The sequence below is a fragment of the Seriola lalandi genome, unplaced genomic scaffold, assembly GCF_002814215.2.
Source record: "Seriola lalandi dorsalis isolate HSWRI2012SDOR001 ecotype SW California unplaced genomic scaffold, Sedor1 jcf7180002054065, whole genome shotgun sequence".
NCBI lineage: Eukaryota > Metazoa > Chordata > Actinopteri > Carangiformes > Carangidae > Seriola > Seriola lalandi.
In genome coordinates this window covers 266,464-330,706 of record NW_019524618.1, presented here as the reverse complement: position 1 = coordinate 330,706, position 64,243 = coordinate 266,464, and the positions used below count along the sequence as shown (strand labels likewise).

The following is a 64,243-nucleotide window of genomic DNA, read 5'->3' as shown; positions in this document are numbered from 1 at the left end:
TTTTTTTTTTTTGTACTTCGTATTCCCATCTACTATAAACAGACGTGTCAACATATCCGTCTTTATCATATAGATATAAGGTAAAAAGTTAGTACCCACGTACTCCTAATTATTTTATACACTGTAAATGATGGTTGTGTAGTCATTTCTACTGTATTCTCAACAGTTTCTTACTGTTAGGTGCGTTAGGTTTGGGTTTAATAGCTAAGGCTAGCGAAGTAACTTAGCGTTAGCCCAGTGTGATGCTTCATCAAGTCGGTAGCGAATGTTAGTGAGATTTAATTTAATAGTTTAGTAACTTAATGAGACAGAAAACTGATTTTCTTTCACTGTAATAATAAATGACAGTGATTCATGTTAGGGCTTATTGTTTATTAGTGCTAGCTCTCAGTAGGGTGACTGTACACCTGTATGTGTAAGTGCATAACCCGAGCCTGTTCTGTCCTGTCCTCATGTCCGTCTGCTTACCTGGCTCCTGCTTCATCGTTAATATCTGGTGAATGGCGACTCTTTTTATGCAAACAAAAAAACACTAACATAATCTTAATGTTAGCTCAGAAGAACTGCACGTGACTTTGTTCTGTAATTATTTGTTTATATGCAGTTTTTGTCTGTAACCGCTAGTTAAATTAGCTAGCCAACGTTAGCGTAGCATAGTTGGCCTGTTAGCTAGTAAGATAGAAGCTAATAAATAACCGTTTATAGCTTTACAGCTTAAATTTGCACATTTGATTTCATAGCGTTATTATATTTGTGCTGAAGATCAAAGTTAACTAAACTTTCTATTATTTAATGGAGCTTTGACCTTGGCTTTGGATGTTTGCATGTAACATTAATGTTAACATGCAATCTTTTAAATTTTATTTTAGCTGGCTTATCGCTTTCATTCGTCCTCACAGCAGGAGCTGCGCCATTTTGTACACACCTGACCATCTTCAGGAATCCAACTGTTGACACAGTATGTCCATTACTGCCAGCTACCACACCTTGGCCCATTATTATAGAATAGCCCACTGTAGTTACATTTAGTTTAGAGAGTTATTGGATTCAACATACTTTTAACTCTGAACTTTATAGTTTTAGCCTTTGCTCTAACAGACATCATGTTATGTGACAGTTAGAGATGAGTTTAAAGTAGACATAAAAAGTGATTGCTTGTGACAGATTTGTGCCTTGGGGGCTGTAAAAAGGTTAAAGTTGCTATTGCTTGAGTAAAACGGACCTGTATTATGAGTTAAAGTTATGATTGTTCAAACTGCACAGTTCATTTTCAGGTTTTTGTGCAGTTAAGTCTTCAATCGTCAATCTTTGTATTTTCGTATCAGCTAAATGACAGTATTTCATTGTTATAAACACAATACTATACACCAGGCTGTACAGTAGCACTGTAAAATAAATGACAGTAACGTTTCCATCCATAACAGTTTAATACTGTACTTCGCAATTGTAAGAAATAACAGTACCTATAATATTGTACTTAATTTCACAGTATGCTAAAAACTACTTTAGTTAGTTTTATGGTAATTTTATCATGATATGAAATACAGCAACTACTGGATTATTATTGCCATTAAGTTACTGCTAAATTGACAATAAACATTTATGGCTAAAGAAAGGAGAGCTATTGTCCTTGACCTTACAGTGTATGCCCTTGACATTGCCATATTTACCAAGCATACAGTATCATGCCTACATACACATATTCAGCATATACACTGTGTAAACATCTGTTTTGTGTTTTGGTTGTAGATTAATGACAACTGGAAGAAGCCATGGCTCTTCTGACTGAGATGTCTAAAAATGGAAGAAGGATTCAGTCATGGCATCAGTCTTTTTACAAGCCAAGTGAGTTCCCATTTGTTTTTTTCCAATGTGGTAATTGTTCCATAATTTAAAACCTGCATGGACGATATCAACAAAAAACAATGTTATTATAGGTTGACGAAAAATCGCACCTGTTACAAGCTTTTTGAACCTCACTGACTTAGTGGTTGAAGTTTGTTTGGTAATCATGTCACATGAGTGTTTCTAGGGACAAAAATGAACTTTCCCATTAAATGTCACAGTTAATTTACTTATTCACCTTGACAGCCATTCACTGACAATAGACAAATACATTTACTGTAGCTCCAAAAATACTTGCAAGTCACATTATCTAGCTGCTAGATACATCAACCAAACAACTACAGTCACTATGAATGTTGTCTGTAGTGGAGCAGTGAATTAAAAAGACTGTAGAGGTTGCTGTTTTCCAGAGTTCTGGACTGATCAGTTTTGGAATTTTGATGATCAGATGTCAAACATTAAGTCATTAATAGTTTGGTCACTGTCAGACTGAAACAATATGCTTAGTCCAAGATATCAACACATGCGTGTCTAGCTGTGTTGATGATGTCTGTTAAACCAGCAGCAGGATTAACTTCAGAGCAGATGGCAGTTAAAAATAATACCCAGTATGAGCAGAGTGGATTCATTCATATTACAATGATTTAAATCTTCCTTTTAATATTTTGTCATTCAAAGATTTACATTTTAAAAGATTAAATTTAAATGTCTACTGATCAGCATTTGATTGGGTTTACTTATTCTACCTTTGATGAGATGGTAAAAGCATAATGTCTGGTCTAACGTCTGAGACCAGTTTCTATCATGCTCCAAATTTTTACTTATTTAAATATCTCTTTAAAAAGACAGATTTCTTAAATTGCAAAATTAAGGGGCCTGTCTTACTTAACCCATTTTATTATTGGACTGCGTTAGAAATAAGTGGTTTAAGAATAAACAAATGTTAAGTTCTGGCTTTGATTTTTAAGCATCACAATCTGATTGGCATCATATTTCTTGACTTACATAGATCATCCATGCTGCGTAGCGCTCCTTGAGGTTAAACAGCACTGCAGGCTCATGGAGGTGCGTCATCATCACCATATCCTCAATCTTATCAAACTTTGGGGGGTTCATGGGAAACACTTGGTCCTCCCTGATGGTTAAAATCTGGAAACAGAGACAGTTGTAAAGTAAAACAGAGTGTGACGCTGCAATTGTAATGCACCTGCAGACAACAAACTAATTATTTAACAAGATAGAGTTTTCAAAGGCCACAACATATTCACCGACTTCCCAAACTTTAAAAACATTACAAAATATTACTGGAAAGTGAAGCAGCATTTAGAACTTGAAGGGAAACTAAATGTCTGTGTTGAAAGCCAGACTAATAAAATTCAGCAGGTTTTTTTTTTAGACAGACAACCTGTGTACCATCTTTTCCATCACACTGGGATGAAGTCCTTGTCAGAAAAGTCATATTCACTAGCTATGTTCAGTGTCCAATAAAAGGTCAAAATCAGTGTAACCATTCAGTCCACCCACTCTGTCGTCCACGGACTTGACTGTGACTTTGCCGTCCACACTGTCCTGGATCTCAGCCTTGACATAGAGCTCTTTCTCATCACTGACGAAGCACGCCGTCTTGCTGTCAAACGGACGAGCTTGAGCCTCTGTCCTCTCCTTCTCAGACTTACGGAGGAATTGGGCAGCAGGCCCAAAGACTGCCATTTCCCCATCTGTGCTCATTTTGTCCTACTGAATCAAAGACAAAACACCTTCAGCATCTTCAGCAGCAGTGTGGATAAGAGATGTTTGAAATTGAATCCAGAATCACATTATACTCACCCACTTACTGCAGTGCTGTGTTTACCACAAAGTTCAGGACTAAAGTTTGAAACAGAAGTTTTGTAAAGATGTAAACACAGAAAATAATCCTGCACAGTAGCAGCAGTAGCTGGCACAGTATGTACTGAAGGATCGTGGATTTATCCTCTTGATTATGTGGCAAAAATAACCATAACCAGTTGCATTGTCCCATTTTATATCTCACCATTGTCCTTGGTGTGAAGCCTCCTTCCTTTACATGGGCATGCACCGGTAGAGTTACACAAACCTGTTGCTCATCATGGATAAGGGTGGATCCTGGATTAAGCACAAGATGCAGCACAGTTATATATAGCGCTTGCAGTAGCACTGATTTTAACATATAATTTGGGCTCATATTCAACCGTTATGACATTTTTTACATTTTTACAGAATGGTGTGCTCCAACTGTTTTTAGTGAAGTTTCTCTTGCTCTGGATTTCCAAGTAATAAGAGTCGACAAAACATATTATAAGACAGAAACAAAAGCAATGACACATAATTCTCAAAAACTATCTTGAAACAAGCTTATATGTTTTGAAAAAAAGTGAAATGATCTCACCCCATTGGTCAATATGTTAGGAATGTTATAAGTACATAAAGTTTTGATTTGATAAGATAAAGATTTATTTGCAGAATACTGAAATTTCCAGTTATTATAAAATAATTTTTCCTTCTATATTTTCTAAAATCATCATATTCTTTAGAGTTAATCACATTGCACTCTGTATTGCAACTCTGCAATGTGCAATTTGTTCATATGTTATTATTATAAAAAATTAACAAACAATTCTTAAAGATTCTTTCCACCTAAATCCTATAGATTAAAAAAAGATGAACCTGCCTATTGACAAAGCTGACATGATGCTGCAGGTTATTAATACTATTTGTAAGATCTCATCCACATTCATACAGAAATAAGCTGAATATTCCCTGTGGTTACCCAACATATTTCGAGGGTCTTACAATTGCTATTTTGGTGGAGAAAGCCGACTGAGGTGATTAGTGCCCGGACACAAACAGGCAGACAACCTTTAAAAGTGGATTTGAAGAGGATTGATTATATTCCTTTTAGAGGATTATTGCAGGCAGCTGGTACGGAAATAAAGGCCATCAAAGCCTGAGTGAGATACAGTTGTTTTAACAATGAGACACTGGCAGCAGCCCAAAGTAAACACTCCAGTGTCAGAAGCCCATTGTTGCTCATGTGCAAGGATGCTCAGTGATCTTCAGTGTTAACCAATCATAGCTCAGTGTGAACACTTCTGTCAGTTGTTTCTGGCTTGTTGGAGGTTATTAAGGCTTGTAGCTATAATGTCACAGCAAGGTGAGGTTAGGGACAGGGTTTTAGTACAAAGTCTGAGTGACTTTGCGACAGGGTTTAAGTTTCACTCCGATTGCACAGTTGATATCAGCTGGGCAGCAAACCTTCCTTCCATCAGAGCGAGTCTCTTTGAACTCACTTGTCTCACCTCGTTTTTCATTCCAAAGTACTTATACATCAAGTAACACTGAGGTAGTTACAAACCTTTTAAACCATAACAGGTTTCTTAAGCATCACATAAAAATCTGATCATGTGCGGATGAGGATTTTTATTCAGTGTTGAAGCTTGAAGGTTACAGGACATGTGAGTTCTGAGTCAGTAGTACAGTAGTACATTTTAGTTACACACCATCTTTTTCCAGAGGAAAAAAACACATTTGTGATTATAATTTTTTCAGATAAACCAAATGATTGTTTATAGGTTGAGAAAACTGGCCTACCGTAAGATAAGTGAACCATTTAAAACCCATCGGATTATCTACAAATACATAGTCACAAAGCTGAAACAGGGATGTTTCTCTTAGCTCATGAAAAGTTTTGAGTTTTTGCGGTAGATGATCTGGAAGAATAGACCAAAGATTTGTTTCAGTTGCGTGTGACTTAGTATTTCCAGATGTCAACATGTAAAGTTGCAGCTAAGCAGTAAATATCTTTACTTTCTGGCCATCAGGTTCGGGTACTCCAGTCGGACGAGGTATAAGCGACACAGAGTCTGAGTAGATGTTTTACAGCCCCAGCAAACCACTCACCTCCCATCTCCTCCAAAGCTCCCAGCAGAGCAACTATAAAAGACATCTGGAGTCACAGGTATTTATTTATCTATACAGCTCATTCACTCTTAATATTTCTTTTATAAGTAGGAGAGACTACACCCCTGCTGTGCTCAAACAAATGAAAACCTTAGCATGTTCAAACTTACATTTCTGGGAACCATGAATATTTGTAGTTTTTTATGCCAGTCCTTTAAGTAGGACTTCAGATATTTGACACAAAACTTTGACCTGCTGGTGGCTCTAGATGAAAAGGCAAGGGGATTGCCAAAATAACAATTCATCCTATGGTGAACATGAATGTCTGTACCACATTTCACAGCAATCCATTCAGTAGTTGACATTTCACTTAAACCACAAATGTCAACCTCATGGTAGCTTTAGAGGAAAAGTCAGAGGATCACTAAAGAATTGATGATGACATTATGATTCATCTTCTGGGGACCATTAAATTCTGTACAGATTTTGCAGCAATTCACCTTCTGAAAGCTGACCTGCTGTTGAAAAAACGCAGGAAAACTCTTTAAATTCATTAGGATATAGCAACACATATTTAAATCAATTTAAGATATATCTTCTGGGATCCATGAATGTCTGTGTGTGAATGTTGTGGTGCTAGAGGAAAAGTTATGAAGATTCATCCTCTGAAGACAATGACTGTCTGTACATCCAATAACTGTTGACATATTTTAGTCTGGATGAACACTGCCACCGACAGAGCCATGGCACTAACATGGATTAAACAGAAAAAGATAAGCTACTTAATTCAATTGTTATTAAATCTAAATGTATAGCAAAGCTATGTACTGCAATTTTCTTTTTTATTATTGTTACATGGCAGGCAATTTGATACAACACAACACCCATACATCCCAAATTGTTCAACGTTGTATTTGTCATCTGTTCCAGCAGGCATTTGGTTTGCACATTTTCTTGACCACAGAGGAATGACCTTTGACCCTCAACAATCACAGCAAATGCTATTGATAGAAAGCAACAATTCATAGAAAGCAAAATGTCTAGAATATGCCTGGGTGTGATATATTACCAATTATAATACACTACTACTCTTTTGACACCTTCAATCTCCAAAGCAGAGCTGGTAAAACTGAGGCATGTGAGATGAACATCCAAATCCTGGCAGTCGTAGAGTTTTCTCTTAGATCTAAGAACAAAGAGAGATCAGTCAGAGTGAGATAAACTCAGCCTTGTATCTGTTGTTTTCTCATCAGTGTCTTAAAACAGTCAAGAAGATGAAAAACTCTTTCATATTAGCTCTCTTCTAGGATTTTGCTTTGCAGTGAGACATCTGAGTGATTTGATCAGCAATAAAAAAAGAAAATAGACAATGTAACAAGAAAAACCTACTTTTCCCCTTTTTGTCTCTTTTATTTTAGATAAAGCTACTTTGTGCTGTGATGACAGAATGAGGAGGACAATGTCTACATGTAAGAGAAACATACATAACATCTTTTAGCATTGGGGTCATATTGATGGTGTAGTACTGGATTGCATTATGTTTGGAGGTGTTTCGAATTTTCTTGCCCCCCCGCATGTTTGTAAATAGGGAGGACAAAAAATGACAAACTCCTCCTAATATAATATTGTCCACTACAACACCACCTTAAACTATGACCTTAGTAATAAAATTATGCTTGAATTTGCACATTTCCAACAATGTCAAAAAAAACCTGGACGTTATAAACTTCGTAATGATAGACGTCATGGCGGTACTTTTGTATTGACTGTATCAGATTGTAGAGTTATACCAAATTAAGTGGACACTGTGTATTTTGACTTTTATGATAATTCTGTAATAGTAAAATAAATCCCTGGACTGGCAGGAAATTGAAAACAGTACTTGCTTCTCATTACCACCACCGAGGTGCTCTTAAGCAAGGCACTTGACCCCCAACTACTCTAAGTGGAGCTTCTCAGGGGCCAACAGATCATACTGGGGTTATAAAAACTGATTTTGGGATTATAGCTAATCCATTTCCAGATGCAATACCATAATTCGGCACTTGTCAACCCCAACTTGGGGGGCACTGAAATAATAGAATCAGGGAGTGTATCTCATTCAAAGAGCATTCTTAAAACTTTCTAACCTGTGTTTTTTTTTTTTTTAAGTATATTTTTTGGGGCTTTTGTGCCTTTATTGGACAGGATAGTAGAGAGAGACAGGAAATGGGGAGGCAGAGAGAGGGGGGAATGAGATGCAGTAAAGGGCCATCCGGTGCGGGATTGGAACCGGGGCCTGCTGCAGCGAGGACTGTAGCCTCTACATATGGGGCACCTGCTCAACCCACTGCGCCACTCGATGCCCCCTAACCTGCAGTTTTTCATGCTCTATTTTTGCACTTTCCATTAGATTGACAGTGTTTTTGTTCTTTTTAACCAGCCTCCTTTTGTCTTTTAATAACTTAAATTGCACATAGCAAGAATAAAGTGTAACCCTCTGAAGTCTTGCTCAGGGTCCCACAAGGCTTTTCAAAATGCTGCAGTGGCCACAAGTGTCTTCATTCTCCTGAGAGAGACAGACCCCATCTGTTTGGATTGAGTATGACCAGACTGACTCAATATATGCAGAGTCAATCTGATTTAACAGAAGTGTACAAGCTGGTAAGACAGGAACGTCCTTGTTGTGTCCCAGTCCATCACAGCTCTGTCTCACAGTGTGCTCTTTTGTGTTTTTAGACACAGAGTCACAGCCACTGGATGTTTCCTCTCAACAAAGACTCATAGAAAATGTCTTTCACTGATCAAAACCAAAGCATGTCTCTCTGCCAGGCCTTTTATTTGCTACAAGTGGAAAAAAGGGACTTAACTTGAAAGAAATTCAGTGTCTTTCCATTCCCTCTGTGCTGTTAGCTGTGACCCTGCAAGCTTTGGATCATTTTGGACACTAATGAGATCCAGTAATCCCCTCTGTCTCCTCATTCATGTTTCTAGTAGCTGGTTGACTGACACTATTCCACAGCGTAGCAGCATGGTAAGATCTTCATTTTAATTGCCTTATGTGTTATTTAAAGACGTGAACTACTTGTATCTATGTATATCACATAGCGCAATTATAGCAAAAAGACAAGAAGAAGTGATGATACTGTGAATAATGTGAGACTTTGTATTTAGTTTGCAGACATATGTAGGATGTTTAGGATCCACATCTTTTATAAAACTCTGTGCTTTATGTTGTAACTTATTTATAGTAGAGAACTTCAAATCTCACCTCACACCACTCCAGCAGTTACAGCTGAACAACCCATTTTGATTCCCACTTCCTCATTCATGATTAAGCTGAGTGAACATGAAGTTGCGGGGTGTAAATTTTGTATGTTTGCTCACAAAAAACTCTAATCTGAGGCAGAAATAAACAATAACTTTTAGAGATTTGGTGCACTGTGAGATATTAACCTTTAAAACAGTGATGTGTGTAGCAATCCAACAGCAGCCTGAAGAATATTTAACTTGTGGGGTAGTAAACAATGTTTCAACTATTAAGATAGGAAAGACAGTCTATGTCTGTCTGTCAGTCAACACACTGGTCCAGACTGAAGTATCTCAACAACCATCCGATGGATGGATGAAATTTTGTTGATCCCCAGAGGATGAATCCCACTGACTTTTGTTGGATTGACTTCTTCTTTCCCATTTTTGCTACCACACACATAACATCAAGAGCTGATCAAAATAAAACAAAAAACTGAACTAAAACCTGTATTCCGTGCAGAAATATAGAATAACTAAAAAGTTTAAAAACAAAAAAACTCATTCAGTCTCTTCGTCTCAGTCCATGTCCAGTTTTCTCCTCAAATGTAGCATCTTTACTCACATATATACTATGACTGTCAAAGTGTTTCAGACACTTAGTTTTAAGATGCTGAATATTTCTCTGCTGACAAACTCAGGCTTAGTGACATCTCTTCTCATTTACATCATGACCAAAGCTCTGCCTCCGTTGCAGGAACCCAACCTGCCAGCAGGCTGACTAATGCATTGCTATATGCTCATTTAGCCTCTGAGAGAATAAAGGGCTCATTGCTTTTTCCATGCCCTGTGCTTCTTTCTTTTTTTGTATTAGCATCCTGTGTGGAGTGACTGTACTTTCCTCTCTAAGGCTTCCTCTTGTATTTTATAATTGCTGCTGTTTGAAACTCTAGCTGCCTCGGGGCACAGAAAGAAACCATGTGAAAAATTGTGCTTTTAGCTTTTGTCGGAGCCATCTAAAATTACACACAGAAGCTTTTTCCTTTTGATAATGTGAGTTTTCTTATGCAGTGCATTCAGATTAGCACATCCAAAATAGATTTATCATAATGAAATCCAAAAAACGTTTTTTGTGATGCCCCATTTTTATGCTATATTTCCCATTATTTTCTGCCTGGAGTTTCAGAGCAGCATCTTCTGCTGCCTGTATCTGTCTTTTTCATCTATAAAATGGGCCTGTGTTAGGTGCCAGAAATGATATAACTCCCTGAATAAACTGCTAAAATAGTAGACAAAGGCACAGAAATGTAAACATTTCTGGAGCTCCTCTTCTTCACCTCCATAAGTAGGTTGAGAAATATTAATCTTGTTTTCCAGGTAGAAAGAGGATCTGAATGCTTTCTTTCTTCCTCTGTCAGTCCTCATGAACCAACAGAAGCTCAGTAAAGCAGCGAGAGGCATCCTCCCTCCTGCATGAGTCTGACACATCCTGTCTTGTTAGTTTCTTCCTATTCAGAGAAAAGTGAGCTAACACAAATGGAGTGGAGATCCTGGTTTCAGGGTTACATTAAGAGCAGAACCCCAGAGGATTGTGGGATTTGGCAGGGATATCTTACAGATCTCTATTTGTTTTTTCTTTTTTTTTTTAAAGATTTATATAAAGGCTCAGATACCACTGGGCTGCACTTCTCCTTGCCAGCCAGAGGATGTGTGAAATCATTATGAGAAGGAGATCAGTGGGTGATGATAAAAATCTCATGATAAGGGTTTATCTCTGAACCTTTGGATCACAATGCAGGGATTCTTTGATTTTTCTTGCCTGTATGATCATGAAAAGATGTTCAGTGTGCATGGTTTTTAGTGAATTTAAATTTTAACCTTTTCTCCTACAAATTGTATTCAGATACTTTAAACGTTTTCCATACCATGTCCAATGGGAACTTTGTCACCAATACAGGAATGGTTTGTCATTCATATAGTCCTAAGCAAAATAAGATTGTTGGAAGGACTTAGTTGTTGGCACTAACTATGACCACATCTTTCTTTGACCTACAGGGTTAGGCAAGTTACCTAAACTGAACAATCTTTGAATTGCATCTGCAACTAATGATTACTTTCACTATCCATTAATCAGTACATGTTTTTTTTCTATACTATGATTAATTGGTAAAACAAACAAAAAAAATCCCCAAAAATGTCCATTACAAGAGCCTAGAGCTCCAAATTTTGTCCTCAATTCTTTGTTTTGTCTGACCAACAGTGCACTAATCAATAACATTTAATTTAAAATAGTATAAAATCCCAAATGACTGATTTATCATTTAAATGACTGATAAATTGATAATGAGTATTCTTCTTGATTAGATTTAACAACTAATTGCTAAAATTTACCACATTTTAATTGCAACAGGCAGATTTTCGGGGGGGGGGGGGTTTGCCACTTGGGGGCAGCACAAAAAGCTGTAAACACGACACACTCAACACATTGACATATCATCACCTTTTAAGTTTGCTATGGTAAACTACACTTAGCATGAAATTACTAGCATTGATTTGGAGTCATGTTTGTGTTCACCTGATGAATGTGAGTCCAGTATTCCCGCTCTTTTAGCACTGGTCTCCATCAGCTCCTGAGGGAAATATCTAGCTGTTAATGCTCCATTATGTCCACCAGCTGGTCTCTAACTGTGTCTGTCTGCTGTTTGCTGCTGAGCAGGTAGTGGACAGTGGCTTTTTAGAGCTTATTCTATGAAAACTGCTGCAGCTGGAATCAGCGTTGATGAAGTTTGTGAACCAAAACAGTAAAGTTATGGGTTGTGAAATCAATCCAGTGAGCTGAGAGATGCACCAAAGCCCCATAAAGCTGAGGGGGAACTGCAGAGTTGGATGGTTTTTCTCTGTTGATTTCTCACTATGGGAGAAGATTCACCTTTCACATAATCCTTTCATCCATTGTTGATATAAAATATGGATTAGAGAAGCTTTAAAAACCATCCAGTGAACATTTTGTAGAAACAGTCAATATGGATAGGTTGCAGAAATTGCTCTTCTATGGCTCTATGGCAATGTCGGTTGGTTGATTCACCACTTAGGTCCAGGCTGAAACGTCTCAACAGATGTTGGATGAATTGCTATAAAATTTGGTTCAGACATTCATGGTGTCAAGAGGATGAATCCTACTGACTTTGGCGATACCCTTACTTTTCATCTAATGAAAACTCTGTGTTTACTGCCACTGCTAACATGCTAACAGACTAGATTAAGATGATGAACATGGTAAAGATTTCCTCTAAACATCAACATGTTTGGATATGAATTTTTTGTTGCAACAGTTATATTTTGGAAGCAATGATAAACAACCTATTTTGTCATTTAGTTATGAGATCTGTCAGTTGTCAATATGAATCTTCTATCTTCTTGTAATCTGGGTTTTTTTTTTTACCACTATAATGTGGGGCATAAAATAAGATGGGACAACCTTACAGTAGATGGTTCACTGTTAACTGTTAAGAGAGGAGGTCACTTATCTTCTCTGTGCAGTAAACGTCCTCTCAGTGTGAACTCAGCAGCTAAAATACCACTGCAAACCACAGCCGCAGCTATCTACTGCTCTCACAGCAAACTTAAAATGAGGAGCAGAGATAGAAAAGATCCAATGAGCCCCTTCAATGTTGCACATCAGTCAGCTTCATCCACCCACTCTGCCCTGCTGCCCGGGCAAGCAGAAGAACACGATATGACTTCTTTATCATTCCGCTAATAATCTCCCCATTTATACATCTGTCCGATCACATTCGCCCACCTCCCCTCAGATGTCTGATTGGAGTGCACCGTCCTGAAGTTCAGCAATCCCTCTGTCAGATGCAGCAGACAGATCTGAGCGGGCCATGCACCGCTGCATCTAAAAATGAACAGCGAGCCGGTGATCGCTGCAGATTAAAAACGACTTCTCCCTTGTAAAGCAGACTGCAGTCAAATACTCAGAGTGCAGCCTGAACACAATGGCTTCATGGTGGTGGAGGCTTCTGGGGACTACTGATAAGGTGGAGCGAGCATTTGTCATTATTTATCCATTTAGCAGATCATATTTCACCATATGAATAACAGCATTATTTAGCAAGTGAGAAGTGCCGAAACCCAATATGGGAATTTGATGCTAATAACACCGCTTATTGCAGAGGTTTTCATGACTCCTACATTTACATTTTCTGTATATGCAAGCTCGTAGTGATGATGTAGCTCTACATAAACTTTATTGAAGCAGCCGCAGCTTCACATTATAGATTTTTTTTTTGTTCAATGTTCCTTTACTCAGGATAAATTGAACTATCCATTTTCACAGCCCACAGGATCCTCTATAGTTAATGGCCACATTATGTAGTGAACATTAAAATCCAGGGGTTACTTCTTCTTCATTTATGGATGCAGCTGCATATGTCCTGGATTCATCAACTAAATTAAGTTCTTACTGATTAAAAGAGATTGCTCTCGTACAGCACACCTTCTTGTAGCCTCCAGGAAATCAGTAGCATTTTGTAACTTGATAGAAGATTATGATACAGACCTGTTAAGTGATATAGCATCGATTTGAGGGCTTTTGCGTTGGATTGTGTGATATTGTCAGCTGTTATTTTGTACATCCCTTGTAGGTTTTAAGCCCCAGATTGAATGAGTTGTGATACTACTGTAACACCAGGAACCATGCCTAGCTTATGTGGAGTTGAAATTATTGTTTGTCTGTGACAGAGCTCTATTACAGCCAGAGAGGAGACTGACAGTCACCCGCTTCCCCCAGGATGGAGGAGCTACACATCGCCTGAGGGACTGAGGTATTACGTCAACAGCTGCAGTAAAGGTGAGAGCCACACCTGAAAATAAAGAGCATAACCAGTAAATCCGCTGGGTTCATACAAGCAAAGATGCAGTTTTATTTGGAGAAATTGTTTAGGGGCGGCTGGATCTGGTTCTTTAAATCGCTGAAATGTGCTCCCTTAACAAAGAGTTTGTGCTGCATTGGCTGTTTTTTTTCATATTAAAAATAAGATCAGATGAATGTCTGGTCCTTCCTTGTTGGCCTTTTGTATTTCCTAAAATATAATAACTTTCAGAGCTGAGAAAGATTTATCTTTATGAAAATGTCATCTGTACAGGAGTGGTAATCAATAACCAATAACCAATGGTTCTCTTTAATGAGACACATCAAAGACAGACAACCCCAGGTCAGAGACCGGCTCAGTTTCCTACGCAATAACACAAAGCCAGTCATGTTACATAACATTGTAATAATGTTAGAGATCAGAAATCAAGAACTATCTTGCTGAGAATCAATGGATCATATCATTTCTTCTGCTCTTCTTTTGTATGTAACTAAACCTCCCATATGCTGACTTCAGTCAGATATTACTGTTTGTGCTGAATATCACCTCCTCGTGTGGCATTCAGCTCTCACCACCTTAACAGTGGGAACTACGAGAGCTCATTATCATTCCTCCCCATCATCGTGTCTCAGCAGTCCATTCATGTGGAGACAGGCCTGCAGATTCGATCCACTTTAATCTGATTATCTTAAATGTGTGGCACTTGAGGCCGAGCAGCACAGCCGGTATCTCAGCTGTGAGATCTGTGGACTCAGAGGTGCAGGGATGTTTCGTTGTTTGTCTCCTGCTCTGATGCGCTGCTGCGTAACAAGAGGCTGACCACTTATATTAATACAGAGGCTCGGAGGCAGGCGACCTTTCACAAACATCTGCTTTAGTGTGTGTGTGTGTGTGTGTGTGTCTGTGTGTGTGTGTGTGTGTGTGTGTGTGTGTTTTACACCTCATTTGGGAAGGAATCCAGAGGGATAGGACAGGCTCCCATGGGACAGACCAAGGCTGCATCAACAAAACAACCCTGGCAGTGATTGTACTTTGGCTTACAGCACACACACACACACACACACACACACACACACACACACACACCGCCCAGAAGCTATTTTTATATTCAGAAGCCATATGCTGCAGCAGTCACTTTTTATTTTGTTACAGTTTGTTGTTGTCTCATGTCTCGAGTGTGGAGCTTCAAAAAGATGCCACTGAAACTGTGCGTGTGTGTTTGTCAGAGAGATGCCAGAGTCTATTACTGTGTTTATTAGAAAGCTGCTTGTTGTTGTACAGTCTGTTTCATTTAATGGAGGAGGTGCACAAATGAGGATCAGTTAAAATCTTTCCAATTAATCCCTTTGGAGTTGCAAATACGACAGTGGGATTAGGAATGATGAGAATGAATTACTAGTTGGAACGAAGCTTGAAAAATTTGATTGGGTGCGATAACATGACAGCAATATATAGCAACTGATATGAGTGACAGTTTAGATAAAACTGACGAAGCTACCTAGGGCATACAGGGGGCTTTCTATACAAATGAGCTTTATATAAGTGCTCGTTCTTTCTCAATTTGTTCAGTATTGTTTGTATTCAGGTTGCTGCAGGACTCCGGCAGTGGTGGCCCAAGAGTTAACAGGATAAGACTACTGATATTCTATATTTCCTTTTGATAGAAAACATGGAGACAAACGGTCAGTGCTGATGTGTATATATACATATATATTATACAGCTCATGTAGATCAAGTAAAAACAACTGAGAATTGAATGTGTATTTCTCATTCACAGCATTACAGTTATACACATCATACAGTAGCTGCGTGTCGTGACTGTGTTTTATTAGTTAAAATCTGCACATTAACAGAATATTAAAATTCTTTGATTGCTGCTTTCTGTTCCAACACATATTTGGATTTGAATTCTCGCCATGAGAGTAACAGAACTGCCAAAACATTTCTGCTGACAGGCGCTCCAATATTTCTGTTAGAAAAAGCAGCTTGATTGCACTTAAAGACTCACAGTGTCACAGAGTAACACTGATTCACCCACAGCTATTACTCTGTAGAGGGCTTCCTGCTCCACAGAGTGGAATGATTTGTGATTATTTGTGTGTGATGGACGGCCAAAGTACAGGAGGCAAGTTGGAAATTATCCACAAGAGCATTTTCCCCACAAAAGCCTCACATACATGCACTAAAAGAATTCAACTGCTTTGTTCTTCGGAAAAAATAACTTTACACATCAGGCATCATGCTGCATGTAGCCCAGGTAGGTCGTTGTGTATGTTCATTACACCCACAAAATGAAAGGATTGGGTTCAACAAAACATAATTTTGTGTTCTTGAACTATTTGTTCAAGTTATTTGATGTGTGGTTGTGTGTGGTACTTATCTATAGTCAGCGTGTTGCAGTAGATTCGGATCAGCGTTCTCCCAGTTTAGAGAAGCAGCTGGGAGCACCAGCACAGAAGAAGAGAGATGAGATGCTGTGGACAGGGACAAAAATGTGTTTTAGCCACCTAAAAGATCCAAAGGAAAGGGCTGTTTAACAACAAATAAAGAGGTGCAAATTTTTATTTTTTTTTCTCCTGGCATTTTTTGAGTGGCTAAAATATGTTTTTGCGGATGGCCCCATCCACAGCAGCACATCACTCATCTTCTGTGCCGGTGCTCTCGGCTGCTTCTCTAAACCGGGAGAGTGCTGATCTGAAGCTACTGTACTGACTTTAGATAAGTACTACACACAAGCCTACATTGAATAAACCGAACTATCACTTTACAGCCTTTCCAGAATTGGGGGAGTTAAAAGGTTTATCCACTATGGACACAGCAGAAAATTTCATCATAAGCAGCCAGTTAGATTTTGACATAATGGAGCTATCAAATTCTGATTGAGTGTCCAAGAGGGAAAAAGGTTTTCCCCCTGAGGAGCATGAATGTGCTGGACATTTCAATCATTTTTATATTTCCTGTCTACAAAAACTAATTTAAATTATTGGGTTTACCACCTAACAGGTTGGTTTTCTTACAGCCTCATGGTGCTGTGTGTGTGGTTGCAGACTCTTGATAACTCATCTGTCCTGTCTGTGAGCTGTTCTTTTGAGACCTTGGTTTTCTGAGTGTTAACTGTTGAACAAATAGAACTAGAGACAGCTGTCCATAGGTGTTTCTGCTAGCAGGACAACATCAACAATCTAAACAGTTATTCCAGTACACTGTGAGTAGAATGATTAAATAGGAAGCCTGGAGGAAAACAGATTATGGTATTAGTACAATGAGCCGAGTCCTGCCTCAGTAAGTCCTGCTCTCACACTGAACCCTCAAATCTACACAACCCTAGGTGATTCCTGAATGTAGCTCACCTGTGGCTAATGCTGGCAAGCTAGCTATGAAGACACGACATCTAGATAAGACAAGTTTGGATTTACACCTCCACCTCCTTCATCATCATCATCCTTCATCTATGTCAAAGTAACAGAGCGTTACTGGCACTGATAACTGCCACGTAATTAGTCCTTTATTTAAATTGTTGATTAATCTGCCAATTATTTTGTAAATTGGTCAATTAATCATTTAGTCTGTGAAACAAGAACAACAGTCTGAAACCCAAAAATGTTCAATTTCGAATAGTGGAAAACCAAGAAAAGAAGAAAAGTCTCATATTTAATAACCTGGAACCATCAAAATCTTTCCATTTTTAATTGAAAAACGACAATTAATTGATTATCAAACATACAAAACTTGCCAGTTTGGGTGTTCAGATTACCCTTATCATAACTGGAGATGAAGCTTGTACATGAAATGTTATAGCAGAATTTGCTGTGAAGTAGCTGATGTTCTGTGAATCTGAGCAACATTTTCTTTTTCAGCTGTCATCCTTCCTTTATTTTGTGTCGTTCCAGAAACAACATGGCGACGTCCCTCCTCCTCAGCTGAGGCCCCACAGAGACCGCTGGCACGACAGAACTGCTCACCATATGGTAAAACTGAACCTTTATTTCCTCAACCTTCTATTTTTTGACACTTTCAAAAGGCAGCAACATGTAGAAAACAAAAGAACCACAGATGAAGCCTCACATGGACACAGACTCTGAAAATGGGGGCTGAATAAATGGGAAAGGAGTTTTGTTTAAAGGTTTCAAATGTTAGCAATGATAAAGATAGAGTCAGGCAGAGAGCTGAGAATCAGTATCTTTTTCTGTATTCATTGGGTAAATTCCTCCTTTTATGACAATTGTTCCCATTTGGAGCTACATGACTCAATGTTTCAACATTTTTCCAGTCAGAAGCCTTTTGGCCATTCTTCATCATCAGCAATAATCTGCTTATTATACCGAAACCAGATTCCCTCATTTGAATCTGACATAATACAAGTGATCACACTGTTTCCAAGAGACTTACTAACATTTTCCCAAAAATCTTGGACAAATCCCCACTAATACATTTCTCTGCTACGTTGTCATGAACCTCAGGTAGCGCTACAGGAGGAAATCCTACATTTTCTTAATGAGTGGCGTGTTATGTTTCATCGCTGCCAGCATCCTCACTAACAACATCTCAGCAGATAACAGATGGTTTTCTTCTTTCTGTTGGCGTGTGGCCTAAAGACACTTAGAGGAAGAACAAGCAGGGAGGCAGGCAGATGCAGGGGAGTTTTGTCAGCATTAAACCAGACAAGTGTGATCCTCCTTAGAGAGAAAGAAGGCCAGGTCGAGATCTAAGCTCAGCCTCTGGACAGGAAACCGGGGATTTGACCGACTGGGTCAGAGAGGAAGAAATAATGATGCAGCAACCGAAGGGAAGAGATAAGACTGAATTGGTGAACACGTGCCTTAGCATCACAGATACACAAACATGTAAGAACACAAACAGAATACCCAGAACAAAGCAGTACAAACTTTACTCAGGACTCATTATAACAACACGTTATAGCAATATATTTTCATACTATATAGTAGTAGTATTTCTACTACTGCTACTTTCAGTTGCACTCTCTAAATATTTCATACTCTATACCATCCCCACTGCTGACAGCTGACTGCTGTATTTATATGACAGGGAGTGGGTCTATTGTGGATGACAGGAACCAGGAGAGCTGTGTGCAACACAGTAGTAAAATAATATATCTCAGCCCCCTGGTTGTAGGGTGCTCACCGCCCCTACTTCTCACAGCTCTGGCTGAGCGACTCAGAACCAGTTGAGTCTTGTGTGCATCAACAAAAAGCTGTCAGTGAAAACGTTCCTCATTACTCAAGAATGACTTTTCACACATTGCATCACATTTGGCAAAAGACACACAAATTGTTAATCTGTCTCTTTTTTTATCTTGAAAAATTACTGGATATTTTACCGGTACAAATACTACAGGCTGGGACCAAGATCAATAGATGATATAATAAAATGTATATGTCATTTACAGACTCAAAAAATTGGATTTACTGTTACATTAGTCTACAAGGAGCAGACATAATCTTCACATCAGGACCGTCTTCAATAGTTTCACTGGGGTGCAATGCTGATAAAATACTGATGCCGCATCACGTGACCCCCCCTTGTGTACCCCTCTATCTCCCATAGGCCACAGGCCAATCAGACGTGTCTGTGAAGACTGAAAAGCTTCATTTTTATCATAAATCAAACAACAAAGCACAAATAATATTCCAGTAACCCTCATAAGTGATGAGTGAATATTAGTTCTGTTTCTGATGGATCTCTGCTCACTTTTGTGAAAAAGTGACTTACTATTACTCATGTCAATCACAGCACATGTGTCAGAGACCTGTAGATGTTACATTTTACTGGTCACTAACAGAGGTCACTGAAGGTTAATGGCCCTTTGAGCAAAATGACTGCCATCTCTATTTTTGGAGTCACCTCTGTTTTCCCGCAGTCGGGCCTGGTCCTGCTCTGACCAGCGTCCACGGCTGTGATGTGTGGCCTCAGGGGTCACACTCTGCCAGGCGCACGTGTTTACCTTCAGCTGGAGATGGGCCGAGTTGATATGCAGCGAGCGGACAGCTCATGAATCACGGGCGATGAAGAACCATTAAGGGCATGTAGGATGAAACCAGGGGCGTTACTACAGAACTGCTCACAGAGCTGTGAACCCCCCAGGGCCATTCCCTTTAATGACATTCATTCAATGTGTGTTTATATATGGGTCTGGGAAGAGGATGCACATGGTACAAACCTGAAATAAGAACAAGTCAGTACTAACAAGCGCTAAAAAAGCCCCCGTAGCCTCCAAAGACCTACAAATGAACACGAACTGAATGAAATAGTCATTGTTTTGGAGTTGATCTACTCTGAAAACAGTCCGGACATTAGAATGTCATATATCAAAATCACAAATGACCTTTCAGCTGTAATTGAGTTGACTGTCGATCTTTGGCTCCCATTTGCTTATTATTGGGTTACTGCACAAAAGTAAGAATCCAGCTGTCACTTTCATCAATAATGTGTGGTTTATGATGTGTTTGTCGTCAGCGGTTGGAAGTCAAAGCGGTACAAAGACCAGTCGACCCACGGAGACCGCTTATGTTGCTCTGAGGAAACCTACCATTAACAAACAGGTATGTGCTATAACCCAAAATAGGCTATTAAACAGTACGAATTGCCAGCCCTGACAAAGGCTCAAAGATTCAGAGGTATGAGTCCTCATGTAATGATGAAGCTGTTAGTGGCTGTTTCCCTTCATTGTTTTATGTAGTGCTGAAACAAAAAATGTATTAATTAATTTGTTGATCGTCCAACAAGTCTTCCAGATTAGACAACAAGATAAATCGTTTGCCTTTGCCCTCCAGAACGACACATAGAAGATTTTTCTGCTCTGACATCGCTATCGACAGGTTGACATCATTAGTCAGTGCCTTTAAAAGCTGTTACACATCACTTTAAAAAAATAATTAGGCTGTAAGATGTGACAGCGCCATGGTTAAAGCAGCTATGAGAGAGGAATTGCTTGCAGCGCTGAACCTACAGAGAATTGTCACCTGAATTTGCGGAGGTTTATAGCGAGTGTCAGCTCATTGTTTTTCTGTCCAACCCACAATTTCACTGTTCTGCTTCACTCTCACCACTCTCATGGCCTCGTTTTCGGCTGCAGCAGAAAGCTTTTTACAGAGAAATAGCTGTAAAAAGCCACTTTCCTCTACCTGCTCAGCAGCAAACAACCAACAGACACAGTCAGAGAGCAGCTGGTGAACATAGTAAAGCATTTAGGAGCTAAAGAGCCAGAGATTTAACTCAGGAGCAGGTGGAGACCAAAAACAGAGCTAAAAAAGAGGGAATATAACATATAACCTTACATTGTCCAGGTGGCCAGAAACACAACTCCAAAGTAACGATAATGTTTCTCTGTAGCTTCTGGATGTGTAAAAAAAGCAACTGTTTGCTGAAAAATCTCCTCAACTTCAAAGATGATGCTATGTCAATGTTGTTTGTACAAGTTGTTACTACTCCCCCTAGTGGTCAAAGAAATCAGTTATTGGAAGTTTAAGGTTTGGTCACAAAAATGACTGCTTTGGGTTAAAATGGCTACTTCATTTAGGTTTGGGGATCTGCATTGTCATGTTACTACGATAAACGTGATTAAGCTTAGGGAGTGAGTCAATGTTGACTCAAGGTTGGAAATGGCAAACAAACATCGGCCCACCATGTTAAATATGATTTGCGAGGACTGTCTCTACTCAACAACAGCTTTGATAACTGATTATGTCTCAAACAAATTGCTAGACATTCCCAGTTTCCAGCTTCTCAAACGTGAGGATTTGCGGCGATTCTTTTGTTTTAAATTGTTGTAAGCAGAATATGTTTCGGTAAATAAAAACAAACACTTGCAAGATGTCACCTTGGACTGAGAAAATTTCCAATCGATCTTTCATTTCATAAACTGATAGATAAATAAAGATAATAATGACAGATTAATCGCCTGCTGCATTCTCCCATATAAGTAGTTTTCTCAGTTCACCATATGATATCAGTATTTCCATGAGATAAAGCTGCCGCTCTCCACTGAAGGCAGGGCTGCTCCCGTAGCTCTGATGAACCTGGGCCAACATCGATTACATGCCAACCCACGTGACTAACTGCAAGTCAGACGAGGGCATATCGTGTCATGATCACACTGGAGAGTGTAGATGGACAGACACTTGGGCCATATGGGCGACTGAGATTTGGACTCCACATGTCAGAGGTTGTCAGTTTTGGAAAAAGAGGCCAGCCAAGACAGTTGAAACTCAAGCTGGGAGTGCTGGGAGCCACGGATCACGAAAAACCTGGAGCGGGACTGTGGTGGTCAGAGCTGCCCTCCGCCATGTTCTGTACAGCGAAGGTGAGAATGCGAGTGGATGTAGGGTTTGTTCTGGCTGTGATGGTGTAGTTGGACAAGGTGGATGTTGTAAGAAGGTGTGAGCGCTGCAGTGATCATGTGTGCCGTCCTAGCTGCAGAGCGGACTCTGCACATGGCTGGTGTTTGAAGCCTCGGGTGAAGTGCTGTCATAGGAGAAAGATGATGACGATGTAGCTGCTGCCGTCTTGCGAACACATACTTACTGTAAACACACAGTGCCGCACTGAACACACTCAAATACACACAAGTATTTCAGTTGTTGTTGATACACGGTCCCTGAATTTGCCTTCTCAGCACACCTTTTAACCCCTTCTATCTTAAACACACACACATTTCTTCCAACACATAAACCCACAATCACAGAAGCTGCATCTCATTGGCTGCCCCCCCCCCACACCTCCTCCAGTTTCCCTCGCAATCCTAATTAGTCTCTTAAACATCATCATTCAGCCATTTCCATGAAACCAACCCCCACCGCCGTTGCCGCCGCCGCCTCTTCCTCCCCCTCCTCCTCCACTGCTGCTGCTCCCTCCTCCTTCACTATCAGGCTCTCTGGGGAGGGAGGTGTGGCAAGGATCATGTAAATAAATCCCCCTCCTCCTCCTCCTCACCCTCATCTTCCTCATTTTATTCTCTTAAGTCTTTCTGCCTTTTTTTCTGTTTCTTTCTTGATGTCCTTTTTTCCTTCACATCCTCGCCTTTGTGCTCCAGCATCTTCATACGTGAACTTGCTCTTTCTGTCTCTCTGCATGGATGGCGTTTGGTGAGGGGTGAGGGGTGAAGGTGAGGTGGTGGTGGCTACACAGAGCTCCCTTGCAGGCAGCATCCATCTCCTTGCAGCCTTCAACCTTAAAACTCGTGTGACAGCAGCTTAACCGGAGGCTAGACTTCGTCACGCTTCCCTACAACTCCCCCCACCCCACCCCACCTCCTCCTCCTCAACCCTAGCGCTACCTTCCCACCACTACACACCCCCACTCCCCCTCCCCTCCCCCTGCAACGCGACTCTTCTCCACTCACTCCGTGGCTTGTGAGACTGAAGGCAGCCTCGGTGCGTGGAGGGAGAGAGAGAGCGAGGCTTTCCCAGAATAGAGAAGCAGGAGGAGGTGAGAGGGATGATGATGGAAGCCAGCTTTGATACTGAGGAGAGTTTTGACGATCCCTCCTGTCTCGCCCCGCAGCCCCCTGGCTCCATTTCACCGGCCAAGAGGCAGATCAAGGAGGTCAAGGAGACCAAGATCACTGTGAGTACCCAGGAACTTAATCTTCGTCTCCTCTTCCTCAGCTTCTTCCATCTACTTCTCTCGCTCTATCTTCGTCTTCTGAGTGTCTCTGAGGCTCCTCATGTCCCAGAAATAAGTTCATGCCTCATCTTTTTTTCCTGTTTTCTATCATCTGTTGTCATTATTTGTAGTGCATTGTAGAGTAACACAGGGTTCCCTGCATATTGGAAACCACATTAGTCTGAATGAAGAGAAAGCTGTCCAGGAGTTCTGCTCTCATTTCTATCTCACAGACTTGACTGGTCTTGATCTATAATATTGATTTAATGCTTGTCAAAGATAAATTTATGCTGGTAACATGCTCATGTGTTTCCATCATGCTGAATTATTATTTAAGTGAGTGAAAAGTCCAAAGATGATCTAGTAGCCTGCAGACTGATGGTTGGTATTTTTAGTATCACACAGCCTTCTGTCTGTCAGATAAAGAAGCAATCTCTGAGTGGTTTTGGCATTGAGTTGTTGCTCAGTGTGGTATTTTATTCCCCTTTTTTTTTTCTTCCTCAAAGGGCTGCACATGTAATCTGCAGGGCAGTGCAGGTCACACAGCGCTGCTGTTTGTCATCCAGCAACATTTGAGAAGTGAACACTAAATAACTCCCTTTCTGTTTGTAGTAGAATTTAGGCTGTACACTTCTCTTTGTCAGTCTGTGATGAGGAGGATTTAAATGTGCTCTACACCAGGATATATCCTATGAAGTATACAGTATATTTGTCTCAAGATGCCCAGACAGTAGCTGTGGTTATGTAATCTCTTAGTCCATAATGATGACTGTTGAAGGAGGAGGGGAATAGCAAAGGGTTAGGCGAACCTGTGGTGGTGGTAGTGAAGGCAGACAGAGGGTTTTTTTGTGTCTCACAGGGGCTGATTTTGCGCTCGATGGGCTCGCTGACCTGCTGCAGCCACGGGAGCCGTCAGTCTAGCTATTGTGAAAAACCCCAACCAGACCTTTGTGAGAGATGCAGCAAGTCCAGTTTCCATGGTGACAAAAGCAATAGCACTGATTAATGGGTGTTGAAATGGAAAACACTGGCATAGGAGACGGTGGTGGTGGGGGGTGGGTGAGCCATTCAGATATTCAGTAAAGACGTACTGTTTGAAAAAAAAAAAAAAAAAAAAGATGTCCTCTTTTATTGCATGGCCTTTTCGAAGGGTTTCACCGCTGATAGATGATGCTTACACGGTGTGCTTTGGCTCCATGTGTATCTACTGAATTCTCGTGTAGAGCTGAGGCATGAGAGATTTATTTATTTATTTATTTAATTGTAGTTTTGCATAATTTCATGTCTGCAGAGAAGTCTTCACCTATGAAAAGGCAGAAGTGTGCAGTGGTGTAAACTAATCCTGCATATTCATTATTTCTGCTGCAACGAGTGGAGCTGGAAAAAAATTACAGGTGAGGAAGATTATATCTGCAGTTGTGGCTGGATGACGTCAGTCCACAAAGGTGTCTTTTTGTTCGCCATGGTGCACCTCACATTACACAACCCTTCCACAGTTGTCATGGAGACGCACACATCCATGACTGTTGGCAAAATGGACCCTCACAGGACGCCGAGGCTTCGCACATCAGATAGGAGAATCAAGGAGCCACTCTGTAACCTTGTTTTCACCTTCACCAACGGCGACCAGTCAGACCAAATTCATCTGTTTCAGCCTTTTATGTTTTTCATCTTATTAAACATTCATTCAGTCTGACTTGTTGCTATGCTGCATGCGCTCAGTACAGGCACGCTGGGAACGGCAGCTCGTTAAAGAGAGTCATATGGCGTCGTTGGCGGGACTCGGATGGGAGGTTTCAATTGGTCAGCAAAGAGGAGAAGGGAGGAATAAGGGAAGAAAAAGGCAATAGAGAGAAAGTGTGAGATTGTTTTGTTATGGGAAGATGTGTGTATGTGGATGGGAGGCGGGGGGGTCTTTTACAGCAAAAGTAATTTGTTGCTTAGCAACAGCGCCAGAGCATCCTACAGTCTCATTTGCTGAAACATTCTGTTGGAGAGAGGAAATGTTTCAGTTGTTTGTTTGACTGCAAAACCATTATTTTTCATGTCTCATGGGCCATTAGTTCTTTGACTGTGTCATGATTTTTTTCCTCGTATTCAGCAAAGAAAAAAAAAGAACAAAAAAATAAAACCTTAAAATGTGAAATGAAATAACCATAGCCTGCAGCCTGGATATAAAACCCTCATGAGAGTGCATGTTTATGAATCATGAGTGAGGACAAAATGTCCCAAATCACTCGACAAATCAGCGCTGTTATATGTTGCTCACAGCTTTGTTTTGTGCTAAACTGCAACATACAAGAATGCAACATGGCAACACAGCCTGCTGCAACATCCCACGTCCAACGACTTCAAACATCCCTAGAACGGCCTCAGATCCCTCAAAAGGATTTGTTACATGCTGTGTCATTTAGGTAATCTATATTAATATTTCACCCCCAACCCTGGAGTACCTCACTAAGCAGCCATAAAGGAGAAGTAAGTCCGTCGGACAGGCTTCCTGCAGATAAATGGTCTCATTTTCTGCAGGATGTGAGAGGCAGATAAACAACAGTCATGATGAATGTGGAGCCAGTGTAATGGAAAATCTGGTGCCCATGACAATCAGTATGATCTCTGAGGCAGAAAATGAACAAAGTGACTGGTCGGCACGTGGAGTAAATCACACTGCTGCTCCTTTAGATTACAGAGTGCTACTGAGAGTTAATGTGTCTTGTTTATGTATATCACTGCTTGCGTTGTAGTTGTTTCCTGTTGTATCGGTATGCCCGTTTGGCAGGTGGCCATGTCAGTATTTCCTTTGGATTTTAGTGATTATGTAAGAGAGGCAAGAGTATTACTCATCTGTTTTTCAAGTTGTTTATTGGAAGCTGCTCAGATGAAGTGCTGCGGTTGCAGTGCAGAGAATGAAGAGGTCAATCTCGAGATGTCGAGTATTCGTTGGATCTTTGGCTTTTTCATGCTCAGTGTTTTATGTAAACATACTCCCATATTATGATAAATTACAAAGTGCAACAGTAACAGAGGAGAATCTCATTCCACTGACAGAGATATTGTACATTAAAGTCATATTTTTAAATAAATCAGATGTGTCTATGGTGCAGAGTCCACAGAAAATGATCTTTTCAGGTCATCGTTGGTTTTCTGGCTGCTCATACTGTAGACTGTTCGTCAGAAACACTGCCTGCTCAGCACCAAACAGACAAAGTGTCAGAGTGTTACATCAAAAGACTCCATTAAAATTCAATTACTGGCCTTAGAGTCACTACTTAAGGTGTGTTTCAGTTTGTACTGAACTCAATCTTCACACAATCCTGATAGATTATACTTTGTCTAAAGGCTCTAAATCTCCTAATTCCATCTGTTTTAGGATCCACACATCACTGCAGCAGCTGTTGAACAGAATTGGTTCAGACTTGTGACTACAGCTCCTAATGCAGGCCTTTTATTACATTTTTTAAAAGAAAAGTAGGTGGGACAAATAACCTTTTCTACTATGGTTGTGTCTTTGTAACTTTGGCTCAGTATGTCTTCTACTCAGTCTGACATTTTGGTTTTAACATTTAAAGTTGACCAGGTTGGTGCACGAGAATGAGGGAGTGTGTTCAGGGGTTAATGGCACAAATACAGTTTAATAAATTAACTTTTTATTGGATCCTAAAGAGTCAAATTCTTATAAAACAATAAGGAATTTTAAAGTGTTTCATATTTTTCTGTTGTAACACTGTAGTGTTTAGCATTTATAAGTAGCATATAAGCTGTGTCTCGATTCAAGGGTTGCATCCTTCGAAGGCTGCATTTTAAACCAGATCGCATCACAGCAGTAGGACAAGGTTCTCCCATTTCAATGGCTCCTTCAAATGCGTCATCCATTTTCCAGGCAATGAAGGATCCAGCGGGTGGATCCTCCGTGGTCCAACCTATCCCAAGATTTGTTGCGCACCAGAGATGAATAAGGTGGACTCCGCAAATAAATCAGGATAAAGGAGTATAAATGAGTAATCCTCCACAGACCAGACCGTTTCATTTCAGTTTTACAGCGACCGGACTTGGTCTATAAAGGCGAGGATGCGGCTGAATTGGGACAAAGCTATAAACATTAGATGAATACTTTGTAACACTGCAGGGAAGTTATAAGCAGCTATTTAACCATTTTTTCGACGTTTATATACAGGTTATTAATGATAGGGGAGTAGTAAAGTATAAACCATTTTTGTAATGACAATGTGTGGGTTAAAGTCGTCTTTGACCAAAGTGATTCTAAACTTGCTGCACATCGTGATGCTGTTCCGGGGGGGGGGGGGGGGGGCAGTGAAAGATCTGTCTGATCCATCTCCCACTTTTACTTGAAATTTGAAAGTGAAAGAAATGAAGCAGTTCAGCTGAGTGAGCTAAATGCTGCATGTTTTTCTTTAGTGTGTGTGGCAGCAGTACAGTGGAGAGCCCAGGCTGTAAACACTGTGACTCAGTGTGTTTTTGTGTGTTTGTGGATGAGGCATCCTGTCTGGATGCCCATGCAGTTTGCAACAGCGGTTGACATGGCACAGAGGGTATCTCGCCTTGCCAGGAAGGAGGGCTCACAGATGGTGAGCATTACATAATTGCAGCCCCAAGAGTAATTGAAGATGCTGTGGACCATGGAGTCTGTGTTCAGACTTGAGTGCTGTGTGTTTATCTGTTACAACACATATTCTCAAGTGTATAAAGTTCATTTGTTTAATTTGAGGGACATTGTAGAAAAGGTCCCTCTGTTTTCAGCTGGAGAGGCTTGTCTCTCTCTCTGTTTTCTCCCTATTGCTCTCCCCCCCTGAAGGCCCATGGGTCACCTTCTGGATGGCCAACATTGGCTCATTCATATGTTTACTCATGTCTGACCTTTTTCCTCTCATCTACACGATCCAAATGAAACCCAGGCCTGTTACCTCACTCTCTCAAAGATAATATTTCGACTGTTGCAATACACTCTCACATATGCGTTTGGCTCACAGCCGTTCGCGGCTCTGTTATTTGTCACTGGAAACATCTCTGTGTTTCTTCTCTCTTCACTTCAGATCAACTGTGTGACTTTCCCTCTGCCTGGAGAAGGTCCGGAGCAGCAGCTCCTCAAACCCAACGAATGGAGCTACTGCGATTACTTCTGGGTGAGTTTTGCTGAAACACAGCAACTACAACAGAGCTGTCCCAGGTGATATTTTGATGATAAGTGCCACAGTTATGCAGAGACCTGAGACCTAACACTAACACTATGTACCGTACATCCGACATCCAAGAGGTTGTTTCAACTGGGAAACTCGACGCCTCACATCAACCAAAGTCCATTGAAGGGATATGGTGTTATACTGTCAATGCAAAGTATTTTTAACCCGCACACAGTCACCTCTGTCATCTCAACAGTCGTCAGCTGTCAAACGATGTGAGCGCTTGCAAGTTGTTGCCATGAGAAACTTTCTTGTCTTTACCAACCGTCTCAAATGACATGAATGCAGCATTAGCCTGCAAATGTGCATGGGAAATGGTATTTGTTAAATGCTGCCAACACAAAAAACACTGAAATAACAACAATATTAGTTTTATTAAATAAATAAATAAACATTACCATCCTTTATCTAAACAGATGAACTGAGCCATGTGACATATTGCTAAGAGAGGCCCTGTTCTAAACTATTTTTAGTTTTTACAAAAATGAGATTTGAATGAGGTTTTCATACTTCAGAGGTCCCAGATACACATTGGTATTGTTACTATCTTTGAAAATCCACGTTAACTCAGAGTGTCTTCTGTTTGTAAACTTAGAAATCAGCCTCATCTCACACTTTTATCCCCTAAAAAAAGCAGGATTTTTTCTCAATTTATGAAAGAGCATTTAATCCTTCATCTGATCTGAAAGCATTTAAAAGTCTACAGAAATATATGTTTCTCTATCGTGATATTTAAAAACTTCTTAAAATTTAGTTCTATTGTCTAGTTTTTTCTTACTATGGACAAAAAGAGTAGATATGACTACAAACAGTTAACAGAGATTCTTATAAAGTAAAAGTAAATATCAACCATTATCAGATTTTTTTAACTTTTAGATATTAGGCTGCAGCTATTGTTTATTTTCATAATTGATTAGATCGGACCAGTTAATCGCCTAAAGCAAAAGTTGACGGTAAGACCAAGAAAACCAGTGAGCTGTCACATTTGAAGAACCTTAGGAATCATTTTTTTCCAAAAAACTAATCAATTGAGCGGCTGTACTCAAATACTGATACAGTTGTCCAGTCTAAATCCAGTATTAGAGTTAGAGTTAGAATACTGCAAGTTTTTTTTTTTTCCTTCTTTTCTTTTTTTTCTTCCCTATATCACAAGGTAACTTATCATAGAGTATGTATGTAAAGTATGTATTTGTTTGGTTTGACAAACCGCGAACAAAACACCATTCACATCAACAGGTTTTATTGACCTTTAGAACATTTCTATGATGGTAAATGTATGCTGCAGTTTGAGGCTAAATGAGACTTAAATTCTGTTTAAAATAAATGATGTGACTAAAACATGAGTGAAACAGCAGATATGTTCTTGTTGGTTGCAAATGGATCCAATACTCTTCTTCTCATTTAACAAAAGATGCTATTGGCTTTCATGTTGGAGGATTACAGGTGGAAAACCAATCGACCAGCTTCTCTGCAAACACAATGATCTTCCTGCTTCTAATGTTTCCCCAGTGGCTCCTGTAATTTTCAGTTTCCATACATTTCCACCCTAAATTAGATTTGAATCGAACACCCTTCATCCTGCGTTATTGACTGAAATCCAATGCCTGTTTCCTCCTCCTTTATTGCTGTTTTTCTCCTTGTTTGCAACCTGTCGTGTCGTGTTGCTCGTGATGTCTTGTGCGTCGACTGAGCTGCTGCTCAAACCTGCTGTGTGAAATAAATCTGGCACCTCTGTTCCACGTGGCGACACACATCACTCCTGTCACAAACAAGAGTGCTGCACATCGCTGAATCTTGTTTAACATTTTCGTGCTCAAGAACACACACCTAATACAGATTCACCCATCAGTGATTGACGTACAAACACACACCAACGCATGCCCTCCTTGACATGCGTGTGTGAGTCACACATTCATGCTCATAGTTTCTGACTCACCACCCAACGCCCATTCTCACAAACCTACATGCTCTCAAATGTAAACAACACAAGAGATGTTACAGGACACTCTGTCCATGAACTTGTAGCTGTGGTTGTTTATTTGTCCACTGCCGTCTTTGAATGATGCCCTTCTGTTCTTCAGACCGACAAGAAAGACCCCCAGGGGACCACCTCAGTGGCGGGCTTCGAGGTTCTTCTGCAGAAGCAGCTGAAGGGCAAGCAGATGCAGAAAGAGATGGCTGAGTTTATCCACGAGAGGTAACAGCTTTAATGTCAGATAAGACTGGATTATAACAACAAAAAGGACTGTGTTGCTTCCTCACAGCAAGGTTTATAAATTAATTAACAAGAGCGTCAGAAGCAGAGCTGCTCTGGAGGCAGAAATATTCCCATTGAAGGAGCCACTTGTTGTTTAAAATAGAAGTTAGTTACATGAAACTAGCTCAGAAAACATAATGTTTGAGCTTGTCAGTGGCACATTTAAAAAATGAGACTGGTGATATTTTTATCACTGTCAGCAAAACCCATTGAAAGACCAAAACCATCAATGAATTGATCTGACCACCAAGTATTGTGTGTGTGTATCTAAAGTCTGATAAATCATGTTTTTCTGCCGTGGAGCTCCATTGTTTCCAAAAATTATTAAAACACATCAGTGAGCCACACTGTGTCACTAGGTGACATGTTCTTTCATCACCATTAACACACACTGTTGTTTATTTTGACTCAATCACACACACCATCCTGCTACCACAAATACTCACTAGAGCATCAAATGTGGATTAATCCCTTACTGAAAATAGTCCCCAACAAATGCTCTATTTCCTCATGTTTGAGTGACAACAGAAACTACTGCACCCAGCTGTTTTAGGAAATCATTTAACTTTTTTTTTTTTTTTTTAATGAACCTGTATATTTGTGACTGGGTTTTAAAGATTTGGTCCGAAAGCCACAGGGGTGAGAAGAGTGTTAAGAGAGGAACTAACACATTGAGTGTGTTCACATGGACATAAGTATCCTGGTTATAATCAGGGTTTAAAGCATTCCCTTTTTGTGTTTGCACATGAAAACATCATATTATAAACCTGGATAAGTTCTTATCCAGGTTTTGAGAAGCCCAGATATACCAGCTGTAGTACTCTGAAAGAAACAGGGACACTGTTTATGTATAAACATGTATAAACAGACACATCACATCCTCCATCTAGTAGGTATTTTATATCAGAAAAATTAAGTATTTTATTCTTAATACAATGCATGGTGGGAAGTATAAGTCAATAAGCTAAAGGCATTTCTAAATAACTTGATTTGATGAGTTAAATAAACAATCCATTGCACATTTTGTAAAACTGCGCTCATGATTTTAAGTTCTGAAAGTGATTAATTAAACAGTTCAAACTTGAAAAGGACCAATTTATCAATTACACTGAATTAATAATAAAAGAAAGGTTTATTTAATATGAGTTTTGGCAAGATTTTACAGGTCAGATGCAAACTGATTTTCCTGCATTCCCCAACTGAAAAACACAAGTAAACAGAACTTTCTCTCTTTGTAATGAAGCACAGATTAAAATGTGAAGTTATCAGTAGCTACTCAATCACGCTGAAATAAGAGACGAGCTTCATCTGTTGGCACAATTTAAATTCTTACTTTAAATGCTGATAATTTATGGTAATGAAAAAGCTTGGCTAAAAAAGACGTGCCCCAAGTCTAGATTTAAAAACAGATGGTGGATTGAGGCATGAAGATGATTCCAGAGCACAGGAGCTAAAGCACTGGAGCCACTGTCCCCCACAACATGAGCCAGAGCCCAGAGAAGATCTTGCACAGCCTGGGCAGGTCCACAACAATCAACAGAGAAAACTCCATTTTATAAAGGATCCGTAGGATGCTCGTATTAAACTGGTGTCTCACAGCTGAGGGTTGCAATTTATGCCTGAACCCAGTAATTAAAGGAGCTACAGATCTCCCCTCAGCAACTGAACATACAGGAAACTGACTGAGTCTGAACCACATTGACAAAAGCAACATAGATAACTAGGTCTCTATGTAATTAGCGCCACCTAATTCTACAAAAGCTCTATTCATGTCCTGGTCCGAGTCGTGGGAAGTTAATGAGTGAAGTTACTCCTGATTCAAGAGGCCACCGTCTCCCAAATCCTTCAGGAAGATTTCTTTCAAGTGCAGACTTTTCGTGCGTTGTTTCGCTGGGCTGCTCTGTATCCGAACATTAAGTCAGAGAACGAGCCTTGTGACCTTCTTCAGGTGACAGATTTACTCAGGTGTGGATGGTAAATGTGATATCGGCGGAGGAGGTGAATGTCACAAAGGGCACAAACATGGCCGCCACTCGTTGAATGTCCCTCAGGGCAAATGTGAAAAATGGAGGCAGAAGAACAGTCACTCTGTAAAATACAGCTGGAGTCTTTTTTTTTTTTTTACAAGTACAATGGCATTTTTGACGTACAGGAGTCAGGGCTGTGTGTGCCATTAGTCTTTGCAGCAAACTGTAGCAGAAGTTTTCCTTCATTCTGCTGCAGTGCCCCGTTGAAAAGATCTGTGTTTAAGCTTTTTTTCCTCCACTTCACTAAAGCAGTTTTGTCCTCTCTTTTTGCCAGGAAGCTTTCCCATCTCTGTGTTTGTGTTTCAGGATAAAGATTGAGGAGGAATATGCCAAGAACCTCTCCAAGCTGTCTCTGAGCCCCCTGGCAGCACAGGAGGAAGGGTGAGTGCAGTAAACATTCGCTGTAAGACGAAACAGTGTGTGCGGCTCCAAAGCTCCCTCTGCAGAGCAGGAGATAGTGTCAGTAATTAACAGAACTGCGTCTAAAGATAGGAGTGTTTAAAATAGGCTTATTCCCACGCTGCTTTTTGTGTCTGATGCACCATTCAAAGACAGATACTTCATGAAAGACTGGATGTTTTTTCATGTTGGTTTGTCAGAGAAATAACAGAAATCTCTGAGAAGATCTCAAATTCAGCAGAGAGAACAGAAGCTTGGCTCAAAAGAGCAGATCAGTAGATTCTGGTTCCTTTCCAGGTCTGGAAATTCCATGATTACAGCTTTAGCCATAAAACTGAAACTAACAAAGACGCAGACTTGGGACCAGATAATAAGAGTGTTTGTTTGCAGGAATTCATTGAAATAAATCTACTATTCAGAGTGATGTTACCCACATCACCCAAGTCTGTAAGTTGTATTAATGTAATTTTTTTTCTGGGTAAAAAAAACGAGCCAACTATTCCCTCTCATGAGGTGTGAGAGAAATGTATTATCCATACAGATCCATGTGAAACAGAATCTAATATGATATGTTCTGGGGAATAAAACTGATGTCAGTGAGTTTTTGTGCCTAAACTCACACTGCCTTCTAGGGGTGTTGTGATATACCAGTATTAAACAATAACAATGATATTTAAAAATATGAAATATTGATAATGTGTTAATACTACACATGTGATAATACAGTGATGGCAGATGTTAGACCTTGTGAATCTTTTGTTTATCAGTTCATGTTTTTGCCTTTTCACTCTCGATTAAGTGTAGTTGTTCTCTTTTACACACACTCTCTCCACCTTCCTACACTTTAATTAACAAAAAAAAGAGACAAAAAGCAAATTTAAAATGTTCCATAGATGTTGCAATAATATTGTGAATACCATGAATTCTTCTGGTTACGATAATCGTGTAGTGAAAATCAGCCCCACTGCCTTTTAAACCTTTACATGAAATAAAGACACAGAGAAACCTATCATCCAGTATTTTTGAACTGGTTTCCGCTCAGGATAAAAAAAATGTTTAATGTAAATTTGTTTTGCTCATGTTAATATGTAAAAGTAGTAGCCTGTTTGCAGGGTTTCCACAGGTCCTTGATATCCTTGAAAGATTGTGAATTTGAGAAAAAAGAAATCATCAAGGCCTTGAAAATAGACATAAATAGGCAGATAATTGAAAGCACTAGAATCTATATATTTCTGTGCAAAAGTTTTTCTGATATGTATTTTTTGTTAGGCTGCATGCTGCTGTCTGCATGTGTGCAGGAGACCACAGAGTCTGCATCACTGTAACACAGCACAGTTGAGGAGTGTTCACATATTCAGGCCTCTCTCTCTTTTTAATTATTGTCTGTGAGCTTGTGTAATGCTGCTAGTTCTCATTATATAAATTCTTAGTTTAACTGTAATTTACATTGATCTGTGTCAACCTACGCCTTGTTGAGTCCTTCAATTTTAGGGACCTGCGCCTGGAAAGACCTAGAAAAGTCCTTGAATTTGCCGAACCCTGAGGAAGTGATGGGAAACTTAGTTTCTTCCCATTGGCTCACTACTGGGGGTCCTCATACATGAGGACCACAGTCAGACCCTCCTCCACGTGCTCAATGTTTCTCTGAATGTTTCATCCAATCACCTCAATCTTTTCTCAGGACTCTCGGAGAAGCCTGGACTCAGCTGAAGAAGAGTCTCCATGACGAGGCTGAGGTTCACCTGAAGTTCTCCAACAAGGTAACGTCTAATGAGGAATTTTATTGTGAAATCTCACCTGGAACTGAAAACGATTAGCGAACTGGTGGATTAGTTGATTGACAGAAAAAATACTCTGCAACTTTTTTCCCAACGTTTCCTGATTCCAGCCTCTTAAAGATTTCAGGTATAAAAAGTAACTAGTAGCTTAGGTTAATTTATTTATTAATTTATTTATTTATTGGCTTATTTAACAGGAACAGTGCACATTGATAAGCATGTCTGTAAAAGTCACCCTAAAAATCAGAACCTGATAATATTGAGTTCATTGATAAACATGCAGAGCAATAATAAAAAGAGATAAGAATATCAATGTTAGACAGAAACATCATACAGGACACTGCTCTGCTATGTAAAAAATGCAACACTGAAGTACATAATACAACATACACAACAGTTAATTGAACTGAATTGAGCTAATTGAAAGATGCAAAGTAGGAGCACAGACATAAAAAGCACATACAAACACATACATACAGAATACATAAATCACTGGAATAATAATAATAATAATAATAATGTATGCTGGTACATGAGGATGTTTATCACTTTCTCTAAGCTGCATGCTGAGGAGTCCTCAGGTCAAGTGTTTAATATTTCAATCAACTGCAGTAATGGATACTCGATCTGACCATGTCCTGGGGTGACGGGGGCTTGTTTACCTCAACCTTGTTGGTGCTGACCGAAGAAAATGACCCGTCCGCACTCCGATTAGCAGCGATGCAGAAACCGCTCACTGGCCTCAGACGCAGCCTTAAATAACGCAGAGGCAGCCTCGGAGCTTCTCATCGCCCTCTGTTGTCTAATTAATTAGCTACGTGTTCTGAGGAGCCCCCACCCAGGGCCATGCAGGCTCTTCCCTGCTCCACCAGCACTCGGACACTCTGTGCCTGATTATGAGGGTGGGTGAGGAGAAAGTAATGTGTGGGCAGTCTGGGAAAGAGAAGTCTTACTGTGCTCATTTTCTTCTCTGAGTCCCTAATAAGCTACATTTCATCTATAGCTTTGGCATTGTCACTAGAATAGCATTCTGTATGGAGAGACAACAAACCCTGACAGACACTGGAAATGTTTTATTTTGCAATTCTCATGTTTTCCATCTAATTTCCTTGAAACTTTCCTCATATTTTCCTAAATATATTTAAGTATTTAGTTGTAAATTACAACTAAACCAAGAAAGGGCTACAGAGTTTGGTACCAATCCTACAGAAAATAGAGAAAGTGTTAATTCCCACATTATCTAAGTAAAAACTAGGAAATGATAAGGTAGGTAAGTGAAAAATAGATAATAATGAGATGTCAGTATCCATCTGTGTTTCCTAGAAAGACTAACTAATTGTCCTTGACTAAGTAGAAGTTTTTAGCGTCAGTCTATGTTTGGTGAGAGAAACAGAATCTGAGACTCTCCCCTTATGGTGATGGATCCAACTGTAGAACAGGAAACAGGCGTTATTACACAATAAGTCACAAAAAGCTGAACTTTACTGTGGTTTTAAAAAAAACTGCCGCTTTTCATATGTTACATCAAGCTCTGTTGCTACACTACAGCAGCAGCTCTGACAGCTGAGTGGCTTGTTTCCACAGCTCCACTCTGAGGTAGAGAAACCTTTGCTGACGTTCAGAGGTGACAACTTCAAGAAGGACCTGAAAAAGTACGACCATCACATCGCCGACCTCAGGAAGCAGCTGGCGAGTCGCTACGCAGGTGTGGAGAAGGTACTGAGAGATTTTACATATTTTTACATATGTACATAAGGGTTTTATTTATTTTAATATCAGCCAGTTTGGTGGAATACTGTTTCCCTGCACTACTCCCTGGCCAGTGTTTCCAAATAAACACAAATACACATCAGTGTTTATATCACAGAGATTACATAAGAGCTTCAGTGACGCTTTTACTTGGTACATCTTTATACAGTACTTTATTTTTGCTTCCAACCTGTTCAGTCTTTTAATGAATGAGTTTGTTTCCTCTGTATAAACACACACAGCATGAACGTTGCAGTGGGTGTCAGCAATATGTGAACACTGTGTCTGCACGACAAGAAGTAAACTAATACAAGCCAAATATTATGTTCCTGTCTGACTGACTGTCAGAGATCAAACAAAAATATAGCAGATTTCAGGTAAACACTCATAGACACCAAATCCTGCAAGGTTGGATGGTGGGTTCAGGTGGGTGGGGCTTGAGGCATGGCTGAGGGCGGTGACTGCTTTGTTGTGACATCACAAAGTTACAGATGTCCTGACGGCTCATTTTAAGGCTCAGTTTCCGAATACAGGCTGTTTTTGCATTTCTCTGTGGACTGAGGCTTTGATACTTTCACAGTATTAATATAGAACCTAGACCTGCTTTATAATCAAACAACACATAGACATTTCACTTTCTACAGTATAGGATATTTGATATTAGGACAACTATACAGCACATTAGAAAAAATAATTAAATACATATTGTCAAAATGATAAAAATCTATAATTAAATCAAACAGTGCAGGATTTGGAATGAGAAATAATCATCCATATAACTAAAGAACTTTATGTTTTCAATAAATCTCATAGATTCTATTTGAGGTGTAAGGGCAACTTAACTAAAGTCAGACTTCAGCTTTAAAGTTTTATTGTCTGCCAATGCAATGTTTCATTCAGAGTTTACTGAATTCGGCACTGGATTGTTTCCTGGTTCCACTGGTTTCCTGACAGCAGTGGGTTTAGGATCACTCCAGCCCACATGATTTCTTTTCGCTGTTGGCTGTTGAAAAACAGATTTTCTTGGCTTGCTCATCACTGTTACTGCATGTTTACCTTTCAAACACCATTACACCATGACCTTGGTGAGGTGCCTCTGTAGAGAATGAGAGGAAAGACTCAATGACTGTGGATTAAGAAACGATTAAAGGATGAGACCAGGATCTGAGCGCGGATATCAGTAGCCAACATGAAAAGGCTGTAATGACTCTAGTAATAGATGTTCGTACAGTACATCTGAGGATTATGCTGAATGACTCGTTGTTTCTACGTTCACACATCCTGCTTGATGTCTATGTGTGTGTGTATGTGTGTGTGTGTGTATGTGTGTGTGTATGTGTGTGTGTGTGTGTGTGTGTGTGTGTGTGTGTGCAGGCCCGTAAAGCCCTGGCAGACAGGCAGAAGGATCTGGAGGTGAAGACCCAGCAGCTGGAGATCAAACTCAGCAACAAGACGGAGGAGGACATAAAGAAGGCCCGACGGAAATCCACACAAGCAGGTCAGAGGTCACAGAGTCCGAGCTTAGATAAGAGGCAGTGACAACAGTGAAGTTATTCAGATGTCACCAAATAACTGCATTGAGACACATGGAAGAGAGAGAAGTTGCAGTGACCCAAAGCAGGAGAAAAACTACAGTGCTGAAAATTAAGGTTTTAAAAGCACAAAGAAACATGTTAACATTTGTTATCAGTGTTGTAAAGATAAAGAAGGTGAATCACAGAAAAAAGCAAGTTAAGCTGCTTTTAGTTAAGTTGCTTTATTTTGACATAATTTACATTAGCCTGAAGTGTAAAAAAAGTGTAAAAAACACCAGTGTTTGGTTTTAGGTTGAGTCGGTGACGGAACTATTTCTTTGTAACAAAGGTTTATCCATCCGCCCAGCTGTTTCCCCTACCTCCAATCCAGGCTAAGCTAGGCGAACCGTATCCTGACTCTAACTTTGTACCTTGATACAAAACGTACAAAAAACGGTGCATAAAAACAACAATTTGTTGTTTTACAGTGGGTTAGTGCTGGACTGTTTCTAATGCCATGAGATGTAACTTCTCTGGTTTCCTGACAGCTGCTTTCAGCCAAGAAATAGCTAATTGTCATTTTTACACTTGTTTTTGTACAGATTAAGCACACATAATATATAGTGTTAATTAGTGCGCTTCAGAAGGCCTTTATTTAAATGACTTTATGTCCACATACTGGAAGTTGCATGTGTATCAAAATATGGACTCAATTTTTCACCAGTCTAAAGTGAAGAAACCAAAAAGATGAGCACAGCAAAAGAGAGAAATCCCACCTGAGATACTGTGTTTGACATTTTACTTAGGAAGTAGATGAGCTCGTGTTGCGATTGTTGTCTCCTGATTCAGTAGAGTAAAAGCTCTCTGGGAACTTAGCTGGTTCTTCCTCTCTTCCACTCAGTAGATTAGTCACCGTCCACAGCGCTAATCAATATCACTCGTAAGCCACAGTCAAATGATGTCAGCCATGTGTTGGTGATCGCCGCTGTTACCTCAGGGTTGAGCCAAATGTCATTATGGCTCACTGCACTCAAGTGTTTTTACCTTCACTGAATGAATTGTAATGAGCCGTAGTGATTTTAGTGATTTAGTGTGTGTGTGTATTTTTATATAACTGATGTATTATTAAATATGACATTATTTGACTGTTAACACTGCTGTATCAGTGTGTAAGTAGCATTGTACTATTGTAGCTGCTTGAGGTGGAGCCAATTTTAGCTACTTTATGTACAGTTAGTTTAGTCCAGTGGTTACCAACCTTGGCAACACAATCTTACTTATATACCACATTTCAAACTTGAAACACAGGCAGATCACAGGGCTTTGCTCAGTCAAAGAAAAGCATTAGAATAACATTAAAAACCTATAAGCATGAAAGCCAGAATAAAGCAAATAAGACAATATGAATTTAGAAATGAAATAAAATACATGAAATGAAAATGAAATACAGATAGACAAAGAGAGGAGTAAACCCGAAATACAGTGCAGTTACAGAGCAGTTATCAGCTGTGATTTGTCCCAAATGCAACAGAAAAGTCTTTATTTACCTGAAATCATTTGTTGTTGGCACTGCTGATGACTCACAGACATGACATGACAAGGAGGGCAGCTGTATCCTGCTTTTACAAAAAGATTGAGAGCTGCTGGTTTAGTGTGTTATATGTTTTATAAACTTACCATATGATCTTTTAATGCAAAAATCTTAATCTGAAAAGTAACGAGAAGTAACAAACTAAAATTGAAATATTATAATCTGAAATAAATAATGACAATCAATATCTAATGTTTCTAATTTGGGGTCTGTATCAGTTTATATGTTGTCTGAATGTAGAGCCTGTGGACACCTTCACTGCCAGTCATGATCATCAATAATCTTTTGTTAATAAAGAAACAGCTTGAACAGCTGAAACAAAGTCATGGTAAAAGCTACAAACATCTGCATTAAACCATGATTGATCCGTGATGGAGCAATGGAGCAAACACAAGTGCTGAATAATTTACAGTGCAGATTTCTAAAATAAATAAATAAATAAATAAATAAGTAAAGTGAGCAGTTGAGGATTTTAGAGATGATTTAAAAATAGTAGCTGTCAAAGCAAATCTGAGATCCTCTTCATGTTTGTCCCAGAAATGTGCAGCATCATGAGCAAGATGGAGATTAAGCTTCCAGAGACACACAGTCAAAATGAATAACTATCATTGAAGATTTGATTTAATTTAATTTAAAGAGCTGATTTATAACATGATAATGTATAAGTTCTCCTGTGAGCACCAATGCGTGGAAACACATAATGCACAACTAACATTGTAAAACAGCTATAATAACATAGGATACGTTTTAATTGTTGACAAATCCTATACATTAATAAACACTTAAAAGGTTTTTATATCTTATTACACCTACATTATAGTGTGTTGTATGTCATTTATTAAATGTTTATACAGAGCTTATATCCCACCCTTACTTCCCTCTAAAACAAAGTCATGGTAACACTTCATGTCCACATTAAACCATGATTCTTCTGTGAAGGAGTTAACTCATTGATGAGTGATTTCTGAGCGCCCTCTGCTGGTCCTTAAGGGTTTTACTCCATACGTACACAGATCATACTACACAGTATACTACTACCAGACATGCAGAGCTGAAAAAGATGATTAGAAAAGTTTGGGAAAAGAATTAACTCCATGTAAGTGCTGATTGATGTGTCGCTGGTGGACTGACAGCAGACCGCTGCTGACCCCTGACCTTTCATGTACTTGTCTGTATTCTCCAGGAGACGACCTGATGCGCTGTGTGGATCTGTACAACCAAACCCAGTCGAAATGGTTTGAAGAGATGGTCACCACCAGCATGGTAAAACCTCCTCTTTGTAGTCCAGATTAGACAGACAGTTCTGTTTGTAGTCCTCTTAAGCATCCTAAAAAAAACACACTTCACATTGTTTTTTTCAGGTTAATATCTAATGACTTTTCCTAATTTTATCAGATTTGCTTTTGAAAATAATGATGAAATGTTTCAGTCTCTATAGAAAAGGCCATCTTACTTCTGTCTGAGACTCAAAGATGAGGAAGTACAGCTCATCGCTAGGATGAACTGGCTGTGTCTAGCACTGACCATCTGTCTTCCTTCCACTTCAGGAGCTGGAGAAACTGGAGGTCGACCGAATCGAGTGGATTCAGCAGCATTTACGCCAATACACGACTCTGCGCCATGAAACAGACATGTTCAATCAGAGTGTGAGTTTTATTTTGTTTTCCTGCATTTTACTGAACATTTACTTTGTCAATGCTGAACAGAAATACTCTAATCTTAAATTGTAAGATCATGCTTTTATTCCTTTCCATGCACATCACTATTCATGATTACTCGTGTCTTTTTTTTTTAACCTGTGCAAATTCGCAAAGCTCAAAACAAAACTGATATCAAATTATTATTTTTTTCCTCTGTGCATACACTACGCCTCAGGCTGACATGAATACAACCTAAATTCACAGTAGCCTATACATTACAGAAAGTAGAGTCAAACTAATCTAACAAATATGAAATCATATCCATAGCTTCCTTAAATGATAATTTATTTTTACTCATATAAGGTGTTGTCAGCCTCATGACAGTCATGTCATCAGCACAAGCCGATTGTGAGGCAAGTTTATTGGACAAGAAGGAATCTTTATTTGTATAGTACAGAAAACATTGAGAACACAAAAAAAAACAAAAAAAACCCAGAATAATTTACAGTGCAACTGTGAGCAGATCACTTTTTTAAAAATAGTCATTGTCAAACTAAATCTGGAATCTTTTTAATGTTTGTCCCAGATTTGTGCAGCAGAGCAGGTAAAGAGAGTTGTAGTTCTCAGTGATGAAGACTGTGTAATACAGAATCTGTAGGTGTAGTTGCTTAAATGAATCTGCAGTCACCACAGTTAGTCCAGTAAGAACTGGAGAAAGATAAATGGTGCTTCATTCACCATCACACACACATAAAGTATAATACACAAACTGGTGTGTTTTCTGCAGCATAGTAAGGAATAAGAATTAGGGGTCAGTTTTTTGATCGTTTTTTAAGGGTCGATACTGATTTCTAACCAAGGATATTTGGAACCAATATGCCAACACAAAACTGCTACATGAGGACTCTCGCTGTGCTGTCCAGGTGTTTCTATTACTTTGTCCACTTTGAAGGAAGGCTAAACATGAGTATCCAACAATATTAAATAAGTATTTAATGCTTTCTCCAGAGGGAGAGACATGAGATGAAGATACTGTGTGTGGTTAAAGGGACTGGTGCATGCTGGTGCCCTGAAAACAGCTGATTTGGCTTCTTACCAACACAGTCAGCAGCTAGATCTCCAGCAGTGAAAAACAGCCCTTAAAATATAGTTGATTTTGCTTAGATTGGAGGCTATTTGCATTTCTCTAATTCCCAATTGGACAACAGTTTACCCACCTCTTTTTTTGTAATCGATCAGTTGATCAGCAAACAACACAAACCATTATAACATTTACATTATTATTTATCGTTATTATCATTATTATTAACTGGATTTGACGTGGCTTGCTCGCCACTTCAGCCGAGCCTGGCGGTGAGCCTAGATGTTGTGACAGAGTGAGCCATTGGTGTTCCTCTGTCAGACTTTTCATCCAACACAGTCGCTGTCGTCACTCGGTGCCTCAGAGCAAAACCCACGCAGACACTCTGCTTATTTAGGAGGTGTAGAGTAAACCCTGTAAATCTAATGAGACATATTGTGTCAGCACTGTGGGAATGTACCATAAAAAAGATGATTTTCTGTGCGCTGGCTGACAAGTGGAATTCCTCATAGAAGATTCAGACACAGATCAACAATGATCTGCTAGTAGAGTGTACATAGGTCTTATTTGAATAAGGATATTTTACTGTAGCAATAACTTTTATAGATGGACAAAACTGAAAGGATTCAGCATTTCACCCAGAATTTTCCTCTTGGAAGGCTGGAAATTTAGAGCATTTATATCATGTGTATCAATATTCTCATCAATAAATGTTTTTCCAAAAATATTAAACTATTCTTTAAAAACCATGAATATTCATACCAGTTTATGCCAAGTAATTGTTGAGAACTCTTTGGTTTTGGATCAAAGTGTTGGACCAACAACTCCCATTAGCTTCCTGTCTGTAGACTGTAGCTGTGTCTCAATTCAGCGGTCCCTTCCTTTGGAGGATGTGGTCTAAGAAGGCACGGCCTCCAAAGACCACATAGACCGTGTAGGCCGAACCAAGACTGTCTGGTCTACAGAGGATTTCCTATTTATCTTCGGCCTCTGCTTTATTTACGGAGTCCTCCTATTCTCTTTTTGAAGAATGATTCATCACTGGTGTGTAAGAAATCTTGGGATGGGTTGGGCCGTGAAAGATCGACCCATTGCCTGGGAAACAAAAGATGTATTTCTCTGCTGCATTTAAAGGAGCCTTAGAAACAGCACAAGCTTGTCGAGCCATTGTGATACTTCAAATAATGCCTCCGAAGGATGCAGCCCCTGAATTGAGACACAGTTTGTGTCTGACCTGCTGAGGTAATAATAATAAATGAACTGTACTGATCCTGATGCTTGATGGGATTCTGTTATTGTTCACGTGTTTCTAGACGGTGGAGCCGGTCGACCAGCTGCTGCAGAACGTGGATCCAGCCAAGGACCGAGAGCTGTGGGTGAAGGATAATAACACTGGCGACGTTCGACCTGTGGACATGGACATATAAACCATCCTGATCTGGAATCAGCTGTTCTGTCTGCAGTATTATAACACGGAGTCCCAGAACACCTCTAACAACAGGGACAGTGGCGTGTTCAGACTACAGGGAGTCTGCTCATCCTCTCTCAGACTGGAACAACACGAGGAAAGGTTCATTCTTAAAGCAGTCTGAAGCCAGGAAACAGTAAGGGATCAAAGTACCAGCATGTTCCTTCTAAATTTTAACCCTATCATAATCAACATTAGCTTATTGAATGCCATTTAACATACTCTGCTGTTTACTTGTTGTAAAGTTGAAACTATTAAAAAAAAAAAAAAAAAAAGTATTTTGAATCATTTAGTTTTAGCTTCAATTGACACTTTTCCAGTTTGAGTAAACCAAACAAAAAAAGGCTGATTATTGATATTTCCCTTTATTTTAGATACAGATATTGAAGCATATTGAGATCTTAGAATGAATATGATATATTTTCATATTTTGCTGGTTCATTTTGGTGGAAATGCATGTTTTGAATATCTTGCTTTTACTGTGTATGGAGAGCTGCACAATATGTGGAACCATGATGGTTGTTTTGGTATCTAGTCATTGAATTTACACAAGGTATTCTGTGAGTGACAGAATCAATTTAGGAGCTTTCTGAGAAAAAACATTAGACTTCAAGTGTACAGCATAAACATCCAGTAACCTCAACTGTTTAAAAAACACACACACCACACACACACACACACACACACACACACACACCTACACACACACACACACACACACACACACACACACACATATACAGTGTTTTGGAATGTGAATTTGATGATGCTCGGCACAAGTCCCAACACGTAGTCGATCAGATTTAGGCCAGGGTCTATTTTGGATCAGTCTGGAGGAAAAAGGTGGTCCAAGTTACACTGAAACACCTTTTAGTGCCTAACGGTTATATACCTGGAATGTCCTTGATATATTCTACTCTACACCAGTGTACATTTGTACATACAGTCTAGATGTATTTTGCTGTCAGATGTTTAACAGGCCCCAGATGTTCGGGCTGATGAGGTGTTTGTACTGTACAACGTTGTTTGTTTTATTTTTGGTAAATGTACAGAGAATATCTTTACGGCGGTGTTCGATAAAAGGGAGCGACACGCAGCAGAGAAAGCAAAATTCACCAAATTACAGAGAAGACAAGGTGGTAAGTTTTTTGATATGGATTGATCCAGTGGAGCACAAGCCAGTTGCACAAACGCAGATAAAACACATTTGATCAAAGACTGCATGTACAGTATGTGTCTGTGTTTACATGTGTGTGTGTGTCTTTGTCTCTGTCTTTACATTTTGTTGTGGCCTAGTTGCTTTGGATTTATTTGGATTATTACCTTTCTGCGGTCGTTCTTTTAAATTTCTTTATAGGACGACGCTGATCAAATAACAAAGACTTGAGTTGTTAATCTTAATCCAGATGCCGGGCACGAGAAAAAAAAAACTGCTGTGAAAAAATAAACAAATGCTTACCTGCCTTATCTTCAACACACTGATAATTCGTTTTTTCTTTCAAGGAAGAAAAGTCACATTGATTTGAATCAGATGGATTCAGTACGTTGACTTTTATTTTAACTCAAACAGCTTTGTGCGCAGGTTTTTAAAAAGCATATCTGTTGTAGAGATTTTAATCAGTGTGTGTCAATGTTGTGCACTAAATGTAAGAAGTTATGTTCCAACTAAATGTTCTTGACAAGAAGCAACAGTTTCATGATGATATAACGGTTGAGTTAACTGCCCTTCTGTGGTGAACATTTTCATAACGTGCATTCAATGTCCCTGATGTTTTAAGAATGTTTGATCATAGGTGACCTCTGTCCAGACGGTGTACTGTGGAATGCAGTGTCCAAAATAAATCTCCTCTTTGGAAATTAAATGTCACAGTGTGTCATTATGTAACAGGATTTTAGAAATAGGCAGTTACTATTGTTTTGAGCACGCACACACCTGACCCCCAGCTGAAACTTCTGACCTTTTGGTCAGCTTACATGCTCACCAAACAATACTGGATACAATCCAGGGATCCAGACTGGAAGGGAAAGAAAGGCAGGTGGATGGACAGTGAGTCATTGTGGGTTCTTAACATCTATTACCCAAAGCTAAAACACTCTTTAGGACAAGCTGATGCAAAGTCAACCACCTATTCAGCAGAACAGTTCACGGATCAGTCAACAGTCTTTACAAGATCTTTGAAGGTGCTCTGTCGTATCCAGCACCAAGATGTTAGCATTTGACCAGCAGCACGTCCCACAGCACCATGTTTGCGGGTTCATGGTTAGCCCCTCGAACTGGGGCTAACCAGCTGCCATAACAACTTGGCCCTCCTTCAAAGTCACAGGTTTCCAGTCAAGTTGACTATAGGAACCCACTGCCATTGCTTCCAGATAACCAGTGTTATTTACTTTGTCTGTGAGTTGTAATGGTTTTGCTCATATTTCTGATGCAGGTGTTTGAATGTATGACCTCAGATCCTTTACTGCACAATTTCATATCAGAAATGACAAAAAATTATATTTATTCAGTTATCTGCAGTAATATAAAATATACAAAATGTCAAATTATTCCTATACTTCCTATATAGTAATATACACACTAATATGATGTACAAGTGGATAAGGAATAGTTTGACTGTTTTTCTTTTATACGGGAAATGTGAAGCTACAGGAAGCTGATTAGCTGATTAGCTTAGCACAAAGACTAGAAGCAGTGGGAAACAGTTAGTTTCCCACTGTTTCCCTGTTTAAACAAAATCCGTACACCAGCAGCTCTAAAGCTCACTAATTAACATGGGGTTCAATCCGTACAAAACCACAAGTGTAACAGCGGTTTTTGAGGGAGGTTATGTATTAAACTGATTCTGAGCAGCAGAGACTCCAAGGAAGTTAGTGGTCACAGCTAAGAAATAGTGTAACACAGAAACACACAGATTAAACAAACAATATGTTTAGATGTCAACGTGGTCGTAACCTCCATTAAGGTCACCGAGGCCCCGACCTCAGTCATTTTTCTGAGCTGTATGATAAAAGTCGTGAAACAACTGTCACTAATTGCCACTTCGGTCCTTCAAAAACATAGTACAACGCAAATATCACCGACTTTTTCAACCTGATCACCCGCGTCATTGCTTGTGTCGTGTGAGTGGAGTGAATGATCTTGTCGATACTTCCAAATCTTTGTTCCACACGACGGTTCAAACCGGAAGGACAGGTGAATCAGCCGAGGTGAGATACAGGTAAATAGAGAATTTCACTAACGTACTGTTAGTAGTGTCTTTCATCCCCAGACATCATGTGACCAACGGCACCTGTGTGGTTATCTGTGCTATGTTAAACAATGACCGTCCATCATGATGCCGGCTAGTTACTTTCACTAGAGTGAATTAGCTAGCGAGCTAATATCACAATCGAAGTTAAAATACTTTTCTTTAAATATATATTAAAATGAGGTAACCGTATATATATATATATATATATATATATATATATATATATATATGGCTGATATGGTTTGTCATCCAAATTTTGTCCTTCAAACATCTTAAAATGTACCTATGTAGATCAGGGATCACATGCTCTCAAACCCTCCTAGCAAGCTCAGCTTTTGGACCTGGGTATTTCTAAAACCCTGCGTGTGATTCAGAGGTGGTAAGTGGCGCTGAACCTTGTTTCACTTTGTAAAAAAAAAAAACAAAGGCCCTATTAAAGTTTTCTTTAAATCCTCCTTTTAACCTTATAAGACAACTGCAACACACCTCACACAACATTACCAGTTAAGATAACAGTGTTAAGTTGGTACAACTTGTTCAATCATATACCCCAGTTTAAACCTTAATGTCTCGATGGAACTTCAAATGTGTGCTGGTGTACAGATAAATAAAACCCTAATACAGAGACAGAAATGAATATGGAAAATTGCACCTTTATGAACCATGGCAGAAGTGAAAGTCAGTTTGGATGTAATTATACATGGGACTATTAACTATATTGGTTAAATAGGCTGTATGAAAGGGAGACAAATGATTTTCATACAGAACCTTAAAGGTCAGTTTTGTAAATGTTTCATGAGGCATTCGGCGCGTTCGTAGCCTTCAAGGATACACAACGCATTATAAAACTTGACGGGGTACCTGGAAATAGAATAGTAGTTTCAAAAAATTACACAAAAAGCTACAAAACTAATTTACGCACAGGAGTCACAATGTTCTTCTGTCCTTGTCATTGATCATTGATCCATCTATGTGGTAGAAGGCAAATGTTTTTAGTGAATATATACTGTCGTCATTACATATTCCATGTTTTAAACAACTTTTTTGCATTGCTACATCCATTATCACTTACACTTATCACTCACTTGTTAGAGCTGTGTGACACAAGCTGTCCAGAGGAGCATATTGACAGTAAGCAGTGTATTTTTCACTGGAAGAAGCCCTTGTCATCATAACTAGACACTTGAGTAAGGAGGTTTGTCTCAACTGACCTTCAGCTCCTAATAGGATTAGCTGATACAGGCGGATTGTTACCCTGAGCCTAATTCCCCTCATAAGGAGCTCTCCGTCTGACTTTCTTGCTATCAACCTAATGAATGAATCCAAGTGTGAGAAAACATGTCAGTGCGCTGCCAGACGTGAGAGAGTAAATTGGCTGTCAGCAGGTGCGAGGGGTCATGGTTAAGCTCTGTTAAATGTGTATAGACATATAGACATTCTGCTCTATACTGCCTTACGAAGTCAAAGAGAAATAAATGCAGACACTGTTGTGAAGCTCAGGCAAAAGGGTTTGAAGTTTGAAACATACATACAAGGTGTAAAACTTAACTCTACACCATTCATTCAGTATACACAGTGTACACAGTATAACTGCACAAAGTTTCAAACTTGGAGCTTAAATTGCCATTTCAAGAGTTCCTCTGTTTTTAGAATCAGATGCAAGTGTCTTATTGCTTTTGGGGAACAAAGACAAAAACACAACACTTCAGCTGCTAAGACCAAAAAAACAGAAACATGGGTCAAGCTTAGAAGCAGCTGGATCATGTAAGAATGTAAACAGAATAATAAAACAGTCTTAAAACCACAAGAAGGGCTTTTTCCTGCCCATAGACTATTGCTTCTTCTCTTTCAGCTTGTCTTTGATTTTCTGAGGTTCATCATATTGTATCAACCGCAAGATGTCCTTGTTATCCATCACGCCCTGAATGAATTCTCCCTCTGAAATTTTATCTGTGAAAGGACAAAAGCAGAATAAGTACGGTACAGAAAGCCATAGGAAAGGTATTAAAAAGGTTGAAAGAGGCTGCTGTCGCAGGTGTTGAGACCCTTTAGAGGGAGTTAATGAGTTGTGAATTACCATTATCTTTCTTCCCAAAGAATTCCCAGATTTTTTCAGCCCTCTTCTCCGGTGTGTTTTCATCCTCGGGGAGGTTCTTCTGGTCATCAGTAGGAATCATGTTGAATATTGACTGTGTGAGAGTAGTTTTTGAACATGTTTTTAACGGTGCATGCAGAATTTCATCATGAAATGTGGATGACTCATACAAAATTTAAATAGCTTAAAGGGTATAACGTATTTATGTCCTTAACAATAACTTCAGTCACTGAAACAATAAGAAAATTAATCAACAACAATTTTGATAATCAATTGAATGGCTATGTTATTCATCAAACAAAAATACTAAACAATTAGTGGTTCTAGCTTCTTATATACGATAATTTACTGCTTTTTTCTACTTTAATTCATTATTTAGTATTTTCCTGTTTGTTGGGCTAAAAAAGCAATTTAATAAATTATAATCTTCAGAATTGACAGGCAGTCGACCCACTTTTTACAAACTACACGATTATTCAAGGACACAATTGGCAGATTAATTGATCACTGATTGCAGCTCTTGCCTGGTTGTTATTCTGTAAATTGATTATTGCATATGTTGCATAGCTATAAGGATCTAATACCACAACATAATAAAGGTTGTTTTTTTTAACATTTATCCATGTAAAAGTTGCGAAAAGCTTTTGGATTGAGGCTGAAAGGAAGTCAGTAGTTATTAATTATGCAGGTATTAAGCTAATTTTTTATTAAATATACTTATGGTTGTGTACACAGCTACACAGCGTACTGTTTTCTGCACCACCAGATGAAAGGAGAAGGTGTAAGTACCCTAACGATCTCTTCGATTTCATTTTTGCTGATGGTTCCGTTCCCGTCCACGTCGTACAGGGCAAAGGCCCACTCCAGCTTCTGCAGAGTCTTTCCCCCAGAGGTGAGATGCAGAGCGACGATGTACTCCTTAAAGTCCAAAGTGCCATCCGCGTTGGTGTCAAAACTCCTGAACACGTGGCGAGCGTACGCCGTGGGGTCTGCGTTTGGGAAGAAGCTGGCGTAGATGCCTTCAAACTGCTCCTTGCTGATCTTCCCGCTGGGACACTCCTTCAGGAAGGACTGGTACCAAGTGCAGAGCTCGGTCTCTGAGTATTTTGTGTTGGATTTCAAATCGTCCAGGAGCTCCTTCGACAAAGCGCTGCTCTTAGTATTCCCCATCCTGCTCAGAAAGGTGAAACTACAACGTCTTTTTCTTTCCTGTGTTTTGGCGGTAAAACCTCCGCGGCGTTGGTTCGCTTTACTCTGCTTTGTGTTCACCCTGGCAGCCCCTCAAGGTGCCAAATGGGATTATGGTCATCACTACCTAAATCCAGACAGCTGTCATGAAGATTAAGGGGATAACCACGTCACCTCACTATGACACGGTTAAATACTGGAGGTATAAGCAGAAAATTAAACACAACAGGTAGATAACACTTTAAAGGTCAACATCTGGGAGACTTCTCATGCCTTTTGCAGCTTTTTTTGCTCAAACGATAATCCCATCTGCCAAGTCTGAGTTTAATCATTTTGTTTTATTTTGGAACAAAAGCTACTAAATGTATTTTAGTTCTCATCTATGAGCTAATCTAAAAAAAAAAAAAAAAAACAACTAATGTGAGTAGTGGAGACAAAAACATCTTACAGCATCTATTCCAGCTAAAGTAAGGATACAGATTAATATACGTCACAGCACGTCTGCAAAATGTGATGTCATGATCAATTCCCAGATGTCAAGTTATTACCTTTACCTGTGATTCCTACCTGATAAACAATGTAAATAGCATATATATTGTTCTGTAATAACCATGGTGGGGTTGACGGTTAATGAGTTCCAAGTACTTGAGGAACTAGATTGATGACAAACTCTTTTGCTCTTGTTTTGATCATATAGGTTGATCTGTATTTGTTTGGACGCTGGGGGTGGTCGTGCAGCCCTGTGTGGTGTGGGCTGCTCCTCTACAATGGGGTGAGATTATCCGTGTCTCAGACCAGATTACAAGACCATCTGCTGCAGTGGTGCCGACACCACAGCGAGTGAAGGTAATTAAAAGAACCAGAATGAACAAATGTTGCTCTGAAATGATGGTGGTTGAGTCGTCGGTAGGAGGGGTTCGTTGGAGTTAAGCTAAAAGAGGCCTCAACCCACATTAATGCCTTTGGGATGGGGGGGGGGGGGCTGATGCTGACGTCAGAAATGATAAAGACTTTAATTATATGATGTTACTGATGTTACTGACACTTAAACTAAAAAGTACCTGATATGTCCATCTTTGGCTCTGTGGGGGCTTTTATATTGAAAGACATTACAATAATAGAGTTGTTTGATGGTAGAATTACATTTAACGAATGAACACAAAATTAGCTAACACCTTACCTCGAAATTTAATAGAAATTAAATTCAATGACTGTCTTGTTAAAGCAATAAATACTAACTGCTTCAAATTTGTCCAGTGCTGCCAGCTGACAGGTGTTACCAGTTTATCAGGCCAAGTTAATGTATTAGAGCTGAACCTATGTGATTGTATACAGGTGATAAAGGTGAGAGGAAAACTAGAATTCCTAGTGTATTGTCAGGCATGTGTGTGTGAGACAGATATTGTGACTGGCTTCAACATTAATCTGCAGTAATCTATCCGTGATTCTCATGCGTTAGGGACCAAGAGGCCACCGCTTAAATCTGACATGACGGTAAACAAAGTGACGCATGGCTCATTATAATCCGGCAGCATGCTGCAGAGTGTAGTGCCAACAGCATTTTGATGACTTTAAAGGACAGTTAATACAGATTTATTGGGAATATTTTTTTTAATTTAGACTTTATTTTCCTCTCCAACCACCAAATGTAATCTTGGAGCGTCTAACTGGAACTCCGCATATACCTTTTTCATAATCAGATTAGGAAACCTCAAATCGTTCTTTAGTCTTTAAATGTCATGTCTGGATTTACATAATCACATAACATTTAGGTTTCGTCAGAAAATTGTGGAGCGTCCCTGTCTCAGGGGGAAAGGCAGACACTGAAGCCTCACATCTGCCAGTCGCTCTCTGATGTTATGGCTTTTACTGGCAGGTATTTCATGTAACAAGGGATGAGTGTAGGAAACATTCACTGTACAACAGGCTTACGACTTCATCAAGTGTAACGCTGAACTGATTTGTCCTGTGTTTACAATTTTAATACATGGAAGCTAATGTTCAGAATAATCACTTTGTATTCAGGGGAATTATGCTGCTGTCACGTTTAAAGAGGAATTTACTGTCAACTTTATATATTAATGTTAATGTTAAACTTTTATGGATGCGAAAAGAAAAAAAACATAACATTAGTTTTCTGTTTTAACTGACTTCCTGTGGGAACTCCAATAAACAATATATTCTTTATACGCTTAGTATAAAGTAAACACCGTGTTGAATATAAAAAAGAAAATAACCAACACTGCTCATTTAGACGATTTGTGGTGGTCTTGGTGGATAATCATTCAACATGGTCTTCAGTTCTAAACTTCTGGACCATGGTGGCTGTTGTCATGTTCACAAGTTGAACATGATCAGTTTTGTAGTTCTCAAACTACAGTGCAGGATTTAAATGAGAGTAATCCTAGTTTGTATTTGGGATTTGACACAGAAAACATTACATGGTTAATGTGATTGATGGGATACTCAAGTTTTAGGGTTCTGCTCATGTTGTGAAACCAGGCCATGGTCATGAGCCTCTCTAGCAGCAGTGACTGGAGCTACATGCTAACGTTACAGTAGCTGGTGGCACTATATGAGAAGTAAAAAATGTTATCACAGTTTATCCTGAGGAACTGGAAGTATCGGAACTAAAGATCTGAATCTCATGGTGGCGCCAGGAAAAAGGTCAGGGGATCATCAGAGTCCATAAGATTCCTCTTCTTCACCTTGAATGACTGAACACATTTCATGGCAATCCATCCAATAGTTGTTGACGGACTAACCGTGTCGTCCTTTGAGCTTAATGCTGATTTGTTCCAAACCTTTCTGGCTTGTCGCCTTTGAAGTCAAGCAGGTCAACCAAAGAGTAATTTCATTTAAATAGTTTTAGAGGCCTAAAGAAGGACAACTGTAGTATCCAGTTTTTTGTAAATAAAAGCTAAAGTTCAGGGGCGGGTCCACCACTTTGGTTCAGACTGAAATATCTCAACCACTGTTGGATCAAATTCCATGAAAATTTGTACAGAAATTCGTGGTCCCGAGAGGACGAACTCTGGTGACTTTGGCGATCCCCTGACTTTAACTCTAGCACCACCATAAGGTTCATATTTATGGTTTTGATTGAAATATCTCAGCAACTATTGAATTATCATGAAATTTGCTACAATAATAACAGTAATAACTTTGGTGATCCCTTACCTTTTTCTCTTGAGACGCCATGAGGTCAAAATTTTAATTTATCCAATATCTTGGTTTATGATTAAATACCTGTACAACTAATCATATTCCCATCAGCCTCAGCTTTAATTCATGTTTAGTGCTAATTACAAAATGGTGAATCTCACAACCTGTCCGATTTATCTTGCGATACCTTAAAGGATCTTAATACCCGCAGTCTTAACGTATTAGCAGATCATTTATGGGCTTGTCCATTTGTCTGAATTTCATACAGCATCATCTGATATTGGCCAGACCGAGATGAAATCATGTATCTCACCTCTGTATTTCAGCTTTTAAAATGACAACAGTGTCCCCGCGATAAATTACAGCTCAAACCAAAGGTGACACGTTTGTTACCGAGAGTCTGAGCTGCAGGATTTTATGGCAAGTTTAATGGAGTGATGGAAAATTATAGAGACTAAAGGCAGCAGATGTTTTCTCCTAACATCTGTCATCTCCTTCACACACTTCTGTAAGTAATTTGTCTTCATTTTCACGATCAGCAGGCTGTCAGACGCGAATAGATTTTCACCTCATGTACACACACATTATGGATGGATTTTCATATGAGACTGTGCACATTATGTCATGGGTCACCGACTGTAAGACAGTCATTTGATCTTATGCCTGTGGCTGCAATTACTTAGAGATACGCTCTGACATGAAATGCAGAAAAATGAGGGAGAATATTAACAGGAAGAGCCTTGTCCTGGATTATAATATAAGACCATAGTAATCTTTTTACTTATTAATATGCTCAAAGGAAGTCTGGAATATAATTTGCCATTTGTAATGGATAATATTTCAGGCAAAGATTTGTAGAAGGGGAGGAGCGACGGGCTTGGACGAGCAGCAGAGAGTGAGGAGTGAAAAGGTTCAAATGAAGCAGAGGAAAACAAAGAGTCATTGGGCTGCCATGGGTTTCTATTGTTTCTGTGGAAGTAGAGAGAGTGAATCCGTTAATCAAGGTGGCGGCGCTTCATTAGAGCCAGCGGAGGGATATACACAAGTCTCACCCAAGCAGCCCCAAGGGCAACAAGATTATGAAGATTTGATATATCTGCTGGGAGGCGAAACACGGTGGCTACATATCGAAAGCCAGGATTAGTTGCCTTTTCATTTCATCTCCTTTTTGGCCTGGCCTCGACCATGAGGCTAGAGCACGGGCACCGGGCTTCTCTGGCGCTCACCCTCAACTTTGTGGCGTTTGCTTTTGCCTTATCAGCGGTGACCACCAACTACTGGTGCGAGGGGACCAGGAAGGTGGCCAAACCCTTCTGCACAGGACCGCCTGTGAAAGTGAAGCAGTGGTTCTGCATCCGCTTCAACAGCTCCAACATCAATGACACCCGGCTGGTGCAGTACATCTTCGAGACCGGAGAGGAGAAGTTTCTGTTGAGGAAGTTCCACACGGGCATATTTTTCTCCTGTGAGCAGGCCGTTGACATGAACGGTAAGACCATTGACTATGAAGACTTTGAGCCTTTCAGCATTCAGTGTTCAAAGACAGGAAGTAACAATGGAGGAGGTACCTCTTGTTAAAATCTGCAGGTTATATAATATATAATGTCACCGCCTGGAGTCAGTCTGTTCATTGGTGAATACATATAAACATGTTTTATTGAAGGAAATTCATCCTTAAACCTTCCAGTTATATCAGGAAAAACTTGCCAAAAAACCTTTTAAAAGGGAAAGATGGAGGAAACCTCAAAGGCAGCGGAGGAGGGAATAGATTTTGTATGTAAATTACAGTAGCATAACTTTATTGACATGTCATGTAGAGACAAGGTGGGAAAACCATGTATAAGTGCTAACGTGGGGCTGTAGAACAGTACCTCATCTTTGTCTGAAAGAAATTTTTAAAACTGAGCCATGAATATATTCAGTGATTTACACGCAAACATATTGGGATAAAGTCACTTTACATGTAAAATAGTCAGTATTAGTTTTATTTCTTACACTTTATTTGTGCTGAATTTGTAGGTGTGTAAATTGTGAAATGAATGATTTTAACAGTCTAGATCTGTTATCATATTATGACTGATGATTTGTACATGTTTATGAGCACCTGGATCATTTTTTTGTATAATTTGGGTTCCTGGCAGCTTTACACTTTGTTAAACTGACAAAATCAGATGTCGGACTTGTAGATGAGATTGTGCTATAAAAAACATCATGCATGTGGGGTAAGGACAGATTCAAAGGTGCTAAACAAAGAAAATCAACAAAAATGATTCATAATCAACCTGGACTCCAGATTCATTAACACTGAACCGCTGCAGCAGGTAACCACGAAAACGTCCTACATGTCCTACAAAAACATCAAATATACAGCCTCTTTTAAGAGCCAACAGTGAAGTACTCATTATGCAGCATAAGCCATTGCAGAATGAATGATTATATTTTTATATAATATATTTAAGAAGATGTATGTACATGCATTTAGTAGTGTGTGTTTAGATTGCAACTCAAAAAAACTCATCATAATTTGCTTTTTCATGACAGTATGGATGTAATTTGATCAGACTTGACTGGCAGTTTTTCAAACCAGTGAGACGAGCAGAGAGAAAAATGCTGCAGAATCACGTGGAGAAAAAACTACACAAAAAAAAAACAACTTCAAACTTGTTTTGCACATAAAGGATCTCATTGCTCGAAGAAAGAAGCTGATTGAGGGAAATATGTTTTCAGGGCCTTTAAGTTTCCCCAGACTGATGATGTGCCCCTTAGCAACATAACACCACAGGAAACTGCAAGAGCTAAGAGTCTGTCATTTTAAATAAACAAATAAGAGAACATGCATATAACACGTCTCTGTGTGCATCTCAGGAAGTGTAATTATCATCTGAATGCAGAAAAGGTAAATGCATGATTCATACTCATCACACTGTAGTTTTTGTTAGATTTAGTTTTTTACACTGATAGCAAAGCTACTGTGAGGCAGAACCGGATTAAAACCATTTCTCCGAGCGTTGCATGCAAGCCGTCCCATTTGGTTTCATAAGCTCTGGTAATAAGGCTGAGTAAAATAAGTTTGTAAAAGGACTTGCATGCAATTTAGAGACAAGTTGTTTCATCTACTGACTTGACCAATATATGAAACTGCACTTATATATCACTTTTCTAGTCTTACCGGCCACTCAAAGTGCTTTACGATACTTGCCACATTCACCCATTCACTCACACATTCATACATCAGACCCATACACTGGTAGAACAGCCATCAGGGGCAATTTAAGGTTCAGTATCTTGCCCAAAAACACTTTGACATGTGAACTGGAGGAGCTGGAAACCGCTAACCTTGTAATCAGTAGACGACCACACAGCTGCTGATTTCATCAGGTCAGGTATCATCTGATCTGATGAAATCACTTCACATCTCCAGCTGTGGCTGTTGACTGTCCATGTTTGTAAAAATCATTGGAATAATGCAGCTGAAGTGTTACCAAAAGTTAATTCTGTAACAATAACTTAATTTTACTGTATTTTTTTCTTCCGATCACAGGGTTTGACTGTCGAGACTTCTCAGAGATCGCACCAGAGCATGAAAGAGGTTGGTAAAATGACCGAAGCTGAAATTGTTGAACTATAAACAGATTTTTTTGTTTTAAAGACGGATTGTGTAATGCGTTCCTCAGCACAGGTAACACTGTTGGATGTTACAGTGCTAACATAGCTACCTAAATTTCAACATTTACTTTGACTTCAACCGTAGTCAAGGAAACAAGCTATTTTTAGTGTCCAGCATCAACCATCATCAAACATCTCTTCATCAACGCCAGAATATTTGCAGACATTATTCACTTCCCACTTGTTTTGATAGGTTATTTTGGCATAATATTAAACTGGTGATTGGCCAGTGGTGGTAGTAATTAAGTAAGTAATTAAGCACATTTACTCAAGTACTGTACTTAAGTGCAATACTGAGGTATGCATACTTATTTCCTCATACTTATTAACCTACACTTGTAGTGTGAGATCTGAAGCATTCCATGTTTTCAACAACTCGCATTAGTAGCTGCTGTAAGGCTGGCTTAAACTCTGAGGGGGCCTGGGGCAAAGAGTTGCTGCTGGGCCCATGTGGACCCCCAGTACACACAGAAACCAGCACTTCAGAGATGAAATCATAAGTTGATTAATTGAATAGTTGGCTGCCAGATTGAGTGGCACTTTAGAAAATTCATTAATCATTTAATTTTTTTTTTTTTTTATATAAAGCAGAAAAAAATCATAATAAAATAAACTTTGTGTATATCTATAACATTAAACTGTTATATAATAATAAAGGTCTTAAAACTACAGTAAATAAATAAACAAACTCTACAAGACCAGGGCCATAACAGTTCAGTAATGACGGGGTCCATCATAGCTGATATGATAAAAAAATTCTTAAACAGCACAACTAGTTGATATAAAGTAAACTTGAAGCTGTTGGGGCCCCATGGGAGTTGGGCTTGGGCCCCGGGGAAGTTGGGGTTGGTGATCCAGCTTTGGCTGCTGTCCTTATTTTATAAATCCGTCCAGTCCAGGCGATCAGATTCAGATCTCCAGACCTGAAAGGAGCAGACCTGTTGTACCCACATGCATGTCTGCCGTCAGACAAGTGGCATTTATTCATCAGGGACCGGGTATTATGAGGACAACACAGCTCAATTCATATCTCCCTCCCTCCCTCCCTCCCTCCCTCTCTCTGTTTTCTTTGTTCCCAGGGGTCCTGTGGTTGTGTATCGTGGCTGAGAGTCTTTACCTCACCCTGCTCTTCACAGGGGGGGCTCTGATGACTCTGGAGCAGTGTCCCTGCTTCAGTATCATGAACAAACTGAAGCTCAGTGCCTTCGCTGCCTTGTGCACTGCCCTGTCAGGTAACACTGCAGAAGAAGCTCTGGTCTTTTATGACAGTGTGTTTTTTTCACAAGTGGACGGCAGATTGACTGTGTGACTGTGTGACTGTGTGACTGTGTGACGTTGTGACGTGGGTGTATCTAATGTTTTTGGGTCATAGCAGCTGATGTCGACCTCCTCTTCTTGTGATAAAGCTGCTACTCGTAGAAATCCCGTGGTGGGTGTGATTGGAGTTACAGTTATACAAACGTTGCTCTAAGGCAGAAATAATCTGCTTGGTATAGGGTAACCCCAGTGGGTGTGGCCAGAGACCTGCAGTTTCTCTGGTTACATTAGACTGGATCAAATGCAAAAGACAGGATCATCAGTTCGTTTGTTGGCCTCCTGAACCAACAAGTTTACAAATGTACACTTGTCGTCCTAGTCTACAGGTGTCCAAGTAAAGGATCCTGCTGATGTTTTAAATTCATGAAACCACCTGAATTATATTTTTAAAAAAAACAAAAAAAAACATCATTGTGCTTGCAATATAAATTTAGATTTTTTTTCTTTATTATAATTAAGTAAAATATATAGATAGTTTACTTAACTGCTGAAATTTGACAATATTTTATAAAATATTAAAGAGGAAATAGGTGATTAATTAAATTGGATTTTTGTAGAAACAGTGATTACTTGATAAGTCAGTTTTTTAATGTTTTGTCTTTAAATTATGCATAAAGAAATACATCTTTATACTGGCAATAACTGATTTTTTATTTAGAGATTGGGTGCATCGTAAACAAGTTGTGAACACAACACTGACATATCATCACTGTTTAAATCAACAAGTCCTCCAACCTTAACAGCCATACAGGTCGTTGGTGCCTACCTTCTGATACGACCTGTATGAGCACTTCCTGAATTAATGCTCCCATGGCATGGTTTGCTGCTGAGCAGGTAGTGGACAGTGGCTTTATAAGAGCTTTTTCTCTGAGCTGCTGCTGTGGCCAAAAACAACACTATGGGAGCAGAACAGTGAAGCTGTGCTCCGGACAGAGAAACAATGAGCTCAAACTCACTATAAAACTATAAAGCCGAGTGGAGCTGCTGACTCACCTGGTAATTCTGGTAATGCAAACCCTTTTCACATTTTTCACATTTGATACACTTTTATTGTAAAGTATTAATTAGAGCTGCTTAAGTAAATGAATTAGATTTGGCGTTTAATGACCATTAAAGGGGCCGCTTAATAATTAAAATTCTAAATGTTGCATCTAGTGAATAAAGAGACCTGCTGTGTCTTTTAAGTACGGTTAAAACAAACTGTGAACATTGACTCCAGATTATGTAACATCTGAAAGAGGAACTAACACATTCTTCCCTTACAAATGGAAAATGAAAATTATTGGCAATGAAATGCACCTTTGCTCCATTCACTACATTCAATACACTGTGTTTTAACATTCACTATCACCCTGTAATTATCACTTGTGACCGCTATTTAGCTAAAGTTACACAGAGTTGCTTTAATGCAAAAGACAAACCAGGTATGAGACAGAATATGAAAGAAGAGAAGAATAATAAAAATGTAAACTTAAAGGCTTGAAAGATTATTTCATTTAACAATTTAAAGTAGTTTATTAATCATTATAGACAAATGCATTATTGCAAATCATACCAATCATATCATAACTTGTTAAAAATGCGTCAGTTAACAGATGATTAATTACTGAAAATAGTTTCTAGTGTTTCACTGCAGCCAGGGATGATTTTTGCCTCTGAGACAGCTCAAAGAGCGTTTCAGAGTTTCACACTGCAGCCTGAGGATGGCCCAACAAATCCAGCTGGTGCCATATGTTAAAAAGGTTTTTGTAATAATGTCTATGGTCTTAAAGCCCAGTTATCCTTCCTCAACTGTGCTTGTAATGCTCTGCAACAAATAAGCTGCAATTTATTAAAAAAAAAAAAAACTCCCTTCCAAAACAAAATGTATGTTCGAAATAGAAAAACGTGTCTTTAGTAGATGTATTTGCCTTGGTTTTATTCAAAGACAAAAAGAAAATCTGTTCTCTGACAAGAAATCTGTAGTAAACATGGAGACGTATTTTGCATGAAGACATCTGTGCTGTAAGAGAGCAGAGGAGCAGGGCAGCAGGTCAGGCAGCACCAGTGAGCACACAGCAGTTAACTGTACTGTGTCCACTCGCTGCCTCGGAGGATTTGCTGGTTTGTGGACTAATCGGATTGGAGCCGGGGCAGTGGTTTCGGGCTGTGCCAAGACCTGACCAGAGGAGCTCCCTCCCTGCCGCCCCCTCTATTCCCCCATCCCCTGACTCCCATCCCCCCCTGTTGTTAGGAGTTAATCCCAAGAAAAGCAGCTGTGGAGGGGCAGACTGCTGGATGCGAGAGGGCCAGGATGTGGCAGGGAGGTAACAGAGAGGCACAGCCCAGTTCACCTCACACAGAGAATATCTGAATATCAAACATCACACTTTTTTAAGGGACTGAAGATAAAGTGAGAGATTGTTTCAGGCTCCAACACTGTGTCTGCAGACCAAACTGTCAGGGAATATTTGTTCCTTAAATATCTCACTTTCCATTTGTTTGCGAACAAACAACTGCATTAACAGCATATTTTGATAAGAAAGACGTGTAATGGAAAAAGGATAGGATAGGATTTCCTATGTACATTTTACTTCAGAAAGAACACTGATGTGCTCTTGTCTTCAGGCCTTTGTGGGATGGTGGCCCACATGATGTTTACCACCATATTCCAGCTGGCTGTCGCTATGGGACCAGAAGACTGGAGGCCCAAGACCTGGGATTACAGCTGGTCTTATGTGTAAGCATGTTTTTTTTTTGTTTGTTTTTTTTTTACATCTATTGAAAAATGCATCATCAAAGCCAAATGAAACAGTATATACTGTATATCCTTTGTGTTTGTTTTGACTTGTGAGCCAAAAGTGATGATGTCAGTGCTATGATTTCATTTTGATTGGTCCAGTACCTACAATAGTTCATAGACAGTTAAGCAGCTAGGTGACGATGTTGTTTAAGCCAAGCTCTCCATACGTTACTTCATGACTCCAGATGTTGTGATTAACAGAGTTACGTACGAGTGCTGATGTTACAGCTCGACCTCCTGCTGTAAGTTTTCACTGTCTGGTTATTCATCTCATCTGGATCCCTGACAGTTAACGCTGCCTAATCTCAGACTCCTGCTGCTTTCTCTAATGCAGGACGAACACAAACCGCGGCTGTGTCTGCAGCCACCCACTCGGTCTCTCATTCACTCCTCCTCATGCAATGCACACTAAATTGTAGTCAGCAGTGAATTGAGATTTCAGACATTTATCATCACATATCACTCAAATCATCATCATGTTTTATCACTCACATAATTTTCTCATCTATAGAATGCGGTGCATTGCATTTAGGGATTGTTAGCATAAACATCTCATGGACATTGTGGTGTTTTTTAGGCACTCAAATAAGATGGCGGACAGTAATGTAGTGCACTATGTGGTAAATGGGGAGTGGTTTCAGATGCAGCCTCAGTGTGTGAGAGCTGCCAGTGACTCAGCAGGTGCTGAAATAACATGAACTAAGATTAACATCTTAGTGTTAACATTAGTAAGCCAGGCTTACTAGCTCCCACTTTCCCAGTTAAACACAAACTTAACAGCAGGACAGGTCCACCCAAATCTGTAAAGATCTAAAGGGACAGATATCTGAAGTCACCAAGCGCTGTGTGGACTGCAAAAAGGAGGAAAACCGTGTTGTGTCAATGTTCCATGAAGGTTGTAATGTTCAGTTTTTATTCAAAATATTTTAGAAAGGTGTTGATTCAACTGTGGGATCATTTTTATACTAACATTGGCTGTGTTATAATAGTATTTTTTAAGCACATGCACAAACCTTCGTTTTGTATGTGTATAGTTTTAGACGTGTTTTTTTTTTTATTATTATTGTAAAGCTGCATTGTTTGCATGAACGGTGCTATATATATATATAAAGTTCATTCATTCATTCATTCATTTCAGAGGACTGACTTACTTTTAGCTTGGCCTACCTAATAAACTGATTATATTACTTATGCCTGATGAATCCTGTTGTTTACATTGCAGTAGCTGTTTTACACAGTTGTCATCAGGAAAGCTGTTCTTGCTCAACACTGCACCGATTCCAAAGATTTACACCTAAAAACATGGAAAATAAGTCCCAGGTCCTTTAACACTGAGAGCCAGCCCTCAAATGCCCCTGACTAAAGAATATTTTTCCGAAACTACTCTTTTGTTCACTCACTGGCTCACTTTATAGCAGATGCTGATTAGTTTCATCATTAGTGAGCAGTAAATTCAGATTTCTGACCCTCACTCATCATCATCAGTGACAAATGCAGTTTTAGAGAAACTAACTGTTTACTCTAATAGTGTCAAAAACACTATGTTATCCTCTATTTAAAATGATGCACAGGAGCGGCAGTGTCAGTTTACAGGTTACAAGAAAAATAGATTCAGATTCTTTACAAGTGTGCATAAAAACCTTCCTCCATCAGCATCAGACTGACTTGAGTCTGACTCTGTTTTCTTCTCAGCTTAGCGTGGGGCTCTTTTGGCACCTGCATGGGTTCTGCGGTGACAGCTCTGAACAGGTACACGAAGACAATCATAGAGTTTAAATACAAGCGGCGGAACATCGAGAAGAGCCTGATGATCAAGCAGAAGATGATGGAGCTGGACTTTCCCGAGCAGGTGTGGGACATGTACCTGACGGCTGTGCCCACTGACGCAGAGGCACCGCTAGAACTGCCGGTGAACGGCCACAAGCCCTCCACAGGAACCACGTACGTGGTGGAAATGGACAATGTACCAGAACAACAAGGAGAGGCATACTGCTGAAGATGGAGTCATGATCCCTGTCCCTGTGCCCCACTGGCTGATTTCCTGGACCTAGATTGACTCTTGTTCTAGGATTTAAATTTCTAATTCAGGACAGTGTTTGTTTGTTTTGTGCCACACATCAAATGTGTGTCTGGGACGCCAGACCTCAGAATCTTTTTTTGGGAATAATGTAACATGGTCTGCTTTGACCCAACATGCTTTTCATCAAATCTTTCCATGCGATATTGTCTGTTGGAGGAAGGGAGGAGGGATCCCACCGTATTCACACTAAGCTGTGACCGTGTGCAGCGGCAGCTCGGATCCTTCATCTCTGTCTCAGACGTTTGGCCTTTTTAACCCAAGTTATAGATAAAATGTTACTTGTCTGTTGCTGTCGGTTGCTTGTCGGTCACCTGCTCAGTGGGAGGGACAACGGTCGGCCCGAAGCATCAGGGGCCCGCTGGATCAGAGTCTCTGGTTAAGGTGACTTAGTATGTCTTGTTGGAAACACAAATGACCACAAAGAGACACAAAACAGCCACAAGGAGACGCAAAGTGACTAGAAACATTGCAAGCGACTGTTTTATGTCTTTCAGTCTAGAGGTCGGTC

General features: G+C 39.6%; 3 protein-coding genes across 3 annotated transcripts; 2 read left to right on the top strand and 1 right to left on the bottom strand.

The window, feature by feature from the left end:
- The first annotated feature begins 22,870 nt into the window (after positions 1-22,870).
- gas7a (growth arrest-specific 7a) lies at positions 22,871-46,053 on the top strand. The gene is made up of 10 exons (XM_023403197.2): positions 22,871-23,450; positions 28,541-28,630; positions 30,769-30,884; positions 33,278-33,352; positions 35,052-35,130; positions 36,733-36,864; positions 38,272-38,395; positions 41,186-41,265; positions 41,550-41,648; positions 44,037-46,053. Exons 1-10 carry the CDS (start codon positions 23,322-23,324, stop codon positions 44,148-44,150), a joined length of 1,038 nt encoding a protein of 345 aa, XP_023258965.1. The 5' UTR covers positions 22,871-23,321; the 3' UTR covers positions 44,151-46,053.
- Positions 46,054-47,686: 1,633 nt separating this feature from the next.
- rcvrna (recoverin a) lies at positions 47,687-50,774 on the bottom strand. Its single transcript, XM_023403184.2, has 3 exons — positions 50,327-50,774; positions 49,520-49,631; positions 47,687-49,392 (listed from the first exon to the last, which is right to left on the bottom strand). The coding sequence occupies exons 1-3, from the start codon at positions 50,705-50,707 to the stop codon at positions 49,274-49,276; spliced, it is 612 nt and encodes a 203-aa protein (XP_023258952.1). The 5' UTR covers positions 50,708-50,774; the 3' UTR covers positions 47,687-49,273.
- Positions 50,775-54,976: 4,202 nt separating this feature from the next.
- On the top strand, positions 54,977-64,235 carry LOC111652803 (germ cell-specific gene 1-like protein). The gene is made up of 5 exons (XM_023403178.2): positions 54,977-55,379; positions 57,432-57,479; positions 58,636-58,788; positions 61,481-61,592; positions 63,348-64,235. The coding sequence occupies exons 1-5, from the start codon at positions 55,076-55,078 to the stop codon at positions 63,649-63,651; spliced, it is 921 nt and encodes a 306-aa protein (XP_023258946.1). The 5' UTR covers positions 54,977-55,075; the 3' UTR covers positions 63,652-64,235.
- Positions 64,236-64,243: the final 8 nt, after the last annotated feature.

Excerpts from the sequence above, each read along its gene's own strand:
- gas7a (XM_023403197.2), top strand. The coding sequence starts at position 23,322 with ATGATGATGGAAGCCAGCTTTGATACTGAGGAGAGTTTTGACGATCCC. Across the intron at positions 33,353-35,051 it reads CTGGCAGCACAGGAGGAAGG|GACTCTCGGAGAAGCCTGGA; the intron begins GTGAGTGCAGTA and ends ATCTTTTCTCAG. Across the intron at positions 38,396-41,185 it reads ACGGAAATCCACACAAGCAG|GAGACGACCTGATGCGCTGT; the intron begins GTCAGAGGTCAC and ends TGTATTCTCCAG.
- rcvrna (XM_023403184.2), bottom strand. The coding sequence starts at position 50,707 with ATGGGGAATACTAAGAGCAGCGCTTTGTCGAAGGAGCTCCTGGACGAT. Across the intron at positions 49,632-50,326 it reads AAATCGAAGAGATCGTTAGG|TCAATATTCAACATGATTCC; the intron begins GTACTTACACCT and ends ACTCTCACACAG. Across the intron at positions 49,393-49,519 it reads CTTTGGGAAGAAAGATAATG|ATAAAATTTCAGAGGGAGAA; the intron begins GTAATTCACAAC and ends GTCCTTTCACAG.
- LOC111652803 (XM_023403178.2), top strand. The coding sequence starts at position 55,076 with ATGAGGCTAGAGCACGGGCACCGGGCTTCTCTGGCGCTCACCCTCAAC. Across the intron at positions 55,380-57,431 it reads GCAGGCCGTTGACATGAACG|GGTTTGACTGTCGAGACTTC; the intron begins GTAAGACCATTG and ends TTCCGATCACAG. Across the intron at positions 57,480-58,635 it reads CGCACCAGAGCATGAAAGAG|GGGTCCTGTGGTTGTGTATC; the intron begins GTTGGTAAAATG and ends CTTTGTTCCCAG.